The sequence below is a fragment of the Balaenoptera acutorostrata genome, chromosome 4 (assembly GCF_949987535.1).
Source record: "Balaenoptera acutorostrata chromosome 4, mBalAcu1.1, whole genome shotgun sequence".
NCBI lineage: Eukaryota > Metazoa > Chordata > Mammalia > Artiodactyla > Balaenopteridae > Balaenoptera > Balaenoptera acutorostrata.
In genome coordinates this window covers 124,380,119-124,452,207 of record NC_080067.1, presented here as the reverse complement: position 1 = coordinate 124,452,207, position 72,089 = coordinate 124,380,119, and the positions used below count along the sequence as shown (strand labels likewise).

At 34.7% G+C, this 72,089-nt stretch overlaps 1 long non-coding RNA gene across 1 annotated transcript; it reads left to right on the top strand.

Annotated features, from left to right (window-relative positions):
- The first annotated feature begins 20,028 nt into the window (after window positions 1–20,028).
- On the top strand, window positions 20,029–50,842 carry LOC102998632 (uncharacterized). Its single transcript, XR_449470.2, has 3 exons — window positions 20,029–20,108; window positions 38,545–38,611; window positions 50,708–50,842. It is a non-coding gene; the product is annotated as an uncharacterized LOC102998632 (long non-coding RNA).
- Window positions 50,843–72,089: the final 21,247 nt, after the last annotated feature.

Genomic DNA, 72,089 nt, shown 5'->3' with positions numbered 1-72,089 from the left:
GACGTCCCTTTGCCTTCAAATGCAGAGGGCTACTACTGTACCCTTAGGAGCAGTGACTGGCAAAAATGTGTGTGTGTACATGTATGCACACAGTAGGGCACATTTTCCTTCTTGATGAAGGAAAGCTGCAGCAGTTCAGGTAATCATAGATGGGATGAACTGCTTAGAATATATTATTACAGAGAGAGAGAGAGAGTGCAAGCTTGTAATATGTTGCTGCTTTTGCTGATCCACAATATGTTCTAAGATTTTCACAAATGTAATCACTATCAGTATTATTTTTACCATGCTTAATTCACAAACTGTTTAATCCTTTCCCCACCGGTAAAGGAGAAATAAAAATATTTATAATGTAGGCATCATTAAGAAATGATAGACAAGGAGCTGGGAGAGCTGGTAAAGGGTAGACACTGCCTCATCCAGGGAGTCAGAGCACATCACCTGATAAAGTAATGCTCCACTTTTTTGGTTGGATGCAAATGGCAGGAATAGACAGTTGTGCAGCTTTTTTGAAATATCCATCCTATTTCTGCTCCAGCATCCTACCCACACCCTCAAGAACTACCACTCTAAGGAACCCAATCCCTCCCCGAGTTATCTGTTCTCACACATAAAATTGTCTGTCATTAAATGATTCTTGTCTGGTGTTCTTGATCTAGACCACAGTTCTGAGGACTTTGAAAACAGAAATCAGCAAAGATGAAAATGATAGGCTGAGAATATTTTAGACTTCTTTGACCAAAAAAAGGGTTGGATTTACTTAAACGTGTACAATGCATTCTCCAATGAGAGCAGAATAAAAAGAAACTGTATGAAATTTCAGGAGGAACAATTTAGGTTTTACATAAAAAGTGATCGAGACTTGCAACTAGATTTTAAATATCTATAAGCCCATTCTCATTGGTTTTATCAATGGAACCATCCTCTTGCTTGCTTTGATTCCACACTCATTAGCCTCCTTTCAGCTTCTTAACATAAACTACTTCCTCTAAGCCCAGACTTTTGAATATGCTATTCACTTTTTCAGGTCGTCAGTCACAACCAATTCATTCACCCAACAGATATTTACTAAGTGCAGTGACCCTCTGTATCCCCGGGTTCTGCATCTGTGGGTTCAACCAACTGCAGACTGCATAGTATGCTTACGATTCTGGGTTGGCTGAATCCATGGATGCAGAATCAGCCCATGCAGAACCCGTGGATACGGGGGTGACTAAGGGACCTAAACATCCGTGGATTTTGGTATCCGTGGTGGATCTTGAAACCAATCTCCGGTGGATACTGAGGGACGTCTGTACCTATTATATGACAGGCATGTTTCTAGGCACTAGGCTTATGTCATTGTGAAAAACAGGAGCACCCCTGCCATCATGGGCTTATATTCTATAAAGAGTGGTGGAATTACTTCAGGATTTCCCAACCTCAGCACAATGGGCATTTTGACCTAGATATTTCTTTATTGTGGGGCCCTATACTATGTGTTGTAGGATGTTAAGCAGTATCCGTGGCCTCTACCCATTACATGACAGTAGCACTCCCTCAGCTGGGACAACTCAAAAAATCTCCAGACACTGCCAATTGTCTCCTGGGAGGAGCAAAATCACCCTCAGTTGAGAAGCACTGGGTTACTTAGTAGCAACTGTTATAGTTGTGATTTTATATTTATTGTAGTAATTATTAGAATACTGTCTTCTCCCACAAGATGATACCTTCCCCACAGAACACACAGTATCTGTTTTTCTTCTCAACATATCTCTAGCTTTTGGGGCAATGACCAGTATATAGTAGGCACTAAATAAATACTTGTCTGAATGATTCAACCAATACTCAAGTAGCTCTCTTTTCTTAAATCTGAGTTAGACATTCTTATGTTTCATTAGCTCTTTCTGCTTACCCGTCAGCATACTTATACCGCATTATAATTGCCTCCCTCTTTGGTCTGTCCCATCTCTCTCTCATCCACCATACTGAACAGTCCTTAAGGGCTGAGAATGTGTCACATCCATCTTCACATCCTCACTTCCTAGCACAGTACTTGACAGATAAATACCTAATGACTGGATAAATAAATAGCAACACTAATAATTACTAAGTATTCAGCAAGGGGTAGGCATCAAGCTAGTTCATTTCTGCTATACATATCCCCTTTCACCAATACATGAAATTTGGAAAAAAAATGATATCTCCATTCTCACAGAGCAGGAACCTTAGAGATTAAATAACTGGCCCTAGGCATAATGTGGTACAGTTAGAATCTGAACTTTCTAGATCTTATTCTAAAACCCAAAGCATTACCCTGACTACACAGGGAGAAATTTCTTGGCTTTGTCTATGAGAACCAGTGAGTGAGTTAGGAAATGGCAAATTAAGAACAACCCAATATTTTTCAAATCAGAGATGAATAACATTTCAAATCACTATCTGGACCCAAATAGCTTAAGAAGAAATAAACAAATCACTTTGTAGATGAGATGATGTCCTGTTACCTAGGTGTTTTGGGGTGGCCAGAATTTTATTTGAAACTGAATATACAGTGCATGAACACTGACAATGAAATGTCAATTTGGTCAAAATTAAATTTTTTAGCCAAATTTATGTTTGTTTAGCTAATAATATTCCTGCCATGTAGCACTTTATTGTGGACTCAATAGTAAGTTTTCAATATAAAAATAGTTTTTTAATCTTAAGACATTTGTTTTTATTCCTCTTTAGCAGACTTAGATTTTAAGAAATAACATGGTTTTGGAATCCAGTGCTCAATAAACCATTAAAAAGCTCACACATTACACTCTAATCATTAATTTAGAAGTAGTTTTCTCATTATTTTGTCCACAATTGCAGTTTTTCTAGTGACAGATTTTATAATTATTTTTAATATGCCTTCACCTCTCCACCGGCTACTGATTAAAATAATAAATGTGTATATCAGACAAAATTTTTATCAATTTTATAAGAGAAGAAAAGACAAGAAATAACACAATTTCTGTCTACAGGAAATTTATTAAAAGGTAGAATTTAAAACATACTTGACTTTTTGAACATTAGAAGAAAATTATCACAGAACAAAGCAGGTAATATAACAGCAATGACAATGTCTCAAATGTGGGCTTCATCACTTTTAGAGCATACTCATTTACTTCCTACAGAACCCTCACAATTCTGGAAGGTAGGTTTGGTAACAATTATTATTTTACATGTTGGTGCTGAGAAATCGGAGATTTATATGATTTGAAACAGATTTCCAAGTTCACTGAGAGTGTAAATGGACTAACTTGAAGCAATTCACATCCGAATGTTGGTTCCAACCTAACATATTACTAGACCTGCTGCTTACTTAAATAGATGATTACATAGATGGTAACGAAGAAAAATGGGAAGACTTCAGGGTTATTAGGTTACCATTCTATTCAAGTTCCAGCCTTAAGATGTTGTTGTACATTTTTGGTATTTATTCATATTCTTTTTTCTTGAAATGTAAGCATTCAATTCCATGACTGGTTTTGAAATTACTAAATAATGCTTGTTCTTAATTATTACATGGTATAAGTTTGACCATTTTATTTGACAAAAATCAATGATTCTTTTGAAAAGTAACTCATGCTTCCCACCAGAAATGCGTTTATAAAACTAAAGTTCTTCTAACTTAAGGTCATACCCTTCCTCTTCTGAAGGGAGAGTTTTTTCATGTTATGATAGTAAATTTTACTGCAATCTACCCATTGCTCCGGTTTCATCCGCTTTTTATTAAGTGATTATCTGCACAAATTGTTTCAACTATTTTCACTGCCTGGAGCAGAGGTTTTCAACTTGAATCTGCTCAGCATGCAACAGAGGGCAAATTTAGCTTGAGAGTTTTCTCCCATTAGAAAGTGGTGCCAGTACTGCCTAGTTACAAAGCCAGGACTTAATGTAAGTTCCTGGTCTCAACTTCCAAAGGCCTTTGTATACCTTATCACTCATTTAGCATTCATGTATGTAAGAGTTTAATAAATTGGTTAAGTTTTCAAGGATTTAATACTATTTCTCAACATAAAATATAAGCCGTCAAGGTTAGAAATCTTGTTATGTGTCCTTTCTTTGTAACAAGACTGAGTGCTAATGAATGTAGTTGGTGCTCAGTAAATATTTGTTAAGAAGATTAGCCAATTTGACCATAAACTGATTTAGCCAAAATAAGCTTAAACTATCCCACTTAAGATCAGAACCAGAATGAAAATGATCAAAGCACTGCATTGTTTGCTACAAGTGGGGTTCAGTTTAATTCAAATCACTAAAACAAACCTAATAAATTCAACTCAAATAGAATGGAATCCAAATAAGTATTTACCAAAACATACTACCTTAGGACATAAGAGAAACAGTGAGATGGAAAATGAGAGTCTGAGACTCTCACAACATCCAGTTCCCCCTGAATGTGCTTGGCAGCAACAATGGCAGGATGGAATTCCATCCAGGGCAATTCTATTCAAGGAAGAGCTCCCCACTAATATCCCTTTAACAGCCTTTGCAAAAATTATGAGAAAAATGATGTTTGATTTTATTCTCACCCTAAATTCAAACAAAACACTTCTCTCTTTGTTCTCTTTTCTTGTTTGGGAAGGAGAATTAGGGGAAAATGTTGACAGAAAGAAAAAAAGATTTGAAGTCAGGAAAAAATAAGTATTGTATCATTCTTTTAAGTTCTCATGTTCCCTTAACTTGTTTACATGCATGCATGTGTGTGCACACACACAATATATTCATTTGATATATACGTATATATATCATTGATACATATTTGATAAACATTGCCAAAATATTGCTTTGAGCATTGTCTTGAGTTATAGGCTAGATAAGTGGAAAATATATGAATCTACTCAAAACATTTAAGACTGCAAAAAGGTCTTTTTATTGATGATTTAATATCTAATATTCCAATCTCTGTATCTTCTCCAATAGTGGAAATACAGAAACAGATATTATGAAAGAGTGCATAATACCCAAATTTTGTATTTATCATGTGCTTAATATACGTTTACTTTCTCTTTAAGTATTGATTAAATTGTTTCAAGAATTAGTTTGCATTCCAACACTAATGGTAAGCAAAATGGGGAAACATTATGGCCAAAAAAAAAGCTCTCTTGAAATTAAATTTAGAGCTTAGATTAGCCAGTTAAATGCAAATAACTTATTTATATATAGACATATAGATATAGATATCTGAATATCTAGATATGCTTTGTATTCTAAGAATAATTACATATACACAGGTTATATAACTAGTATACACTGAATCAGCTACTTCCAGAATTTTTGTTTTGTATTCTGAAAAAAATGGAAATAAAAGCATTACAAAGCAGAACCCCCAAGAGGAGTCTTCATTGGTTATTTTGTTCAAATCCTTACTTTAGAAATGAAGAAACTGGGATCCAGACAGTTTGACTTCTTTTTGAAATCTGAAATATAAATCACTTTGTGGATTCCATTTCTAATAAGTGAGGAGTCCTGTTGGCAATTCTCTAAAAGTGGTATTATTTACAGCACCCATTTCACTGAAAGGGATGTCCTTTGTCTATCTGGCAACTTGTTTTCCAGAGTCATAAGGTTTCACCGGTGTTCACCCCTGTCTGTAGTTTCTGCTTTGTTGCTGCGCCTGTTCTTCAAAGGCTTGCTCAAATGCTACTCCTTCTTAATGATGTCTTCTTTGGTCATCCCAGCTGGAAGTGATCTTTACCTCCTCTGATCCACTAGAGCAATTATCACATCCTGTCTTGTAATTCAACATGGCACAGTGGAAGTGAGTGGATGGACTCTGGAGTTAAGCAGATAGGGGTTTGAATTTTGGTTTTGCTGCTTACAAGCAAACAAAACATGGGCTCAGTCAGCTTCTCTGAGCCATAGTTACGGACAAGTGTAACCACCTTGACTGTATTTGTTTTTACCCTTCCTGCAATATGGTAACCAAACATATTAATCAGCTAGATAAGTTTTAAATCAATATGTCATATATACTTACCAAATATTTACTAAATATCTTGAACATGCCAAACCCCAACTAGACTTCTTCGAAATTTGAAAGTCACATGGTCGTTTGTATAACTGTATTTCTTATCTCCCTAACAAGAATATTCACATCTTCAAAACAGGGACTATAGATATTATCATATATTATTTTATGTTGCATAGTGCTACAGTAAGTATTTGACAAATAGGTGAAAAAATGAATGCGATCTAATTGATTATTGCTCTTATTGGTAAGTTGATTGGCAAGTTGTCAGAAAGTGTTATAAACTGATGAATAGCTAAGTACTCACTCTACACAAGAATAAACTATTTTTGTTGCTAATGTTATCTACCTAAAAATGAAAAATAGATTTGTTCTCTAGATGTAATGAATATATACCTTTTCACCAAGAAATATACATTTGGTTCGTTAATATATTTCACAGGAAGTTTTATTAAATGAAATTAAGCTTTTATTAAAATTTCTACATGGATTGAATGGTTGACAATATAAATATATCTGCGCCCTCTGCAAAATTTGTTCAATCAATGGGAGAAAACATGATTTCTACTTATTAAATATATCTATGATTTATTTTTCTCATAGCAGCATATTATAACTCCTTCAACACCCAAAGCCATCAAATAACTATGGATAAATTACAAATGTCTGCCAGAGCACGGCACAATGCTTCGCATACTTAAATGCTTCAACACTCACACCCTACAGCTATAAAGCAGTAGAGTCAACATAAGCAAATCCATCTTTATTTTATTCTCTAAAAGGTTAATGCTCAAAGAACCCTTTGTTTTATGACAAGGGTAACGTGAGGACCCTCCAACCCTGATTTATCATTGCTCCTTTTTTTTTTTTCTCTTTCTTTTCTCACGTTATTTTTTAAGCGCTTGCGATCCACATTGGATAAAAAAGACATTTGAGGTCGAGAACTGTGGAGGTTCAGGGTGGGAGGGATAGGGCTATTTTGAATCTTGTGACAGTGAGGTTTCGTTCACTAAGGAGCTCTCTGTGGGTTTCTGGCATTGTAAGTGTTTTGTCTGCTTGCAAGCGAGCAGCTGATGGACGGGGAACACGCTCATTGATTTGTAGTGCCTGCACGGCAGCCAACCAGCACTAGAGTGAGGTGGCACCATCGTGAATCTCTCGACTATGCATATTTATATGCAGCTGCTGTACTTTTAAACCTCCAGTGAATACAAAGTACTTGTGTGGCCACCAGCTCACACAATGCGGTCCTGCCGCATGCTCTGATTTCACTACTGTAGGGAAGAATAGACTTGGGGGGGGGCTCGGTGGGATACAGAAAGGAGAGGTAAGCGTGGAGAGAGAAAAGACTCCTGCACGATTCCTTTTTCTTAGATAGTCAAGAGAATGAAATGAATGTGGGAACAAGTAGGGGACATTCTAATAAACGCATTATGTGCTTGAATCTCAAGTTTTAAAATTGATGAATGGAAATGAAATCCTTTTAAAGATGGTGCTTTCAGCGAGCAAGGCTTTGAGACTACATGATAATGATGTGGTTAAAATATGCTGGCACCATTGAAATCATCATAGCACTGAGCTGCACGCATGAGAAAGTCCCTCCCTTGGGTGAACCACAGCTTCATACAGGGAAATAGATGAGATGCTATACTTGGGTGGGGGTAGGGAGGGGTGAGGAGGAAAGGAGAAATAAAGAATCTTTAATAGCACTGGAAAGAAAATTTAAGTGAAGTGAAAATAGGACATTATGAAAAAACACAGTTGAAAGAGAATTCATTTTAGAATAGATAATGGAGCAGGAGGGGTGGTTCCGAAGCATGAAAGCTATAGGGTGAGGTTTGAGAGCTGAAAGCTTAGAAGGAATGAGGAAGTATAATGTGAGCAGGAAAATGAAATTAAAGGAATACAAGAAACAAAGAGAAAGGAATTGTCCAAGTGAGAATCCTCTCTTACAAGGAACATAAAATACCTACTTGAGATATGCACCCATATATTTAGAATTATAGATTTTAAATAGTTTTATAGAAATGTTGTAATTGTATTAGACTGCAAAGTTTGAGGCACAGTACGTTTGTAAGGTTGGAGATTTTTAGACTTGATCGGTAAATTTCATTTCCCCAGCATTAGAAAGAAAGAATTAAAGAGATAAGAGAGGAATGGGGGAAACTGAAAATCATACAGAACCAACACCTACTAGGAAATCATTCTCATTCTTAAAGTTCTGAAGGCCAAATTCAGGTAAATGCTATCGACAACGATAGTCCCACAGAGCATCTGACAGTTCATTTTATTATAAGATTAGGGCTCAGCTCCAATATAAGCTGTATCAAAGCAACATCAAATGAAACGTCAAATTCAATATCTGGGTACAGTTTGATTCCATTATCAAAAATAAGCTTTATGCTTTTCCATGTAGAGTTAAAGCACTAATTCATCCCAAATTGCAGCTGCTCTTTTGACGAGAACATAAAATGGCCTTCTTCCAAATAATTCTTTCTGAGTTTTCTAGGCAGGGTATCAAACCTTATCTCCCATGGGTCTAGAGAAGATGGATTGAATCTTGAAAGTTACAATGCCAGGGCATATTCAATGTTGGTATTATATTCTAGTATTTAGCCTTTATTAAACATGCCCAGATTTTTAAAACAATACACAAAACCTCAACGTTGATTAGGAGTTTCTCTCATCTGGCACAGAAACACCCTACAATACAGTAACATTAGATTCTGGGCTAGCAATGTACTCCACCCAGTGGTGTGTCAGAGTAAAAATGCCTTTATAAAGGCTAAATCTGACCTAATTTCCTTCTATGTTTCAGTCCCTAGGGTGGTAAAATGTTAGATAAGTACACGAAATGTAACATGAACTTTACTCTTCATAATGACGAAATAGGAAGGCACATTATCTTTTTTGAAAAGATCATGTTTTCCAACTTTTCAACTAAAAACAAGTAAAATCTTTAATGCAGCTTTCACAGAGGATTATAAATAACCAATGTGTGTTTATATATTATACTGATAAAAGTGACACTCTCTGAGGTCTTATAAGAAAGCGCTAAGTTGTTATGATTTACACTGATAAATGATAAACACCATTTTCCTGATGGAGAAACCAAATCTTAATGCTAAGCAAACAAACAAACAAAAAAGGCAAGGCAAACCACTGATGACTACTAGAATGCATGGAGAATGGGCTCCGCAGACTAACTCTGCTATCTGGTTTACTTATCTAACCAGAACATCTGGCCCAATCCTGTTGAAATATCTAAAACTCTGTTCATTTATGCCCTTGTCCTAGTTGGCAGAGAATAGATGAAGTAAATGGAATCTTTCCTTTGTGATTTATCTTTATGATGAACAAAGATTATTAGACATCAGATATTGTGACTTGGATGGACAACGTTCTCAGATTAGGTCTCCTCCAGGAAATTACATGGAAAAAATTCTGGTGATCATTCGCTTCTTACAAAAATTGAGCAGAAATAAAAACTAAATTAGAGTTTGGATGTCTAATACTGGGTTGGAATTTTCCCCTATTAAACATGGAGGCATATGAAAGCCCATGTTTCCATTTAACAGATGAAGAGAATGTAGGAAAAAATGCTTCAGGCTATATGGCTAGCCAACATTTTAGAGTTTAAACAAAAATTCAGATAATATTAATGAAATAAATACATGGTGGGAAGCAACTCTGGCTTATGTCAAAAGACAATTTATTATTCTTATTCTAAATTTGCCATCAAACAGATACTTGATATTAAGCAAGTCACAATACTTTTGAACCAAAATTTCTTTATATATTAAAAACTATACCACTAAAACTAGCTAACATTGCCAAGGAAGAAGAGGACTAATAATTCCTAACTTTGTTTACATTATGAAACTTTGGAGAACCTGATGAAATCCATGAATGCCTCCCTAGTAAAATGTACATATCCATAGACCCACAATGCTTTGCCTATAATTTTAAGATTTCAAGAATCCCCTGAAAGGTATTCATAGACTTATACAGAGGCTATGAACTTCATGTAAAAAAGCTGTGAATAATGATTTATTAATTTGTATATCTCAACTAGTAGACTAAATCATTTATTTCTGTCCTCAAGTCTCAAGCAAGATATCTGGCCCAGAGCTGGTACTCAATAAATTTGGGGCATATAAATGTTTTCTGAAAGGTTTTTTTTTTGTTGTTGTTGTTGTTGTTTTATTAAAGCTCTGAGCTAAGGACTTTAAAATCACAATTTGTCTGAACAACTTGAGTTAAAATGAAAAGTAGAAACCAGGAGCCACATTTAATTTACCTAATTCAATGAACGTTCAGACTTTCCTGTAGTGCAATTAGACAAAAAGAGAACACTGGAAAAAATAGTCATGTGTATGGAAATGTGGAGTAGGTGGCATCTTTACTGAATTTTATATTGTCATCTCTTTAGTTTTTATATAATGAAAGTTTCATAATCTTCCCATTGCAAAAAATACTATATAATTACTCTATCATCAGCTCATGGAATACAAAAGAGTTTTTCTTATGCAACTCTCAAAGGCAATGTAGAATCCTTATAGCCATTGTTCATTAAATAATTGTCTCATGTGTTGCATATGAAATCATCTGTAGTATCACATTTACAGCTATACCAATGTGACTCTCATCAAACACACAGTCCTGTTCACTGCAGCAAAGTAGAAAACCAGATACAATCAAAGCCCCTTATAAAGAAGTTCACAATTACATTGGACCCAGTTATACCCAGGGTCAAATGATGTCCCCAAGTACAGTATAATATTATTACTATTATCCAGAAAGCCCAAAGAGTTGGCACTCCTCTTGTAGCATTGTATCATGATTACATTGCATGATCAAGGCAGATTTTCAAAGATTTAGCTTAACCAAGGAGAGAAAACATTTGTAGAAATGAGTATAAATTATGGATAAGTCTAACCTTGGAGAAGTTACCTAGTTTTTCTGAGAGTGGCTTCTGCTTACACAAAATGCCCAAGATAACAGTAGTTGTGTAACTGTAAAGTGTATAGCAATGTGTCTGGTACAAAGCAAATATTGAAAACATGGTAACTGCTACATTACTATTCTTAGCATCGTTATTACAATCACACAACTAATTAAGCATTATCACAGCAGAACTTAATCACTAAAATTTTCCTTTCTTCTTTTGGTAAAATTAAAAACTCTAAAACAATCTTTCTAACAGACATTGCTTATTGTAAATCTGGAACATCTATTAACCAAACTAATGTCTCAAGAATAATTCTTACATGACCAAATTTTGTTGCAAAGTTGCTTAAAATCTTATATAATACCTTCTTGCCTACAATGTTTGTTTCTAAAAGAAGTGATGGGGATAAAAGTCACTATCAGGGGGCCTTTGCACCAAGAACACTGTTTAAAACAATTGGTCCCTTAAATACTGTTTAAAATGTGTATATTATTAGTATAACTATAGTGTCTACTTTCTTTGAACCAGGATCTGATGACAATGATCTTATCTCAAATCAACAATTGTGCAAGTAATTGTTTACTACTTGTAACTACTAAACAATATACCAGGGCATTTTTGACACATTCAAAACTCTGAAATAAATGCAATTTTGTTTGTGTATATCACTGAAAGTATTGCATGTATCAGTGGAAGGCATCTGTTGAATAGCCAAACATCTGTATGTCAATGGATATTTAAATATTCTTGGAGATGCATGAGTACCTCTTAAGTAAAATAATTTTATTGATTCTGCTTTAGTCTTATTTATAGTCAAGAACTGTAATAAAATAGTGGTTGGACACCTCGTTATCTTTCAAAAGATGGAAAGATCTTGTAGTTTTTCTTTTGTTTAATATTAACATCTGTTATGTATGACTCTCTTATGGTACTTTTCATCTTTTGAGTTAGAGTAAAAACTGACAAAATTTGCTTTAACTTCAATGAATTGAGGCGCTTCCATTGCAAAATAACAATTTTGCTGATAATTCCTCCATGGAGTTACTTTGGAAGATATAGGAATATTAGCAGAGGATGGATTCAGGAGATAGAAACATTATCAGAGGCTATAAAATGACTCACTGATAAACTCACACTGTGCCCTGCTCCAGGGCAATCATAATTTGGTCATTTTTCAAATTAGTTGAATTCTCCTGACTTTTGCTTTGCCTCCAATAGCAGAAAGTGAGGAACCCTGAAATAAGGACAAAGGTAGCTTTATGTGTTTACACATATTATGAAGGGAAATCAAAGACTACATTTATATCTATATTGAAAATCGGTTTGGTAGAGAAATCTTGGCCTGGAAAATGAAGACAGGCTTGAACTTTTTTCCCAGCCTCCAGTCATCTTAGAGATTCACACTGATGGCCGGAGGCAGAGCATTCCCTCTCTGTCTCTATTTCACCACGTAAAAATATAAGACCAATGCTTTCACAATAATTTTGTGAAAATGACTGTCAGTGTGCAATATGTAAACACACAGTATCAGTCTTAAAGGATATATGAATAAGCTCTGAATTACTACACTGCATCTATTTTGCAATCGAAGGAGATGATAAGTAATTCACCTACCAGCTTAACAGAGAAACTACCAGCCAAATGCAATGTAGTCAGTTATATAACCTATTCTTTTCCTTTGTACTTTGTAGAGAATTGCAGAGATTCACTGCTTATTTTGTCAGTTTGGACGAGACTTCAGTCTAACAATTCAGTTGAAATTGAGCCTGAGGCTTTAGCAAAACAACTAAAAACTCAGAACAAAGACTTTACAGAATATTGCCCTACCTGACTTTATGAAGTGATGTTAGTTGTTTCGAAGTCCAGGAAAACCCCAAACGATTAGAGCTTCGCTTCTAATATTTCTGTTGCTTGAATGAGCTCAATGGCCATAGTTTTGTGGTGTAATTTTCCAAATAATCTCTTTTCATGTTCCTTCTTTGTATATTTCTTATCACTCACAGTCTTTACTAAGTGCCCAGATACCTATGGCGTACAAAGTTTTTCCTATCTTTTTTATGGTGAACAAATTTGTTAAATAATCACATCCTTCAGCTTTATTTAAGGTTGTTAGTTCAGACGCTAGTACAGTTCCTCTGACTTTTTTTTGTCTGGGAAGATAAGAGTAATAGATTTAAGGAAATTTTTATATTTTATCCAGGAGTGTCTTAATACTGCCTATTGCCAACATAAGTATGTTTTAAACAGTTGAATATGTGTCATGATGCCAAAGGTCCAGAAGGGGGACATTTACCAACAAAGCAACATAATAGATTTGAATGCACCTGAATATCAAAGTGAGTTAGTGAGGAATTAAATATTGCTTAAGAGGAACCCTTGAAAAATGAGAGGACTACATCAGTGGTTCCCCTATGTAGTTCCAGATTTTCTGTTTCTGGGTCTTAGGCCACATCCAGATATGCTGAACCAAAATTCCATTGGTAGGGCATATGCATCTATGTGACAAGCTCTTAACATGATGCACAGTCAAGTTTGGGAACCACAGGGCTAACTTTCATGAAATGTCAATAGTTTAATGGTCTAAAGTATTCAATGCTAAATATTACAATTTAAAAACTCTATTTTTGAGACAAAGTGTTTCATGATATACACAGACAATTCTCATTGTATCACCTGATATAGAATTGGTATAAAATTCACTTTGAGGTAAGATGTATGTGTTCTGAATTCTGTCAAGGGGATTTATATATTAAAGAATCGATGGAATCTTATTTTTATGCAGAGCAATAAGGTAATTCCAATGCATCTTACCATTTCATTCAATGAGAAAGGTTTATGAATCATCCATGAATTCAGGCAGCTGAAAAAGGTCTAAAGAAATCATAACATTGCATTTATGAGGCAAAATCTACGAGAGATGCAAGAAGAGAAAAACACTAATAATAAAAGACTTTATTACGGCACTCTCAGTACAAGACAGAACAAGTGGACAAAAAATTAAGAGAGGAGATAGAAGATTTAACCAACATAACCAACATCTTATGAATGTATATTTAACTCTACCCCCTAAGAATAAAGAATACACTTTCTTCTCAGGTGCCCACAGAATGTTAACAAAAATTGATCACATATTAAATTGCACAGAAAATACCAGTAACTTCCATAAAGTAAAAGTATTATAAATAATACTCCATAGTTATAAGGCAATAAAATAAGAAATTATATAAAAAACAAACAAGGGAGTCCTTCCACTTGGATGTAAAAAAACAAAAAAACACCTTTTCATTAAATAACTCTTGGTTAAAAGGGGAAACACAAACTGAAATTACAGAACTAAAAGAATGACAATGAAAACACTACATATCTGATAAAAGGAAGATCATTGCACTAAATACTTTAATAACAAAGAAAAAATGAAAGTAAATGAATTAATTTCTCTTCTCAAAAAACTAAAAAGAGTAAATATAAAACAAAAAGTATCACAGTGATGGGAATAATAAAAATAAAAGTAAATGATCAGAGAATAATAAAAGAGTAGATCTAATTAATAAATTAAAATCTTGTTTTTTAAAATAATAAGAGAGAAAAAGTGCTAGCTAATCTGATCAAGAAAAAGCAGTAAGAAAGTATAGGAAGGAAATGATGTAAGGTAAGAAATGACAGAAGGGAAATAACTAGTGAAACCAAAGAAATTAAAACACATACATGCATGCATGTACACATGCGTACACAGACACACGCACAGGACTGCTTTGCAGAGCTCTATTCAAATAAATTTGAAAAATTAGATAGATATATATTACCAAATTAATTACATGTGAATTACAAATCTTAGTCCAATTTCCATAGGAAAAAACACTGAAACTATTCTAGAAATTACTCCACCAAAAGCCCCAGGCCCTGATGTTTTGACAGGGGATTTTTTACCTACTTTCTATGACCATATAATCTAAAGACCCTAGAATTTATTCCAGTGCATTGAGAAGAAATTAAAAATTCGTAATTCCTTTTATGAAACAAGCATAACAATGATACCTAAAAAAATAAATACATTATGAAGAAAGAAAGAAAAGAATAACATCACTCATAATTAATGCAAGAAAACTAAATAAACTATTAACAAACAGAATCCAATACCATATTAAGAAAATAATGCACCAGGACCATATGGGCTTTATTTTAGAAATGGAAAATCACTTCAATATTTATAAATCTACCGCTATCACATATTATATCATAGATCTAAGGAAAAATTATCTCTATAGAAGCTGAAAACAGCTTTGACAAACTTGAACACTCATTCATGATTAAGTAAAATGCAAAAAAAATAGGAATTAAGGGTTGCTTTATCCAAAATCCATTATCTTATTTAATGAGGAAAGAGTAGAAGCACCTTCACTAAAATTGGGAACAAAGTAAGCATGCCCACTATTTATCCCACTATTCAGTAATGCACTCTAGATATTAGCTAATGCAAAATTAGTGGCACAAAAACAGTTAAGGAAGAAACAAAACTATCTATTTGCAGGTAACATGATAGAATACAAGGAAAACCTCAGAGAATGGATGATAAAGCTAATTCAAACAAATAAAGACTCCAGTAAGTATCATGATATAATATGAACATACAAAAATAAATAGCCTTAATATACCAATAAATAAATAAAGGATATAATGATAGAGGAAAACCATTTACAATAACAATAAAGGAGATTAAATACTTAGGAATTAATTTAACAAGTAATGTGGGACATTTAAAAATTTAAAAAATACTCTTTAAAGACATAAAAGTAGACTTGAACAAATGAAAAAACACACCCTGATCTTGTTGAGACAACTCAACATTAAAAAGACGTGAGCTTTTCCTAAGTTAATTTAAAAACTCAATAAAATCTCAATAAAAACACCAGCAAGCTATTTTATGGAGTTAGACAACTTGATATTAAAGTCCATTTTCAAAGCAAATATAAAAGAATAGCCAGAGAAACACTACATAAGAAAAACTGCAAGGGGGACCGGCCCTACTAGATTAAAATATACTATAAAGCCTCTATAATTAAAACAAGTAGTACTGGCACAAAGGCAGACAAATAATCCAGAAAAGTGGAATACAACAACGAGAAACAGTCTGAAATTTGGCACGTTAAAAGTGGCATCTCAAATCACTGAAGTAAAGATAAACCTTTAATAATAGGTGCTGGGACAACTGGGTGGCCATTTGGATATAGATAAAATTAGGTCCATATCTCATGGCACACACCAAAATAAACTCTAAATGAATTAAGGGCCTAGATTTTTTAAATGAAACCATATAAGTACCAGAAGAAAACGTGAATAAATTCCTCTTTTTCCATGTATTAGGAAATGTGTTTCTAAATCAAATCCAATTCTGGAGATAAATTGGGCAATACCTAACAAAAACTACATATGTAATCAATCACCTATTGATTCAGCAATCCCACTTCTAGGAATCTACCCTCATGACATCTCCAACAATTAGAAAATATGTGTGCACAAAGTTATTCACTGCAGCATTGTTTTATTTGCAAAATATTGGAAACCATCTACTGTTCATGCACAGGAAAGTCATTGACTTTATTATGTTAGAGCTACACAACAAGTTACTATGCAGCTGTATAAGAGAAGGAGGAAGATCTCTATGAACTGAGTCAAAGTGGTTTTCAGAAAGATTTGTTAAATAAGGAAGCAAGTTACAAAAGACTATCAACAGTAGCTACCTTTCTTATAAGAAAGAAAAAGACACAAGAAAATAAACATGTATCTGTTCATTTACATATCTGCAAAAGAAATAACAGAAAGGGTAAACCAGAAACTAAAAAAGGCGGTTACCTACATGGAATGGGAGAGAAAGAGTGGGAAGAAGGGGGAATGGGAAACCTGGTAGTAAGGATGTAGTGGGAGCAACACTTCTCCAAGTATAACATTTTTGATAGTTTCGCCTTTTAGAACCATGGCAAATTTAATAAAAAATAAAATTTAAAAAAATTAATTAAAAAATTAAATAACCCCAGGATACGAGGTAAACATATGAGTAACAAATGAACCTAGTTATGTTATAAATGAATAACACAACCACATTGAATGGAATGGAAAATAAAATGATGAACCAAAGTAGCTTTGGAAAAAAAACATTTTGAGATACTGTGAGGCAAAAATAATTGTACAGGATTACTTTACTCTGATTAGTAAGTCAATTTCCCACAGGGGTAAGGGTTATCAACTTTGTAACTGCTTGATGTGCCTACCAGGACTGAACAAAAAAGTAAATATACTATGGATAATGAGAGCCACGTTTTTCTCTGTTAGAGGAAAATTTACAAATAAGGAAAGGCTGGAGGCTCGAGAGAACCCTGTTGTATTAGAATCAGAGATATCAATATTAATTCATAATTGTTCATATATTTAGAGACAGATTGATGTAGAAATAAATACGGATGAAAGTCCATGCATGGATTAGTATATATACACATATTCCCTAACACTGTCCGTTAAAAAGGACTAGAAATAATAACACCCTGTTAGCAATAAGCATACCTGGCACTGAGATCTTAGTTTCTAAATCCATTCTCCAATAAAAGGAACAAGAACTCCTTGGACAAGTGGCTTATTTCAGGGCTGAGCAGGAAAAACACAAGGTGAGTCTGGAATATCTTGTGTTGCCAAAAAATAAGTAAGTCCTCAAAAAAGGATGGGACATATCAAATAGACAATAAGCCACCCTGAAAAAAATCCCCAATAACCAATGCTGGAATAATTTGAATAAACTACACAATGATAGTATTGAATTATAAGTACTACAATAAATAAATACCCATGTCCACACTAATATAAATGTATAATTGAATAAGCAAACAAATGGGGAAGAAGGAACATCTCTTCTTTTGAAGAATTCCAATTAATAAATGTAGAAGGAATGAGGGACATACAAAATCACATTAGGCAAACGCAATAGTAACAATTGTCACAGATAAAAATCTACCAAAAAATGTTACAATCAGTGGGCAAAAGATTGAAGGAAAACAGGATATTTGCCCAGTTTAAAAGTATCTAGTCCAAGATATATACATAAAAATAAATATATATATAAGTAAATATATAGGTATATAATGAAGGGAAAAATAGTAAACTTCCATTGGAAAAACCTAGCCAACACCACGTTCCTCAAGAGATTATGGTTAACCTCGTCGATAATAAGATCTATTGACATCATGTATCCCCTGATATGATGCACTGAGTAGGGCATAACACTTCCTCTTGTCCAAAATGCATAATCCCAATATACTCATGAGAAAACATCAGACAAGCCCAAATTGAAGGTCATTCTACAAAATAAGTGATGAGTCCCCTTCACGGTCATAAAAAAGTTAAGACAGAGAAACTATAAATTATTGAGGAGACAAAGGGACCCAACAAAAAAAGGTAATGTGGGATCCTGAATTTGATGTTAATTTCCCAGTTCCTATAATTATACTGTAATTATCAATACATAAGTTGTTAACAATAGAGGAAACTAAGGGAGGGCCTGTACATGTCCTCTCTGTGTTATTTCTGCAACTTTTCTATAGGTCTAAAATTATTTGAAAATAAAAAGTTTAAAAAAATCACAGCATTTTAAAAGGGTTTTACTTTTCACTTGACATTGTGATCTGTGCTCCAATCCTAGCATCGACACTAAAAGATGTGACTTGAGTGTGTCACTTAACATTTCTCGGCTTCATTCATTCCTTTATTTATTCAATATACATTTATAATGCAATTGAATAAGATATCCTCTAATGATTTTTCTACTTTAATATTCTATTGTCTAGGAAAAACTGAGAAGCAGTGTGGAAAAAATTATTTATAATCTCAATTTATCTTAATATGATATTCATACTACTTTAGCTATTGTATTCAAGTTACTCAAATTAGCACTTTTCAAACAAATCTTGTTCTTAAATTTGGTGCATTTTTTCTTTATTATGTAGTTTTTTTGGAGAAAAAAAAGGCAGCAGAGAGCATAAACTACTTATTCAGGATCATATATCACTGCATGGCAAATACATTATTGTTCTAAAAGACTAGCTTAATGCTTAGAAAGATTAATCAGCCTTTCATCGAATGCCAACTACGAAAGGCATAATAGAAGGTGGTGGGAATACAGAAATGAATAAGAAATATGCCTTGCTGTAAGGAGCTGACAGTTTAGCCTGAGAGCAGACATGTATGTAAATGAATATTTGTAAGGCACTGTGAAAAGCATTGTGATAGAGATATGTACCATCCCAGAAAAGAACAATCAAACTCTGCCTGGGGGAGTAAGCGAGGATTTTTCAAAGGAGATGTCAGAATATTGGAGGACCAGCAGACAATTTTCAGAGAGAAAGGAAGGGAAGAATTTTTCATGATGTAGAAGAGTACACACAAACGTATGGTGCTAGGAAAACCTGGGGAGAGTTCCACACTAACTGAATCATACGCTAAAGAGGAGTGGCAAAGGCCTTAAATGTGAAGTTGACATGGAAAGGATGGACAAACAACTTTTCCCTAGTTCCTGTCCTCTTTACCATCGCTCTCTTGCTTGCTGGCTGGCTCTTTTTCTATTATACCACAGATTATCAAAAAGACAAAAAAGAAAAACAAAACAACCCCCTGCCCCAAACAAACAAAAGACGTAAAACCAGACTTGTCCCATGAGTTTTGCCTTAACCCTGCAAGCAACAAGAAGCAAAAAGTTCATTCTTGTTTCTAACATCAAATTTTATTTTATAAACATTTATGAGGAAAGGAACCTTTATATACAAGACTCTGGATAGATATAAATAAGAAATAATAATCTTTACCTTGGAAGTATTTAAGCAGGGGAGAAGCACAGTTAAAATATTTTTTTTATAAAAAATACCATTTTCAGAAATAACTTTTCCCTGTATACATCCCCAACCAATCCACATCCTTTCCAGCAGCACATTCATGGAGACCTATGAGCTGATTTGTTGTTTGGGCCAAGACATTGGGCAGCGTGGTGGCATCATAGCTCCCTGAAGTCATTCATCAAACTAAAATCATCAGAGCTCATTTGGAAGCAGGAGAGCTCGGGTAAACAGACCTTTTCCCACTGCCACCTCTGGGGCAAAAAATACACTGTGCTTGCTCAATTCCCAATCCTTCCAAGTAAGTATTTTTATCATGCTTTGCTCAGCTGTTCATATTTTATGTTAAAGCATCTTTTGCATTTTTTAAAAAAGAAAATATACTTTGTGTGTATGTTTAACTATCAATGAAAAATATACATAATCACTAAACTATGTTTAATACTAAATCCAGCTCAAGATTTGAAACTCAATTAAGTAAACTATTTTCTTTGGTATATGAAGCTATGGTAACATTTAAAACTGGGAATTTTGACTTTTTGCTTTTAAATAGAGCATATAAACTATCATGTAAGTAAACAGGAAAAATGTCACCTCTTAGTTCAATTGACAATACTTAAAATACTAAAAACCCAATTTTCAGGTGATGCTTTCCCAAACATGAACTTGGTCATACCATTAAATACATATAGCTTTAGATCTAAAATATAACTCACAAGTTATTCTACATTTGTATATTACCACAACTGCTTTTAGATAGAAAAAGCCTTCGATAGCCAAAATCAGATAAAACAACTTGTATAGCTTTCAAAAATCACTGCAGCAATCATGCAGGAGGTAATGGCATTATTTTGACCATGATACAGAAATTTCTCATTATTCCAGTTAGTTCTTACTGAAGTTACTTTTTAATTTTTTTGCTTGTAGCAAGCACAATTTCTGAAGAACACAATTCCCCCCCCCAATAACATAAAAACTATATTGAGCATTTCAATATATAAATGTGATAGTCCAGGATGGTAAAGTAACAAGAAAGTTCAAATAGTGATTTTTATAGATGTTTAATACTACGGACCTGTGTTTCTCTCTTTTTTCATTTTACTCTTTTACTGCCATAAAAAATTTCAAAAACTTTACCTTCCAATAATTTTTTTGGAAGTCTGACTTCTACTATTAATTAGAATATTCATTTATTTTAAATCCATTATTGTCAATATTTTACCATGGCCACCAACAAAATACTTTAGAAACAAACTCAACTGATTTTTAAAAATTTATTTAAAAACGTTCTGGATGTTATTTGTACAGTGAGTTCAAATATCTTATTATATTACAGTGGTAGCTATTGGTGCTAAAACAATTTAGGAATATAATATCTTCAGGGAGTAGTTATCAACTAGAAAATAGTTACTGAAATAATGAGAATTTTACCTCCTTACTTAAACTCTTGTTCAAAAAAAAATAAAACCACAGCATATAATTTTTATGTTTTGGTAATGAAACAAAATCACCTTCTCATTCTTTTCAATCTTCAAATACAGATTGCCAAGCTTATAGAAGTTGACTCTGAAGAGATTTTCTGAAATTTTCAAAGCTATGTTCTTAGTCAAGCAATGACCTCAGAGGCCTAATACATGGCTTATATGTAGAGCTATTGTCTTAAATATTAATTGTGGTGGTCATATTTTAAAAGATGGAATTTCTGAAAAAGTTCAGTTTATTCAATAAGGCAGGTTAAGAAAAATTAAACTCTACATAATGTGTCTTGTCCTGCAGAAGGCCATCACTTTTCTCTATCAGCTCTATTCTTCACCTATTTCCATGTACCTCTTAAGATCTTTCAGAATCTTTATATTGTACACCTGTAACTTATATGATATTGTACATGAACTATACTTCAATTAAAAAAAAGTGGGGAGAAAAAAACATCTTTCAGAATCTTTCTGCAAAATTTCTATTGAGCCATCTAAGGTGCCTATGTATTTTAACTTACAAAACAATACCAAGAAATGTTTTCTCACAGAAAGTTTCTCCAAGATCAATTTAGTATTAATAACCAGTTAATGATACTCAATATGCAAGTTTTGGGGGAGGAAACAAACTTCAGGCAACAGAGTCATAAGACTCTTAGAAAAGTAGAGATGTGATCTTAATTTTTGAAGGAAACTACAGGAAAAAGAAAAAGAGTACATAATCGAAGGAATAAAATCTTGGAGATCAGTTGGAAAATGGCTGCAATAATCTGGCTGCAATAATCTAGCTGCAATATGCAGGATGAACTAGCACAGTGGAAGTCTGTTTTGTAAATAACCTTCAACCTGTGTGACAGAAATTTAATTTCCTGATGAGACATAGTTAGAGGGTTGTTATGAAAATGAAGTAAGTGGCAGTATGTAGTGATAGATGATTTCAGCTCCTAATTACTTTGGATGGGTAACATACAGATGTTCTCAGAAATTGCTATATCCACTGAAGGATATTTTTCACTTTTTTTTAAAATCAAGCAACATCCAGATTCTACAGAAGGCCCTCTGCTATACATGTGTTTTACTGCACTCAAGAATTTTGGGCATCTTTTATTGAACTTCAACACTGTAGTTTCTGAAAGCTGGTTGCTTTAATCTAATCTTCACTCTACCACCAAATCATTTCCTTTCCCAAAGCATCAATTCATTTTCTTTTTCTTTTTTTCAAACTTTTTCTTTCAGTTAGTATTTTCTGATTTATGTTTCTAGTTAGATCTTGAGGTAAAAAGGAAAAAAAAATCACACTATCAGGTCTGATATTTTTGTGAAAATTTTAGAGAATAGAAGCATCGATGCTTTCAATATCTGCAATGCAAGAGATCCGAGATAGGAAACGTTTCTGAGATTTAGATCAGCATAGGTTAGGTACTGTGCTCCCCACTAATAGCTAGTCATCTAAAGAAGGTCAATTTTGCTCTTAAAATGGACTTATTAGACTTTGTATAAAGAGGTTGGATTAGAGACAAATAAGATTTTCCACACTGAAAACTCACTAAAGTTTAAAAAAATGAAATAGTTCAAAACAGAAAGTATAAAAAGATACTTTTAAGCAGGGCAAGATACACTGACACTAATACATCTTAATGAAAGATTGGTTAGCTTGACTTGGAACTATATTTCATGTCTAAACAGACGAATTAAGCTCAAAGGCTATTCCAAATATAAATATTCAAACCTGTACATAAAAGACAACAATTAAGTTAAATACTGATTTCCTTTCCAAACCTTAAAAATCATACCAGGCTTCATTTCATCTGGTATTCCTTTCCCTTAATTTACTAAACAATAGAATTAGCGTCAGAAGGAGAAAGGAGATAATTGTGAACACCATTTAGCCTTTTGAAGGTAATCAAAATAACCAGTTACTTCAGAAAACAAGAGATACTTCTCAGATATAGAAGTAGGGTGTCCAATATATTATCAGGGTAGTTTTCACACAGAATATCAAAACAAAACAAAACAAAATATCAAAATATCAAAACAAAACAAAAGAAAGTGACAATTGATTCCAGAGAGAAATAAGAGAGTTGAGAACGTATATTTCATCATCTCCCAACTGGAAACCTGGAAATAGATAAAACTTGGATTTTAAATTAATTGCTCTTTCTTATGTGAACCTATACTATGAGGAGTGAAGTGGATCCTTTGAAGTTTTACTCTGGTTTAATTAACATGCTTATGGTTCCTTGATGACATGTTTCAAAATAAAATATAAATGGAAGGTAAGGCTGGCATACCCTCCACTTAATGCTGATCTAAAAACAAAAAAACAAAAAAACGAAGCAGGCAACATTTCTTCCTTTCCAATATTCTTAGAAACTTGCCACTCTGTTCTCTGTTTTGACTTCCATGATGGCAATACACTGGCTACTATGATGCTTTTTTCAATGACGTTATATTAAGGAAGACTAACATCTCCAAAGGCATGCCTCCTTTCCCATTTCATTCATATTCACTCTCACATCTGGATTAAGTTCTATACATCGTCACTTAATTGGAAGGGATGTTATTATTTTTTAATTTAACAAATACTTCAAAATCAGTTGTGTTATTACTACCAAGTTACAAACAAGAAAAGTAAGTTAAGGAAGGTACTTTTTCCCAGATTTGATAACTAGCAAGTGGCAGACATGGGTTTGAATCAGGCAGTCTGACTCCAGCACCCATTCTTCTAAAAATACTGTTCCAGGAGAAGCCCAGTATAGACTCCAAGAGGTACTAGTAGTAGGTGCTAGTAATGTTTTTTTGAAAAGATTTTTGCTGTAAAAAATTATTTGCTCCCAACTCTCTTCCATTTATTTTCTGGGGGAAGAGAGAGGAGGGGAAAGATCGTGGGTTTTATATCTGTGTTCGTAATACATAATAAAATAATTCAATCATTATAAACTTGGCTTCTCCCATACTCCTAAGGGTACATTTGTTGGTAACTAAACAAACTGATTTTGATTAAACCTTCTTGATGATTAGTAAAGAAATTTTCTAGTGATAATTTGGCATACAGAGAGCCAAAGTCAACAGCCATGAATAGGAGAATCAGGATACCCGTGAACTGTAGGATTTAGAAGTTATCATTACATCAAGAGGAAAAATACTGCTCCATTTACTACACTAATTAAAAGGTATTATAACATAGGCGCCAAACAAATTTATTATATTTCTGTATGTATCCTCACTAAACATCAAAATTTATTAATAATTGAATATTAGTTTAATTATTAAACCCTTGGTAACACCCTTCGTTCTTTTACGGACCAGATAAAGCCACAGGATTACAAGTTCCCACACTTAAAGATCCTCTGAAATTATCAATTTCATTGGCTGATAATATTACAAAATGGGAATTAGAGTGATTTCTCTGAATACGTAAGTTTTAACTAGATGCCAGTCCTCTGCCAAGTAACTGAATCATTGAAAGATAAGCACTCCAGAAAGAGCTTTAAGAATCTTCTTAGTCTTTAAGGAAATGAGCCATGTGGAGAAGGGGAAATCCAGTTGGAGAAACAAATACTCATATTATTAGGACTGTTTACTCATTCATTCAACATGTATTTGTTAATTATATGTCAATTCCTGTTCTACAAGAGATATAGAAGTAGGGTGCCCAATATATTATCAGGGTAGTTTTCACACAGAATATCAACTAATGGTCTTGTAAAATTCAGTTACCTTTCAAATAGGCTCATATGGAATTTCAAAGTCTATTTTTCATAGAAAGTTGTTCAAAGAGATTGTTACTGGCATTGATTTGATTATTTTTTCTTTTAAGTAAAGCACATGATATATTAAAAAATCCACTAGCTCAGTCAATTTAGCCTATTTTCTATTTTTCTCATGTGGCTCATTTCTGTCTAATATTTTCAACCAAGTTATAATCTTCATGGGGACAGAAGTACCTACAAATGTCTTTTTAATAAGGGTATAGAAATGTGTGTTCATTACATGGAAGATAGGTAACTGATGAACCACTCTGATTGCAGATTGATTTTTATTATTCTAGGGAGAAGGCAGATATTACTATGGTCAATGCATATACCATGCCCTTTGTTCGTCTTTTCCTTCCTTGAATCATTTACTTAATAGCTAGCACCCACCAGAAACCGGAAGAACAACACAGGGTGAAAGTTTAGCAGTTAATTTTGCAACATTTCCTTTAAAAAGCCTTTTTAAAAAATTTTGTAATCAAAACGGTGCAAAAGGATGAGATAATCTATAACTCTTTAATCTTTTATGGCTTGAATTTTATTGAATTTTGTAACACAACTCAAATGACAAATTAGTCATGCATCAGAATGGAATGTTATTTCCTAGCAATGAACATTAGGTCCTACAATGAATAAGGAATAACTAGTTTGGACAAGGCAGGAAGACAATCTTCTACATATGGCAATTTTCTTTTTGAGTTTGGGTATCATTATGGTCTGTATCAGCCAGAATTGCCATTTAGTTTTCTATAAACTAGAACTTCTTACAAACAAGACAAGAAAAAAGTCAAAGAAATATCAGATATATCCCCTCCCTTCAAAAGAAAACTTATTGATAAATTATACACATAACTATGATTACAGCAAAACAGCTATTATAGACAGTTAAGTTCTGTGCATTTAAAACATGTTATTGATTAGAAATTTTGTACTTTAATTAGAAATTATTTAGACTAATTTCACAATAAGTCTGGACAAAATAAAAACATCGAGCTCTTTTCTTTGTTCATTGTACTTAAATGTAAATTCAGTTTCTTTTAACAAAAAATATAATATTGGGAAAAATGATAACCTATTAATGTACTGCTTCTTGCTCTATATCAAACTAACAAATAAAAAAAATAGTGTTTTCAGAATATAAATATTATAGTTTCAAAATTAATTACTATTTATAAAAAGTCATATTTATTGCTGTTTTCTCTTGGAGACCTTTTATACCCACCCAAGATAACCTAAGATTTAGACTATTCCAGATAAAATTTTCAAAGCATAAAATAATTTTCAGGAATTAAGTTCGCCTCAGTAAATAAATGTGTATATGTAAATAGATACACATACATATACATTCTACTATAAATATATATTTATCTATAATATTATATATAATATAAATGTATTTATGGTATATATTTATAGTAAAATGTATATGTATGCATATACATATATATTTACTGAGATGAACTTATAATAATAAATATATGCATATATTCCACTATATTTTAACTTGTATCTCTGTAAGACATGCTAGTTTTGTGAATTATAATATTTATTTCTGATTACCATGGTTGCTTTTTACAGCAGCTCTATTAAAGCAAACAGAATTGCAAAACAACAGAAATAAGGACAGATGAAGAATTATGAAATCTTTAAGATAAAATTGCTTAAATATTACAGCAAGAAAATAGGCATGCGTTAACTGAAAAATTAAAAAAAAAATGGGTCTAGAGAAAAGTTGATGCATTCTTCATGAGGAAATGGCTATAAAGTTAACATATTTAGACAAGGATACCTAAGTAGAGGCGCTTTAAAAATATCCTGAAGTAATTCTGCAGTTGTTTCCTTCCTGATATCTACCTATTTCTGATGGACTCAATGTAAATAAACATTTGCTTTTTTAAAATCAGCTTCTTCCTCTAAGGTGATTCCTTCTGCTGTTCTCAAATCCAAGCTGTGAACTTGACCTTCTGCATAGTGAGATCAGAATAACTCCATCCATTTTCACGGGTCAGTAAAGGCCAATCACTACAAGGTGACATCCTGAGTTAAAGAGGACAGTATTTTGAAGTCAACCATATTTTTGCAAAGCCAAAGATACATAACATAGTAGTAAGACAAACTAGTACTTTTTAAATGTTTGCATTAGTTTGTTTTTTCAGAGGCTTTCAGATATTTTACACTTTTAAAAATGTATTTAATATCTAAAATAAAATTATGGAAAAAAAAGCATTGCAGGAAGTTGGTTTTCTCTTCCTATTAGATGAAACTACACCTAATTAAGCAGAAGCACAGCAGTGGAATTTTGTAGTGTCCATTACATGTTTGCATGGTGAACAGGCCATCTATGAACTCATCTGAGAGGGAAGGTTACTGCCAGCTGGTGTCAAGAATAGAATCATTATTGGGCATTGTATAGTTGTCAAAAATAATAAAAAGCATCACTGACCTCAGCCAAATTTGGACTGGTTGTATAAAAACAAAAATATTAGAAAGTGGTACTACTGTTTTTAGAGGTTAAAGTGCCTTTAAAATATAGCCCCTGAAAGACCTGTAAAAACAAATTATTATTTACTGATGATAAATTTCCATATTATAAGGGAATTTTGTAGTGCAATAAATATAAATAAAACCAGTTTTAAAAAAATATTTTGGAAAAATGTAGTAAACTATTCTCCCTGGGCCTCTTAAATGGGGTTCCATTATTTACAGAGATGTAGTTTCTTATAATAAGAGATAACAGAATTAGAGTGGGAAAAAAATCCTAGTACAGTTCATAGATCATTCTTTACTAACTATAGGATACCAATTATTTCACTGTTTGGGTTGGGGAAGTGCGATATCTTCTCCCTGCCAGAGTTAATGTGTGTATTATATGAAAGGGCTTTGTAAACTACATTTTAATACATTACTTTAATGTTATTTATTTTATTTAAAGCAGTTGCTTATTAGTGTGTAAATAATACCAAATGACAATCCCAGATTATTTACCAATAAAGACAATGTAACAAATATATTCATTAGCACTGGGGGATGTACTCAGTAGAAGCTAGTAAATAACTCAATAGGTGAGTTGGTTAATAACATCTAAACAACAATTTAATCTTATTTTATTCTCCAACAAAGAACTTTTCAATTTTTATTGGTAATGTTTGTGTTTTCCTAGTAGAGTAAATCATCTTAAATTTGAATATAGAATGATAGGAACCCTGGAACCAAAAAAAAAAAAAATGACAGAAAATGGTAACAAAAATCTCTCTAAAACTATTTGCGTTATGTTACTTTCAAACAAATATTTATCCTTAGTGTCAAAATATTGGATCTTATTTTGTTCATATATGAAATTATGAGGTTAAATATGTTCAGAATCATTCCAAATTATTCTTTGTCAAAGACAATGGTTTAATTTTTTTCTATACCATAAAATTTCAGCAATCCATAAGGACTTTAAAAAAATTGATAATTGAGTTTAAAAAGATGCATATGTGGGCCAACCTATAATTATAGTTACATATATGTAATAAATAACAAAAGAAAAAGAATAATGGTTAAAGGTTTAAATATTTTCAAATACTTATGTAGCATCTACTTAAAATAATACATACTGATTCTCAGTTTCAGAAAATATTTCCATTAATAATAGTGATGCTGAGTCCTTGTGTCACGTGGTTCAAATATGCATGAGTCAGTTATATAAAGCAATCACTGCCTTTAATGGTTTAATTAAAGTGATTCTATTTCATATTTTATCTACTAGAGAGAAAAACTGACTTCTACCTTTTTGACACCACAACTACATTTTAAAAATTATGTAAAGGCAGCTGGAAACAACCAATAAGTGTAGAATTAATAAATGAATTTTGCTATATTCACATAAAAAATACTACACCACAATAAAAAAGAACAACCTATTGATATATGCAGATGGGGAAAATCACATGGACAAAATGATGAGTAACATAAGCCAGACAAAAAAGTATATGTGCTGTGTGATTCTATTTATATGAAATCAAAAACTGGTAAACCTAATCAATGGCGATAGATATCAATAGGGCATGAAATAGTCTTCTGGGATGCTCAAAATTTCTAAATCCTGATCTGAGAGATTACATGTATGCATATGATTACATATATTTACACATATGTAAAACATTCACCCAGCTGTATGGTTAAGAATCATGTATGTTAAATATCTCCATTTAGAAAAAAAAAAAACTTTTAATCTCATAAAGAAATAAAAAATTCAGAGGACTATCTTCAATTTTTCAGAAAGGATGCTAAGTGAACATTTCAACAAAACTCATTAAAGGATCAGAGTGACCTAGGATATAAATCAAGGATGAAATTATAAACTAGAAACTTTTAATAATGTGACTTTACAGAAACAATAATTCATGGCAAGGTTATATTCAATTATATATACATTTTATTAGTCTCTTTCATATTTAATAATGAAGCTAAATCCCCCTTCTATTCTGTTTCCATACCATTTATGTTTTAAAAAGAGGAAAACAGAACATTTGCTAGCTGGATATAAATGAGGCCCTTATGTAAAGAAAGGAATACAAAACTTGAAGGGAGATTTATTTTCAAAGCCAACTTTCCAGGCTCTAGTATTATTACCATGAGCAGAAAAACCATTTTTTTTCCCCTCTAAGTCACCATTTTCTCCTGGATAAAATAAGGAAGTTAAAGAAAGAGCATTCAATGATCACAGCTCTAAAAGACAATAACTCAAATATCTGAGTGTTGGAAAAGTGATTTTGGACCAAATTTTTCAATGTTCATCAAGATATTTTGAAAAATAATATCCAGCATTACATAAAACGTAATTGAAGTAAAATAAACAGTTTTATAAAATGCATCTTATGCCCATATCCTCATTTCTTTTAAGTCTTACTCTTACCAACAGAAATTAGAAATCTAATTTTAAAACATTTACTAACAAGTGGTCTATAATATAGTTCAAGTTTCTTTCTACACAGCCTGTGATATGGACAAACTGAATTTTAAAGAGATGTCATCATCTAGTGGGAACACCTACTTCAGAGCAGTGAAGCACTATGGGAAGGGTTCTGAGTCTCCGCTTCCGTGGAATGCCACGATAGTGCTCTGCTCGGGGGCACTGGGTGTTATTGATGACCACAGTGAAAAATCACTGTGCCTCTCCAATTCCTGTACCTTTTTGGTTATAATAACATATATGTTAACAAAACAAGCTAGTGAAATTTCCTGACTGAGAGGATGTCTTCCCCCTATTGTACTATTCCACAGCTCTTAATATTTTAAGCCACTGATGTGCAAAACAGCCTCATACTAGAAATGCAGTCGTTACCCATATACATCATCATTTCTTTCTGGAGAAAAACTCTTATGATCAAAAGTGTTTTATTGGTCACTGGCTATTGCTTAACTTAAACAACATTAAACGTACTTCATATATTAAAAAATACCTATTATATAAAATATCTCTCACTATTCTCCATCTATGACTGATTTTTAATACTTTCAGAACTTTGTTTCTTCAACTGTTAAAAAAAAAAGAGCTTTTAAATCAGAGGATTATATTTAATGTTCCTCATACTCTCAAAGTCAAAATCATTAAACTTATAATGCAAGGAAAATAGCATGGACGAGAAGCACCATTAACACAGGTTCAAATCCTGACATGGACACTTACTAGGCCAGGAGCGCTAAGAAAATTACTTACACACTCTAAGAACTCTCATCCATACAATAGGGATAATTATTCCCACCTTTCATGGTTAGTTAAAGGATTAAGGGAGATGAGATATATGAAGACCTCTGCACAGGATCTGAACCACTGCATCAATAACTGATCATGTATAACACTTTCAGTGGCAGGAGTCAATCACTTGAAAAAAATGTTGTAGGCAGGATAGATAAAGGGTTCCATCAGCATACTCATAACCAATGAGTCAGTTTTCTAATTACCTCCAAGGTCAATTTTTTGCAGTTATTTTAGTAAAACTCTTGGAAAAGCAAATTATTGTTGAAATACTGATGGATTGATTATAATAAATCTCTGCGCTTACACACAGTAAAAGCCCTTTAATTCCCTGGCCAAATGCAATCATGCAATCATTCACCTTCCATTTCCCCTTCTTCCTTCAACCATCAACACACCTTCCCAGAAGAGCTTTAGAAAAGTTTGGCTATTCCTAGCTGCAAAGAAAAGAAGTCTATTTCAAGCCCAAGGAAACTTGGGCAAGAACACATCTTTACCAACCCAGAATTGCCAAAGCAATCCTTAGAAAAAGAACAAAGCTGGAACTAAAAACAGAACTACCATATGACCCTGCAATCCCACTCCTGGGCATATATCCAGAGAAAAACATGGTCTGAAAGGATACATGTACCCCAACGTTCACTGCAGCACTGTTTACAATAGCCAAGACATGGAAACAACCTAAATGTCCATCGATGTAGGAATGGATAAAGAAGATGTGGTACATATATACAATGGAATATTACTCAGCCAGTAAAAAGAATGAAGTACTGTGATTTGCAGCAACATGGACGGACCTAGAGATTCTCATATTGAGTGAAGTAGGTCAGACAGAGAAAGAGAAATATCGTATGATATTGCTTATATGCAGAATCTAAAAAGAAATGATACAAATGAACTTATTTATAAAACAGAAACAGACTCACAGACTTAAAGACTGAAATTATGGTTATCGGGGGGAAGGATGGGGGGACAGGATAGTTAGGGAGTTTGGGATTGACATGTACACACTGCTATATTTAAAATGGATAGCCAACAAGGACCTACTGCATAGCATAGGGAACTCTTCTCAATGTTATGTGGCAGCCTGGAAGGGAGGGGAGTTTGGGGGAGAATGGATACATGTATACGTATGGCTGAGTCACTTTGCTGTGCACCTGAAACTGTCACAACATTGTTAATCGGATATACTCCAATATAAAATAAAAAGTTTTTTAAAAAAAGAACAAAGCTGGAGATATAACCCTCCCAGACTGCAGACAATACTACAAAGCTACACAACCAAAACATCATGGTATTGGCACAAAAACGGACACACAGATCAATGGAACAGAATAGAGAGCCCAGAAATAAACCCATACACCTACAGTCAATTAATCCTTGACAAAGGAGGCAAGAAAATACAATGGATAAAAATCTCTTCAGCAAGTGGTGTTGGGAAAGCTGGACAACTACATGTAAATTGATGAAGTTAGAACACTCCCTCACACCATACACAAAAATAAACTCAAAATGGCTTAAAGACTTAAAAATAAGACATGACACCATAAAACTCCTAGAAGAGAACACAGGCAAATCATTCTCTGACATAAATCGTACCAATATTTTCTTAGATCAGTCTTCCAAGGCAAAAGAAATAAAAGCAAAAAAAAAACAAAAACAAAAACAAATGAGACCTAATCAAACTTAAAACTTTTTGCACAACAAAGGAAACAATCAACAAAACAAAAAGACAACCTACAGAATGGGAGAAAATACTTGCAAACAAAGCAACCAACAAGGGGTTAATTTGCAATATACAAGCAGCCCATACAACTCAATACCAGAAAAACAAACAACCCAATCAAAAAATGGGCAGAAGACCTAAGCAGACATTTCTTCAAAGAAGATATACAGATGGCCAACAGGCACATGAAAAGATGCTCAACATTTCTAATTATTAGAGAAATGCAAATCAAAACCACAGTGAGGTATCACCTCACACCAGTCAGGATGGCCATTATCAGAAAGTTTACAAATAATAAATGCTGGAGAGGGTGTGGAGAAAACGGAACCCTCCTACACTGTTGGTGAAAAATGTAAATTGATGTGACCACTATGGAAAACAGTATGGAGGTTCTTAAAAACCTAAAAATAGATCCAGCAATTCCAGTCCTGAGCATATATTCAGAAAACACAAAAACTCTAATTCCAATATGAACCCCAATGTTCACAGCAGCACTATATACAATAGCCAAGACATGGAAGCAACCTAAGTGTCCAGCACAGATGAATGGATAAAGAAGAAGTGGTGTGTGTGTGTGTGTGTATATATATATATATGTATATATATATATATATATATATATATATATATATATATACACACATACACACTCACAATGGAGTACTACTCAGCCATAAAAAGAATGAAATAATGCCATTTGTAGCAACATGGATATACCTAGAGATTATCATACTAAGTGAAATAAGTCAGACAGAGGAAGACAAATATCATATGCTATGATACGCATATCACTTACATGTGGAATCTTAAAAGAGGATAAAAATGAATCTATTTACAAAATAGAAACAGACGCACAGACATAGAAAACAAACTTATGGTTATCAAGGGAGAAGTGGGGGGATGGATATATTAAGAGTATGGGATTAACAGATACACACTACTATATATAAAATAGATAAGCAACAAGGATTTACTGTACAACACAGGGAGCAATATTCAATATCTTGTAATAACCCATAGTGGAAAATAATCTGAAAAAAAATGTATATATATATATATATATATATATATATATATATATATATATATATATAACTGTAAAACTGGATCACTTTGCTGTACACCTGAAAGTAGTACAATATTGTAAATCAACTATACTTCAATAAAATAAAGGTCTTTACCTGCTCAGATAATATTAATGACAATAGTTTATCGCTATTGAGTATATAAGTAGCTCCAAGTGAAATGCATGGATTTTTTTTAAAAAGCTGATTTTCCAGAGATGTATGTTCATGGTCATTGCTTATAATCCAATAGACAAAGACAGTTTACTAGTATTCCCTATTTTTACCAATGTACTTACATCCTACTCTTGATATTTTCCTTACCACTAGGGAAAGAAAACATAAAGATCTCTTACACACACACAGACACACACACACACACATCATCTTGTGAACATGCACACACACATAAAACACATATTTCAGCTGTACTTGGATCATTTTGCATGTTGTCAGGGAGTATATAATGTAAATGGCATAAAGGCATAGAGTACATAGAGGGGATCTACACACTTAATTGATTTTCACAAAACCTGCTGCATGTTTTGGCCTGGTTGTAATTTCCAATACATTAATGGTTCTGCTGCCACTTAGACATACATCGTCCCAAGTACTCATAGGTATTACTTCCCTTTAACTAGTAAACCTAGTAATGATGCTTCCAATCCAATTTAAATCCATTACAATTTAGCTCATTTCTGTGAAATTTAGAAGAGCACAGCTGTACATTTTGCACATCTGTAAATTACTTTTGATTGCACTTTTCTCAAGTGAGAAAGGAGAAGCTCTACCTGCAATGCAATTTGTATATCTGACCACAGAAATGCTAGTAAATGCCTGTGCTTTATATATATAATTTCATTTTGGGCTACATAATCTCATCTCACTATTAATCCAGACTTTTATGTGATTTAGCTACTACAAGTTTCATCTTGAGTAGGCATTAAAATGGAAAATGGAAACTGTAAGATATTTGATTGCTCTTAAGTTGTTAACTTATCTAAGAGGAGGGAACAAATTTCATAGGTAGACTGGCTAATTCTGAAAGTAGAAAATATGCAAATACTCCTACATACATATTTAATGATTTGGGTATTGAAAATTAAAACAAATTCCAGATATGAGGTAGCCTAATAGCCTTACATTTTATCTAAGACCAATTCATTCAATAAGCCCTTTGTCTTATATCAGACATTTTGAACTGTTGATTACCAAAGTCAATTACTGGCTTCTAGTAACAAATAGCAGTTTCTAAATTAAATTTGTTGGCACAAAATATGTCAATAGAAAAATGTTATCATTCTATAAATATTCTGAACTGATTATTGCTCTGTTTCATCTGCCAAAATTACAAATCGTCCTTTATTTCTACATCCTTGTTGATTCACTTCCTGACAATCGAACATGTTTTAGAAATAGCTAAATCACACTTGAACAGAGATTTTCTGTGCATCAACTTTTTAACTGTCAAGCTACCTAAATGTATCTAAAATTGGCTGTTGACAAAAACAAAAAATCCCTCCAGAGAATATTTATGAATGAACCCTAGGAATGGAGAGGAAAGAACATGTGATCAGGTTAGAAACCTACAGAATAAGCACTGGCAACATACATATAATTTTCAAAAACTGCTCCACTAGCAAGAAATTCATATCTAAATCATTATGCCTTATGAAGAATGTAATAGAAAAAAATTTAAAGAATGCTTTTACAAAGTAATTTTCAGATGACATCTCAAATAAAATTATAATAAAGCTAATCCCACATATTTAATTTCAGGAAGGTTGCTTCTTTCACTGTTTAAATATTTTGGACACACAACATATACTGATATAAACTATTTTGATCACAAAACACAGTTTATTAATTCACAAGTAGAAAATGCATGTTGTACAGTTTTCAGCAACTCAACATTTCATGCACAACTGTCCGCATTCTTCAGGAAAGTGCCCAGGTTTAGGCAAGAATGAAAAACTAATTATCCTTGTTAAGGCTGAGTTGGCTTGGTTATTATGCTGATTTGGCCAACTGATTGAGCTGACCTACCCAAACTGTGATTTTGTTTTTTTAAATCACTATACAGAGAAGAACACTGCCTTTGCCAAAGAAACCCCAATCACGGACCCTCCAGTGAACAACAAGAAAGAGTGTGTTCTGCAACCCCTCTCTGTAAACATTTCTGAGATTAGTGTTATGGGGGCTCTGAAACAAGACTAGAGGATTTCAACAGGGAAATGATTGCACGGGCCTGAAACACCATAGATCATACAGACTGGACCAAAATCATCCCTTTGCCACCACTTTCCCAGCAGTTCTTAAGTGAAGGCTGCTCTCAGAGCCCACTGGGTATCTTTCCAGTTTGTTGTTTATGTATGAATAGCAAGTTGTAATTAGTTTCTATAAAAATACACCATGTCATTAATCTTCATCTTATTTTCTATTTTAGTTTTTTAAACTGAAGTCCACAGAAAGCCCATGTATTCCTCACATTTACATAAACATTAAAAAAATACACAATCATTCCTTTCAAAATCTCTGCAAATAGTAAAGTAGTTGATAATCACAGGAAAGAAAAAAAAATTTGAAATATTTTCAGGCACCCCCCAACACACACATTATGACCTCTTAAGTTAATGGGAGAAATGGAAAGCAAGGCACGACTTAGTCTCATGATATTTTTAAGGAGAACTATTATGTAACATTTCAATAATAGCAAAGTGGAGGCAACTATAAAATTAGTAAATATTAATAATTTTTAAGCAAATGATGGCATTCTACATTTCCTATAAATTAGTAAATCTTTAAAACTAATAATGATCATATATTTAGAATCACTACACAAACATGTAAATGACCACTAACTTCCACAGGATATTCAGTGCTTCAAAATATCAGAAGCATCAGATTTGATGTGATCTTTATACTGACTCATATATATAGACTAGCTTTCAATAAGAAACCAAAATCTTCGTTTATTCAGCGGAATATGGAATAAGAATAAACCTAGAGCCTACTACTACACTTTCTGGCCTAATGCTCATAAGACAGATATCTCAGGATGTAGGCAGATACTCAGGTTGGCAGGCGTACCTGGACACATAAACAAGAGAAAACTAAAAACTAAAGAGTTTTTTAGAAAAAATTTTGAGCACCAAAAAAGAGGCCTTTTGCTGATCTTGACTCTGAAAGAGGACTATACAGCTAAATATAAATAACCATTGTTTAAATATATACTAGGTCAGGTCGCTTATAAAATAAGCCCTACCATGTTTAAAAACGATATCAAATAGCAATATTTACTTTATGATAATTTAAAAATTAAACCATTATTAAGTAAAAAATGCAACAAGTGCAAATCAACCGTTCTTTTATATGAAAAAGTCAAAACCAGAGAACATTATTTTTATTCACTATTAACTGTGTTTAAATCAAAGCATAACATTTAAAAAATTTCTTGGTTATCTAATTTGTAGTTAAATATTAGCTGCGTGGAAATATGACAGTTGTTCATCTCATAAAAGAATGATACACTGCAGTTATTTCTGTGAAAAAAGTCTATGAATGCATTTTTTAAATTGTAATTAATTCTTTAATGTTCAAGATTTATTTTATTAATTAAATGACAAAATATTTATCAGCAGTTTACACGAAAAGTATCTCTTGACTTTTAGCACGTAATTCCTCCAAAACAACAAAGGTCGGTTTCTCACGTGCTTCACCACCTACGGTTTGTTATTGCAAATCCAAGATCATCCCACATATACCAATTTTTATGGCAGAGGTCACTGAAGTTGTGCCAAAATTCAACACTTATATTCTATCTAATGCAGTGATACATTTATCTCATTGCTGGAATTTACCATTTAGAACAAAGCATTTCATTTAACGGATAAAATGCTCATCCAAAATGCCCTGTTGTAACATTTCTCACATTTTAAAAATCGTGGATAAAACACTGCAGTTTTAAAGTTTCCTTTTCAACAAGAATTAAATTTTATACTTAATTATTTAAGAGCTCTTTTAAATGGGGGGGGGGGGGAAGAAAGCATTTTATGTGCCTGTTGCATAATTGAAACAAACCAAAACACTGTCACACTTAAAACGGTAAAGGCCCATAATCTAAATTGACAACTACAAATGAAATTCACTTTCTCTGAAGAGTGAAGTAGTTTCCGTATGGTAAAGTGGAATAGGTTTTAGTACTTCCAAAAGATTGGGAAAAATGCTGAATAAAAAGCAAATTATTCCAACTGTTCTTTGCAAATAAATTTAACAAAAATATCAAAATATTTTTCTTTTTAAAAGTAATTGTATCCTGAATATTGTTTTAAAATGTCAACTCAGTGAAAAAATGTAATCAGTGTTTTGCATTTATGGTCCCAAAAGGAAAATTAGCTAATAAGTCTGCTAAAAAGCCTACACTTTCGAAATATGCAATTACAATTCATAGCTATAGCAAAAGACAGTAAATTTCTTAGTAAATTTAGCTAAAGTGTATAACTTAAATTTTTCTCAATAGTTACTTGTTTCTCCCTCAACTCAAAAGTATTTGTCAGTAATTTTATACAATTAAATTTTTCGGAACTCACAAACTAACGTTATCTGTGTACTTTAAAAGTTCGATATTTTATGGCATTTATTTTGCTATGGCCTCTAATTAACCAAAAAACCCCACAACAACAGCTAAAATCATCAGTTGAAACATTTTTCAGTATATTTTAGAGAAACATTCTGTCAATTTCAAATAAGCAAAATAATTAATTAAAAAATAAAAAATGGAAACAGAAGACAATATCGTATGCATGAGAGCTAAGATTAAAATAAAATTCAAAAATAATGTTTTAAGCAAGAACCCTGCTGAATAAGCAAGCTATCTTATTTTTCCTGCACCTGTTTGATGATAGTAAATGATAAAAATGTTCCTGCTTTATGCAAATTCTGAAATATCTAACTTATATATTAACTTCTTTTTTTAAGAATATCGAAGATTACATTAAATGAGAATTCAACTGCGAACTCACATGGAAGTACAGAACTTATCCAGGTAAATATCTATAAATAGCAGACATGTACTGCCCTTTCCCAATTTATAGCATCTCTGTATTTTAATGCTGACTGATATGGTAACTTCAAACACTCCATGCCTCAGTGCAACTAATAGCAATGTAAATACAGCAATACCAAAAAATATTTTATATATACATAAATTATATATATATTTAAATTGATCTGAAAGAAATCAGATGCATTTTCTAATGCTAAAATTTACTTAAAGTTAATTTTCATTTTTTTCTATGACCCCAATTAGCAATCTTTTACACTGTGTAATAAAAAAGAGAAGATAAACATAGTGATAAATATATGAAAAACATACCTAGTAAGACAGCTCTAACTCATGTTTCTTTAAAGAATAAATCAGGCTCTCATCAATATTTTAAAAAGAAATATGATTATTGTAAAGTGAAAAATAAAGTTTCACTCTAGATTACCACAGACTAACAAATAAGGCAAAATAGCATTTAGTATAATAGGATTTCTTAAAAAAAAAAAAACAGAGCAACCGAGATCCTACTTTTCTGCTTTTAAATACACTGCAGTGTGTCTATTTTTAATGTCTAAATATATTGCTGAAAATGGTTACATAAAATCTGAGGTTGTTAATATCTGATTACTAAGGTATTTCATTGCAACCTGTGAATTTAACTCTTAAAATACTGGAGTATAAAGTAACGTATCGGCTTACATGACAAAAGCCAGTTAAATAAAATAAAAACTGACAGTTCCAAAAATTAGATGAAAGTGCCTTTGACCTTTCTTTCATAAAAAAATAATCATCATTTTTATTGCAAAACAGCAATTAAATACAATTATTTAAAGTCATTCAGTCATGTTTATATATCAAGCACTTTTAAAACATTTGTTATAAATACCATCAGGGTGCTAATACACTTTTAAAATTATACAAAAAGTGCCAACACTTTTTAGAATCCCAAACAACATGATATTTAAAATATACAAAAATCCCATTTTAAAAAGGTTAAGCTGAATTGTGCGCACAGCGAAACTTCTAGAAAACTTCATTACTTACTGTTCACTGAGTATTACTTACAGAGATTAACAGTTTTAAGAATTCATCTGTTATTTATCCTGAAGTGTTTTGAATAACCCTTTCGTACTGTATACTTCTCAGTGTGATGACCATCCCTACTCTGGTCTGCTGAGAAAAACAAAAAAATCGGTAAACCTTCTTCTTGAAGATTGTTCTTGTTATAACGTATTTTAGGTGGCCACAAGCAGGAATTCATAATTCTCAAAGCAACAATATAAGGAAATTCTTTTAAATGTTTGTTTCATATTTACTGTATAAAGTCATTTTGACAGGCCTACACAACTGGTTATGGCAGCTCTCAGACATGATTTCTAATAAAAAAAAATTTTTTTTTTGCTCCAGGTTCTTTAGAGAAAGCTTGCCGCTGGGAAGTTGATTTTGGCCAAGTGCCAAAATCATGTGCAAAGGGGCCTCATTAGGGATTCATGGCAGCCTTCAGCACTAACAAAAAATGTGACCCAACAGGCTAAATCAGCGACTAAAATTAAAAAGTAAGAGACAAAGACAACTTACTTAATATTCCTTCCAAAGCAACATTAAACTTTTTTTGGTAATTAAACCCTTGTTAGTCTAATGCAGCGTTCCTCTGTCCTCAAATGATTGTACAATTACTCTTTAAAACTTGTCAATTTCCCTTCTAAATACACTTTCTTTCTACGGCAGTTTACAAAGATTTTGCTATATAATAAAACCCTATATCCAGTATAATCAGTTCAACAGCAGAAAACAAAATCTTAAAAATGCAGACTACAGTATTCCCTTAAGATTTAAATAAACAAACAAAAAATAAGCAAACAAATAGTACCTTTTAAACTTCTACAAAAGTGAACAGGCACACTCCAAACTCACGTAGCTTGTGATGAATCATTCTCACTGCCCAACTTTTCCCCCAAAAAGTAGATTTGATATGCAGCCTTACCTAGATGTCTTCTGGCTTTTCTGCAGATCAAAAAGTTTCCTGCCTAAGCACACAGATATTCTTTCACAAACCATAAAGGGCCTTTTATGAATCCAGCACTGTAACAGGCTGCCTTCCACACCACGTTGAGAGCCCAGTGCGCCAGCTCTCAAGATAAAATACATTGCTAATACACAATTAGTGGGAGAGGTTGTCTACTGGAGAATTTATCTTAACGAAAGAAGGAAAAAGAAGCGTTTTTTCTTTTTTTTGGGGGGTTTTTTTGTTTTTTTTTTTTTTGGAAAAAGCAAAGAGGGTGCGGTCAGATGTTAGGTTTTGCCTGAGAAAGGGCCCTACACTGCACTAGTACCTAAATACTAGCAGAAGCTGCCTGGGAAGAGAGCCAATGGAAGGACTTTGTTTGACCCAGCTGCCAATCTCCCCTGAAGCCGTGCGCCAGACTAAACACTCACACTATTTTAACTCAAATCAGGCTACAGCAGCTGTTTGCTTTCCGGCTCTGAGCTCTGCACCCAACATGGCTTGTGCAGTTCACCCAGCGAGCTCTGCTAGCCGCCTGGCTAAAATCTGTTCTGGGTCGGGATTTGTCATTGGAGAGCAAAATTTAACCCTATTCCTCATGGTAAATATGAACTGTTTGTTGTTCAGCGTTTGGATCTTGTAGTTTGGAATAATTTTGCGATCTATTTAAAGAAGAGTGATATTTTATATCACAGAGGAAAATTGAGATTTGAAGGTTATAGAGATTCATATATTTCTTTGAAATTCTGACATAAATTCTTCTGATGTATTCAAATTAACACTAAAATAACCCTTGTGTGTAACAATAACAAGACTTATACCAAGCACTTCTAAGAACAAAGATGGTACCCATTCAACCCAATCCAAACTTCTTTGGCCCTACCAAGATGGAAAGTTGGTATCACAGGATCAGAGACTCACATCATTCTGAGAGTTAGTACTTACTGCTTAATGCTCTGGAAAGTTCCTCCAGAAGCAACATCTAAGCACACAAGTAGTTTGTTTTCCTTATATGGAAAAGTACAAAGTGGTCCGATTTATCTTTCCTAAATTTCTAAGCTTATTTAGCTATTAGGCTGAATGTGAAAATAAATCCTGAGTTGTAAAAGATTAAAACATGCCCACTGGTAGTCTAAAGTGAAAAGGAAACTAAAGAGAAGTTAGTCAGGAGAAGCACAATTTAAATAATAGTCAAAATTATCTGATGTATCAGGGAGAAGAGACCTGATAACTAAGAGCTGTTGAACCCAAGATAGGAGACAAACACTACATATATGCAGAAAATGAGTCAGGAAGTCATTCAACATGTGGAAGAGGTAGAGAAGTTGAGAGGAGTGTGGTAACACGGATTATAACCAAGTTATTCTTACTCCTGACCAAATTCCTAATTACGGACAACAATGGTGAGAGAAGACAGAGGGATTTTAGTTTGTGTTGTTGCTTGGGGGTAGAAGGATGTCTCTTCATTTAGGGCAAGTAGCCAGTAAGACTTTTTTTTTTTTTTAACATAACTAATTTGGTTCACACTGCAGTCAGAAGATGACCAAAAAAGAAATATTTCTGATATACTGTAAAAGTACGTCCAGGGATAGTTTCAAAAAGTTGTTTCTTTTGCTTTAACAGAGAGTTTACTTTGTTTCTATTTCTGCCCCCAAAATAATATGTCTGTTTTCCTATCTTAGAAATGAGAGATCAAAGTTACAAAAATTGTCATTTTTATGATAAAATGTTATTTTCTCAGATAGAAAGTGGTGAAGATGCTTATAGAGAGGTTGAACTATTAGGTTTGATGCGTGCACATAAACTGAAAGACCTAATTCATTAAAAATGCCTGTCAAGATAATATTGTATAACAGGTGAGTTATTATCTCATCCTGAAAGCAATACACATATTAACCCAAAAGATTCCCATTGGATCTGGCTTCCTACATAGCAGAGTATAATTAGCTGCTAAAAAGTCTCATGGAATCAAATAAAAATGCTGGGAAATCGTTTCTTCTGTGCCTCTTTCTTTCAATCCAAGAAAATATTCAACAGGTTTCTCTGAATAGTCTATTACAATCTACCAAGAAAATTATCACCCATAATTACACAGCTCCATGTACTTCTGCAGTAGCTATAAAATGGTGGCCCTGTAGTAACATTTGTTCATCTCAGTAATTACTTCTCTTACACTGCATTCTGCACTGCTATCTTCTCCTTAGACACTTGTGCACAAAGCAGTTAGTTCACATCACGAGTGTTTGGGGCTGAATTGTGTTCCCCTCCCTCGAAATTCATACATTGAAGACCTAATTCTCAGAACCTCAGAATGTGACAGTATTTGGAGATGTGAACTTTTAAGAGATGATTTAGTTAAACAAGGTCATTAGGGTGGGCCCTAATGAAATACAATTAGTGTCCTTACAAGAAGAGATTAGGACACAGATACACACAGAGGGAAGATCATGTAAAGACCTAGGGAGAAGAAGTCCACCTGCAGTCAAGGAAAGAGATTCAGGAGGAACCAACCCTGCAGGCACCTTGATCTTGAACTTCTGGCTGCCAGAATTGTGAGAAATAAATTTCTGTTTTTGAAGCCATTCAGACTGTGGTATTTTTTATGGCAACCTGAGAAAACTAATACAATGTCTAAGTAAAAAGGAGTGAAAAATTATCTTATCATTGATTACAATTTGTTTCAATACTCAGGTGTTTGATTTTATTCAATAGAGCATGTAATTTATGAAGGAAGTGTACATTATTTGCATTTTTCAGGAAGAGGAAAAACTACATGTGTGCCAGAGTTTTATATAAAAGCTGTACATGGTGTTAAGAATGAAGAAAAATATGACACAGTTGCCATTCTTTCATGATACTTCTCATTTTCATGTTTTGAACAGGAATACCATGCTTAAGTCATTGTCTGGTACATAATAAAATGCTGTGTGCACAATTAACAGGCACAGACTTTGAAAAGAATTATGGAATAAATAGGTGCTTAGCTTTTCCTTTAGGACGATAAAAAATGGAATGTAGACTTCTGATTTTGCAAGATAGTTTTGATACATGGACAACTTACAGTTGAGGCCTGGTACTAGATAAAAATTTCATATCAAGAGGTGGAAATATAAAAGGCTAGTCTTTCTAAGGGGAGAGTTCAAATAACTTTTACAAAGGGAATAGACTCTAAAGGAAGAAGGAAAAGAAATGTGGGTGCCTGGCAAGAAAGTCTGGATAAAAGCAAAGGAGGTGAGACTGAAAATAATCAAAGATAGAATAAGTCAAGGGGTTAATCAGAATATCCCCAAAGGAAGACATATTTGTCCAGATAGTTAAGAATGGACATTCCACTTACATAAAGTTGGAAGCAGCAAGATAATGATGGGAAATGGATTAGAGTAGGAATACTTCTGCTGTTGTGTCAGGCAGAATTCTAAGACAGCCCTAAGATTCCCACTCCCTGGTAAACACTTGTATACCACCCCAGAAGTTGGGCAGAACCCATGAATATGATGATTTAGTTGCTTTGTTGATTAGGTTATCAACCTCTATGTAAGAATCAATGAGATCTCCATGTAGAGTTGGTAGAAGGAGAAAGAAGAAGCCACTATCCAAGTAATATACCTGACCAGAAGAAGTAAGGAAAAGATGACTGATGTTACCAAAGCAATGAGATGTTGTTTTACCCACCAGCTGATGTGGATGTGAGCGTTCATTCATCTTTTGATTCACCTATCCTCTCAAAAATTCTATTTAATGCTGACTTTGTGTGTGTGTTCGGTGGGGGCACCACTGCGCTAAGTGTTGTGTGGGACAAAAAAACAACCCCTGATCTCATGTTTCTGTCTAGTAAGCAAACTGATAGCTGAACAGTCAATTCTAAAGAAAATGGCACTGTTTTTGTTGAGCACTTCAGAATGCTGAGGCATTAGGTAATGTCAAGTGGTTTAGTAAATGTCATAGAATGTTATGACAATATTGGTAATTATCACATGTTCAAGTACTTATAATAAACAAGTTACTGTATTGTAAAAAATAATATATTTTTGGTCACCCAACAGCTACATGATGTCATTGTCTTAAAGTGCCTAAAGACATCATTATTTCTGTGAAATTATGATTGCTAGTTCCTCCTATTTTTTTGGTAAGCAGTTCCATTATTTTCCATGCTAGTTGAGACCAAACAGACCATGTATCTCTTGAAATCCTAACATTTAAAAAATAAAATCCAAGACATCAACATTGTGCACAAAAGCCCATTATTACTCCAAAGTAAATAACACAGTACTTTGAACACCTGTTTCCTAATGAGAATATCCATAAAACATTGAGAAACAACTTCAAATAAATGTTAAATGTAAATTAAATGTGATCAGGGAATGGAATGAATCAAGTTAGTATAAGGAAAATGATCTTAAATGACTAAGTAAATATTTCCGTGTAAAGATTTAAAATAAAACATAACACAACATACAATTATCAAAATAGAAAATAAAATTAAGTTCTTACCTGGGGTAACAAATGATGATGCACACAGACTCATAGCACACATACAAACAAACAGACAAAAATATTTAAGTAATAGAAAGATGATAACCTATTCTAACTGATCTGATTAAAATTTTGAAACGGACTTCACATTCCCACTGTAAGTTTTTTTTTATTTAAGCCATTTGCTGCTTCATTCTATTTTCTAGATCTATAAATCTTCTTTTTGAGGCAATCTCTGTAGGCATTTTCAAATTTTATCAAGTTTATTTTATAGTTTCAGAAGGATTAAGAACAATCTAAATACACACAAGGATAAATAGACAACATGAATAGCTCTATATGTATAAATAAATTGAATTAATAACTAATAACCTTTCCTTAAAGAAATCACCAGATACAAATGGTTTCACAAGTGATTTCTACCAAACATTAAAGGAAGAAATAATATCAATTCTCCACAGTCTCTTTCAAAAAAAATAAATAATTAAAAGCAGAGGAACATTATCTAACTCATTCAGTGAGCCCAGCATTACTCTAATGCTAAAACTAGATATAAGAAAAAAAAAAATCACAAACTTATATCTCTCATGAACATAGACACAAAACAAAACCTCGGGCTTCCCTGGTGGCGCAGTGGTTGAGAATCTGCCTGCCAATGCAGGGGACACGGGTTCGAGCCCTGGTCTGGGAAGATCCCACATGCCATGGAGCGACTAGGCCTGTGAGCCACAATTGCTGAGCCTGCGCGTCTGGAGCCTGTGCTCCCCAACAAGAGAGGCCGCGATAGTGAGAGGCCCGCGCACCGCGATGAAGAGTGGACCCCACTTGCCACAACTAGAGGAAGCCCTCGCACAGAAACAAAGACCCAACACAACCATAAATTAATTAATTAATTAATTAAAAAAAAAAAAAGAATAAAGAGACTTTATTAAAAAAAAAATACTAGCTCCCTCTTTCTAAAAAAAAAAAAAAAAAATGAAGTGCTGCCTTCTAAAAAATAAAAAAATAAAAAAAAATAAAAAAAAAACAAAACCTCACTGAAATATTAACAAGTCGAATTCAACAACGTATGAAAAGAATTATATACTACAACCAAGTGGTATTTATTCCATGTATGCAAGGTTGGTTCAACATCTGAAAAATCAGTCAATATAATCCACTGTATCAACAGACTAAAGGAGGTAAATCATGTGATCATATTAATTGACACAGAAGAAATACCATTTGACAAAATCCAATACTCAATCATAATAAAAATACTCAGAAAACTAGGAGTAGAGAAGAACTTCTCCAAATCAATGGAGAACCATCTGCAAAAACCTACAGCTAACATAATCAATAATGAGTAACTAGACACTTTCCCCCTAAGACCAGAAACAAGGCAAGGATGTTCCCATTCACCACTCCTAGTCAACATCACACAGGAAGTCCTAGCTGGTGCCATAGGCAAGGAAATGGAAATAAAAGGATAAATATTGGAAAAGAATAAAACAGTTGCTATTCATTGGTGATAGGATTGTCTATATAGAAAAATTCCAAACAATTTTTTTTTATAAAAAAGCAACTATAGCAAGGCTTCAGGGTACAAGGTTAATATACAAAAGCCAATTGCTCGTTAGCAGATGAATAAGTTCTGGGGCTCTAATGTACAGCACTGTGATTATGGTTAACAGTACTGTATTGTACACATGAAAATTGTTAAGAGAATAGATCTTAAATGTTCTCAGCACAGAAAAGAAACAATAATGATGTGATGTAATGGAGTGTTAACTAACACTGCAGTAGTAATCAGACTGCAATATAAAAGTGTGCCAAATCAACATACTGTACACTTTGAATTTGTATAATATTATATGTCAATTATGTCTCAATAAAGCTAGTAAAAATATATTTAAAAATTTTAAAGCCAATTTCTTTCCTCTTTACCAGCAATAAAATGTTAGAATTTGAAATTTTAAAAATACCATCGATAATAGTATCAAACAATTAAACACTCAGGCATAAATATAACAAAATATGTACAATACATACATGTGGAAAACTACAAACTGCTGCTTTGTTAGCGGAGAGGGCCCAGGATGCAATGTCTCCAGTACAAATGAGCACATCCATCACACAGATCTTGGTTTCTAATACCATTCTCCAATAAAAGGAACTAGGGCTCCTTGGAGAATTACCTGATTCTAGGACTCAGCAGTAAATAGGCAAAATGGGCCTGAGGCATCTTATAGTGCCAAAAAGTAAGTAAGTGCCAAAAATAAAAATAAAAAGTAAATAATGATGAAGATACATTAAAGGGATACAGGAGCCAATTGAAAGGGGTTTCGATGGCCAAAGTTGAAACAATCTGAACAACAAAGTAAAAGAAGTAGTACTGGATTATAACCCAAAGTACAAAATAAGAGTCCATGAATACATACTGATATAAATTAATGAATATATATTCCATCCTTAAAGAGGTGGAGCAAATCTGCCCACTCCTTAAGTGTGGGCTGAGCATAGTGACTTCCTTCCAAAGAGCACAATATTGAAAAAGAGAGAGAAAAAATTATAAGTTTATAGTGGAGAAAGCTGACAAGCACTTCTGCAAGCCAGGTGATCAAGATTAACATCAACAGTGATAAATTATTTTAGTAACATTCAATTTTGATATTATGTGATGAAAATGGCAATGTACCTTTGTGGTCTTCCTTCCCAAAATATATTGTTTCAGTCTAAGCATAAGAAAAACATCAGACAAATTCCAGTTGAGAGATATTCTATGGAACAATTGATCAGTAAACCTCAAAATTGTCAAGGTCATTAGAAATAAGGAAAGTCTGAGAAACTGTCAAAACCAAGAATACCCTAAGGAGACATGACTATTAACGCAATATGGTATCCTGGATGAGATCCTGGAACAACAACCAAAAAAGGGGGTATTAGGGAAAAACCTAAGGAAATCTGAATAAAGCATGGACTTTAGTTGGTAATAATGTATCAATTGTGTTTGACCAATTGTGACAAATACACCACACTACTATGTTGAGAAACTAGGTGTGGGGTATACAGGAAATCTTTTTTGTACCATCTTTCCAATAATTTTGTAGATATAAAATTGTTCTAAAATTAAAATTTTACTAAAATGTGCACTAGAAAAATATTTTAAATAGAAAAAAATGATTAAACACTTCATGGTATGTTACTCAATATTTTCTTAGGTGTGGAAGCAATGTCCAGGAAGCAATTCTTGAGAAATATGTATTAAGTAATAAAACTACTCCTTTGGTTTCCATGACATTGTTTCCCCAATATTTTTTTTTCTTCCCATATATCTGATTTTGTTTTCAACTGTTTAAACGTGTTACTCAAGACTACCTCCTCAGCTACCTTTTTCTTTTCTCGCTCTACTCAGAAATCTACTTGATTTTTACAAATAGGTTGATAACCTCCAAATCTTCAGCACAGACACCTCTATATAGTGCTCCAGATCCCATTTCCTAAATGTCCATCGGCATCCCAATCTCCATTCCTAAAACTATATTCATTCTTTTCCCTTTAACTTGCTCCCACTCTGTTTAATAGCCAACCATTCTCACATGCCAGAAGTCAGAAGAGATCTCACGATATCTCAACAGTTCCTGCGTAAAACACTGGGACAACTGGAAAAACATGGAATATAAAATATAACTGAAGAAAAAAGTTCTTAACAACAACAACAAAAAGAAACTTTAGTGGGCAGATCAAAAACATTTATTTTGTTCTAGGAAAGCAAAAAAAAAAAAAATATCATGAAAGAGAAACTGATCTATAGAAATAATTAAAAATAAAATGATAATTCATGAATAATTAATGTTCCTGAAGTGTTAGAACAAATTTTTTAAAAATCAAAGATATCAAAGATAGAACTTTCTCAAGCCTAATGCTAAATTAAATAATTCACCATGTGCTTAGCAAAATTATTGGAGGAAGATACAGACCTAGATCACTCTAGCAAAGAAAAATTGTAATTACAATTTTAAAGGACAGATCTTACCACTATCAAAACTGAAAAGGAAAGTGTATGTGTGTGTGTGTGTGTGTGTGTGTGTGTGTGTGTGTTTCTACATAGGAATAAAAATACTCTGTCCACATTATTTCTCTACAAAATGAAAAATTAATAATATCCATGTAACATTGGGGTATATTAGTTTTTGAATAAAAGGATTTAGGTCCAACCATAGGGATCAAAGGTGAACTATGACTGTCTTAATCCAATAGAATTAGGTGAAAACCAGACATAAGCCAATCGATGTACTGCATTCCTCCAACCACAGATACTGGTTCAGAGTGAGCTGGACCACATGACCATAATTGACCTAGTCTCTTATGTGAAAAGGAGGCAACTATATCTAACAGTCATCTTTTTATAACTATGACAGAACCAAGCTTTGGGATAAAAGTGACATCACAAAAGACAGAGAGAAATAATACCTAGCACCTTGATGATATTATTAAAACCCAGATTTCATCTTACCCTACATATGACTGTTTTCAGTTATGTGAACCAGTAAATTTCCTTATTGTTTAAGCTATTTAGAGTTTACTTTTATTTAATACAAATGGAAAGTATCATAACTTGTAAGCTAGCCAAATTTCATTTCATGTGTAAAGGCAACAGAAAGACATCTTAGATGGCCAAAAACTAAGAGATTATACTATTCTTAAGAAAATTGCATAAGACATGCTGGCTGACTAACAGTTGAATCAAAATTAAGTGTCCATCAGTGGATGAATGGATAAAGAAATATATACATAATACATAATGGAATATTAATCAGCCTTAAAAAGAAGGAAATCCTGCCTTTTCTGAAAATGTGTACAAATTTAGAGGACATTATTCTAAGTGAAATAAGCCAGACACAGAAAGACAAATACTTTGTGTTCTCACTTACATGTGGAATCTAAAAAAAGTCAAACTTAGAAAAACAGAGAGTAGAATAGTGATTGCCAGGGACTGAGGAGGTGGGAGAAATGTGGAGATGTTGGTCAAAGGGTACAAACTTTTAGTTATAACATGAATAAGCTCTAGATATCTAATGTACAGCATGGTAACTATCCTCAGTATTAGTGCATTGTATATCTGAAATTTTCCAGGAGAGTAAATCTTAAGTGTTCTTGACACACACATACACACACACACACAGGTAACTATGTAAAGTGATGGATGTGCTAATTAGCTTGACTGAGTGTGGTAACCATTACACAAGGTATGCTTATATCAAAACACCATGTTTTATACCTTAATATGTGTAGTTTTCTTGTTAATCATACCTCAATAAAGCTGGAAAAAACAAAAATAATTTAATAAAAAAGAATTTAGTATAGAGGCCTTTCCTACTCAAGCTAGACCCAAAATTCTGTAATTGGACTCAGAAATCTTCCCTGAGATATTCTACTTCTTTTTCTCCTCCTTTCCCTATACTAAGAAATAAGTTTGTCATGCTGCATTCTTCATAGCACAATGTTGGATGACCGCTTAAAACAATAGTGAGGTGTTGTACTCCAATACTTGCTAACAATAATTAATTATTTACCAATTTGTGTTACTGTGCCAGAATTACAAAAAATTCTTTCACTTACTGTTTCTTTTTCCACAGAAAAAAATATGTAGAGCACCATGATGATCAGTGAGAAGATATAATAAAAAGTTTGCAGATGCAGATATTTCCTGAGAAAACCCCAATTTATAACATTTAACATCAAGTTCCTATGAATGTACGCAAGAGGGAAGAGATATGGGAACATATGTATATGTATAACTGATTCACTTTGTTATAAAGCAGAAACTAACACACCATTGTAAAGCAATTATACTCCAATAAAGATGTTGAAAAAAAAAAAAGTTCCTATGAACGAGCCTCTTATGTGCTTCAAAGTCAACCAATAGAGAATGATCTTAAATAAAGAGAAACAGTTAATAACTAAAATGTATTGAGCACTAATTCTACTAAGTTAGGTTCAAATAAATGGAAGAGCAGGATTAAACCCAAACAATCTGATGCCAGAACTTTAGTTCCTGATCACTGTCTGTACTGTCTCTAAGGAAACATTTATTGAGTGCTCATTATACAATAGGCACTGACTCTGTCTTCTTTGTGATGTAATCATTGTTTAGCTCTCTAATAACATCTTTTGTAAATTATCCACATTATACCATCCATGCATAAACCTAGGTTCATTGTTATGCTTTCTCTCCTTAGTCTGGGCACTTGTGGTAATGTGCTTCCTTCTAGCACTTTGCTTGCCTATCTTCTATTTGGAGACAGCATGGGTATCAGTTGTAATAGGAAGACTTTCCAGACTGTTTCCTGACCAAAATCTAGTTCAGCATTCTTTCTATGCCTTGCCATAGTACGATGCATACTTCTAAATCTATTATAATTTGCTTTTATCCATTTCCCAAGACTTTAAGAACAGGGGACTATGCTTCCCTCATTTCAATCTCAGTAACCCATACAGTCCTTGGCACTGAATAAACACTCCTAAATGTTATGAATTACTTAATGAGAAAATTACTGAGTGGAACATTTAATGTTAAGTAAAGCAGAAATCTTGAATTACATAGAAAATATAGATGTTTACAGGTTAATTTAAAATAGCCAAGTTAAGCTTATGGCATTGTTCCCATTGAATTTGAGGTTCTTTCTTTGTTGCAAAAGAATTTGGAGATGAAGTGATAGGTAAAAAGTGGATTTATTTAGAGAGAACACAGACTCCACAGACAGAGCATGGGCCATCTAGGAAGGCGAGAGGCCTTGAGAGAAATACACGCCACAGACAGAGCGTGGGCCATTTGAGAAGGTGAGAGAGAGCCTCGAAATATGGCATGGTTAGTTTTTATGGGCTGATAATTTCATAGGCTAATAAGTGGGAGGATTATTCCAATTATTTTGGAGAAGGGGCGAGGATGTCCAGGAATTAGGCCACTGCACACTTTTTGACCTTTTATGGTTGTCCTCAGAACTGTCATGGTGATGGTGGGTGTGTCATTTAGCATGCTAATGTATTACAATGAGCGTATAATGAGGCTCAAGGTCCACTGGAATTTTTCGCCATTTTGGACCCAGTTGGCTCTAACCAGTCTTTGTCAAGTACTATGGCTATATCATTCTTTTAAAGGTTGTGCCCTGCCCCCTTCCCTCCTGTTTCATTTCCCCCTCAGAGATTTTACTCCCGTATTTTTATGGGAAGCAGAGGGGCGAAGGTCCGTCTTCTGTAACTGCTTCGAGGCTGAATAGGGGGATCGACACTGCCTGTCAGGGAGTAAAAACTCTGGATGCCTGATCTAGAGGCCCCAGAGGCAGGACAGCTCCTTGTTTTAATTTGGTATGGGCTAGAATCCTTGCATAGCCATCATCTTGATGTGGGACTGTTATAACTGCTACCATAGCCTTCCTATGAATCTTCTTGGTGATGAAGCACTTTTTGTAACAGCATCAGAGTACAAAAATATCTATAAATGACAAAAGACTTAAAAGGCATGGTTAAACATCTGATTACAGTGTAATTGATAAAGAAACTTGGTTACTGTTGTGACATACAACATTTTAAGATAATAACTAGAATTGTGACTGATAATACTTTATCATGACATGTCAGAATCTTAGGAACTCCATATAATTTCTAGAATATCTGTATTAGTAACATTTGCCATACAATATAACCTAAGAAGATTTATTACTCATTTGACAGTACTTCACATGTAATTTAATTTGACTTAGGAAGTTTTGTCAAAAGAATATCGAAAGGGTTTAAAACAGTCAGATAGGATCATAGGTCACTGTGAAAAAATAGTTATTTACTTAGCCAAAGTGACAATAAAAGATTTCAAAGACAAATGCAGAATAGATCACTTAAAAGGTAGAGAGTTTAAAATCTGTTACCAAAGGCAGTTTAACATTTTAAGAAGCTTGTCCTTTTAACAGAGAGAAAGGCCAAATTCAGGTTTTGCACCAGCTTACTTTTAAAATTCATTTACTCAATTAAATTCATTTTAAACTTAGTCAGTACTGACCATGCACAAAACTTTTTTTTCTCACAGTTCCTTTCCACAACCTTTCATCACTTTCTGTATCCATCACTTTATTTTTCCATCCAGAAACAGCCATCCAGAAACAGCCAACTTCCTTTTCCCTTAATATTATAAAATGCAATTCCATTCCTCATACTTTCTTTACTGAAAACACACATCCTACTTTCCTTAAGCAACCATGCACTGTCATTGATATCAGCACTCTGTAGACTGGTAAACATAAATCCAAATAATAATTTTTTTTAAAATGTGCTTTCTTATAGAAAATATCTCAGTGTGACACCAAACATATTTATTAATAGTCCTAAACCTTTTGTTTCTCTATAAAAGGAAGCCAATGTTCAGCAATTAATGTTTCAGTATCTTATTTTATTTGGAAATGACATAGTTATTTAATAAACTTTCATCATTTAACTTAATTTAGCACAACTCTAGAATTTCAAGTTACCAGAATCTGGAGAGACTAATTTAGATAGACATTTTTAAAACATAATTATTTTTTAAAAGTTTACGCAAAGCTTTTCTCATTTGCATTTTTTTCCTTAAAAGTTTTTTTCACATCAAGTTACTTTTCTCGTTGACAAATTTGTAATGGATAGAATGAGGTCTTATTTGACCTCTAGTAAACCTAGCTGCAATAGATGTATTACACTTAACATTGATGACTCTAAAGACATGTCTATATTAATCAGACCAACAAGCTTAAGCCACCTTCAATACCAGATATTAGTTTAGTATTGAATATTTCCCAGATGACATGAACCTGAAATTCATTCTGGCCAGATTTATATTCCTGAGTATTTATATAAGCACTTAATTTCCTTTAAGCCAATTCAATAGAGCTCTTTTACGAATTAATTCTGGCAATATCATACATCTACAGCACACATAAGATATATACAAACACACAGACACAGAAACCTCAAAGTTCCCATTTCAAAATTTTAGCCCTGAGTCAGTGTAAAACCCATCAGTTATAAGGGGTTGGATTCAAACTGGGCTCCTGGCAGATGGAACAAATCAAGGTCACCTATCTAGATGGCTACTTTTTACTAATGTTTATAGAAAAGACACTTAGGATTTTTACTTTTATTCTTGACAAGTCAAGTTCTAAATTACTTTCCCCTCTTTGAAATTTGCATTTTAAAAGGATGGTGGCGATAAGGGTTCCCGTTCCCGGAGAAGACTAGGTAGGATTGGAATATTACAGGGAGATTGCATGGCATCAAAAGCCCGTATTAAATGAATTTTGAGATTAGGGGTTGGAGGCCTCATTGACCCTCTGGTTTATGGAGTATTAGCACCTGGAAGGGAAGTTATTAGTTTCCTTTAAGGTGATTTTTATAAGAGTGACAAACTTTGCCTTCCCTGGGATTCCCTGATCCCAGACCTGCGGATCTATAAGTTTTTCAATTTCTGGGGGAATATTTTGGGTTGGACTGTCCATGTCTTGTATAATACACAGTCCAGCCAAAAATGTGCCTTGGCTTTGGTTTTCAGGGAGGGTAAGAGCTGCCCCCAAGGCTGAGAGAAAATCCCTTCCCAATAATGGGCTGGGGCATTCAGGCATGACAAAAAACTTGTGAGTTATAAGAGTCTTTCTCCAGGTGCAAGTTAGAGGGGTGGTGAAATGTTTTAGTTTTGGCTTTCCTTCGACCCCAACAGTAGAGCAGGTTTTAGGGGCAAGGGGCCCAGCGTGAGAAGTCAGGACAGAGTAAGTGGCTCCCGTGTCCACTAGAAATTGGACAAGGTTACCTGCCACGTCAGTGGTCACCCGCGGTTCCTCCCGTGTGATGACTGTCCTCTCGGGAGCCTTGGGTGGTCCCGGGTCCCGTCAATCAGCCACTGCCATGACTGATGTGGGGGAATTTCCTTGCTCCCTTCAGAGCTGGTGGCTTTCCCTCTTCCAGTGGCCCATCTTCTTGCCCAATGGGCATAGCGTTTTGGGTGCAGGCTGGGACCTGTTTCCTGAGCATTCTTTGCTCCAGTGTCCAGGACTCCCACAGCTGAAACTGGCTCCCTTTCCTGGTGGAGGTCTTCTGGGAGTACTTTTGGGGTGACCAGGAAGTGGGTTGGGTCTTCTCATGATAGCTGCCAAAAGCCTGGCTTGCTGTCGTTCCCTCCTGAAGTCATGCTGTTCCTTCTTTTCCTCCTCAGCCTGGTCTTTATTGTTAAAAACACTGAAAGCTGTGTCAATAAGAAGGTTAGGAGGGGTTTGGGGCCCCATGGCAAGCTTTTGAAGCTTCCAACAGATGTCAGGGGGTGACTGGCTGATGAAGTGGGTTGTAAATACAATGTGTCCCTCGAAAGTATTTGGGTCTTCTGTCAGGGGTTCCTGTTCTTCCAGGGGTGCCACTAGAGAGGGCTTTTGTGTAGCCCAAATGGGTCTCAGCCGGCAAGATTCCCTAACATAGGACTGGCATAGCTCCGGGTTTTCTCTTAGGGCCATAAAAGTCTGTACATAAGGAACTTCTGTCCATTTCCCCCGCCTTTTGCAAAAGATGTCTAAGTGTAGGATGGCATTATAGCTGAGGCTCCCATTTTCTGGCCAGGCCTCATCGGCCTTAAGTTTATATGTTACGAAAGAAAATGAGCTACTTCATTTTAAAGAATCTAGAGGGGCTTCCCTGGTGGCGCAGTGGTTGAGAGTCTGCCTGCTAATGCAGGGGACACGGGTTCGAGCCCTGGTCTGGGAAGATCCCACATGCCGCGGAGCAGCTGGGCCCGTGAGCCACAATTGCTGAGCCTGCGCGTCTGGAGCCTGTGCCCCGTGACGGGAGGGGCCGCGATAGAGAAAGGCCCGCGCACCGCGATGAAGAGCGGTCCCCGCACCGCGATGAAGAGTGGCCCCCGCTTGCCGCAACTGGAGAAAGCCCTCGCACGAACCGAAGACCCAACACAGCCAAAAATAAATAAATAAATAAATAAATAAATAAGAAAAAATCCTTTAAAAAAAAAAAAAAAAAAAGAATCTAGAGAAACTTGTCCCAGTGGCTCAAAATGCACCAGACGGATGAGTCCTTGGGGATGGAGGAGGTGTTTCCCATTGTTCCTTCAGGGAGAGAATCCTCCTGTATCAGAGAGCAGCACTGGCGTTAGGAGGCCCCATGGGGTCTCCCTAGGACAAGACTGCTTCCAGGCGCCCCTGTCCACCTAGTCGCGTCGACTTTATCCACGATGGGGGTCAGCTACTCCCCTGTGTGGCAGTCCTGTTGGCCCCAGCATCCCGGGGCCCGTGTCCTATCCTGGCATCCATGGTACCCAGGATGAGTGACTTCCCTGAAGGTTGCTCTATAGATTCTATAGATTAATCCCTGTGTTCTGGGATATGTTCCCCTGGACATCCTCATGGTTCTAACACAAAATCCCAGCCTTTTTTTCTACAAAGGTGATAAGTTTCAGAAAGCAGGCACTGGCAGTTAAGGGAGATGGTCTGTGAAAAAGAAGAAAACCTCTCATTTCCCTTCCCTTTTGTGGGTGGCACCCCTGAGTCCTCAGTGCCATGCTCCCCCTCCCCCCTTCCCAAACATGCTCTGGCCAGCTGGCAGTGGGGCTGGGCGCAGGGGCAGATATGGCTGTTGAAGCGGAGGCACCGTGACTGTAGTTAGGGGGATGGAGAGCGCTGCGACCCTGGAAGGACGTTCCCAATTGCGTGACCCTGGAGAGGCAAGCACAGCAAATGTGGGTCATGGCCCAGGCAAGTATCCCTGGGGCACAGCCATGTGTATGACCCATCCACCTTGAGTCGCCCGCTCCACTCTAACAGAGCAGGGTGGGGTGAGGGCAGACCCTGGAGGGGCCCAGCCCAACACCAGGAGGCAGGCGGTGAACAATGGTCCCACCACGAGTCCCAACCACATGGTGCAGGACCACCCCCCTCCTAATATGAAGGGGGGTATACGCACAAACTGCCTCCCCAAGGGACTGCAGCAGCTGTAACCATGGCACAAAATCTAAGTAAGGCTGTATTTCATATTTTTACACAATTGGACCTGTTAACAGTTAATTAAATGGTGATAAGGCAAACCCAGAGGGCAAAGATCCTATGGTTCGGGTCCCTAGCTGCCTGTGAGGATGGCTGGAAACTTTCCTTGACATGCCCTGCGTGTATGTAACAAACAGTAAGAAGTGGAAGAGCTAGTGGCATGGCTGGAAAATGCCTGGCAGATTTCTTTTTTCCCCATTTCCAGCAGAGTAAGGCACGATAAAAGGGGAAAGTAAGAGTGAGGTAGGGATGCCAAGTTGAGACAAGGACAGGCATAGGTGGACCAATAATAAGCCTATGAGGGTAGCCGCGGAGAGGGGGCAGTGTTACGCTCGTCCTGCGCCCACATTTTTGTGGCAATAGGTCCGAAAACGAGACAGACTATAAGAAAGGGAGAGAGGGCGAGAGAGAGATGGAGACCGCTGGAAGTAAGGCCATGCCTCTCTAGAGAGAGAGTAACAGCGGGAAGGTGGCGCCTCTCAAGCCCAAGGGAGGAGAGAGGCTGAGGCTTACCGACTTCTCCTGGCTGCCTTCGCCAATATGTTCCTGGTGAATGTGAGGTTCTTTCTTCGTCACGACAAAAGAATTCGGAGGAAAAGTGATAGGCAGAAAGTGGATTTATTTAGAGAGGAACACACGCCACAGACAGAGTGTAGGCCATTTCAGAAGGTGAGAGAGAGCCTCGAAATATGGCATGGTTAGTTTTTATGGGCTGGTAATTTCATAGGCTAAGTGGGAGGATTATTCCAATTATTTTGGGGAAGGGGCAAGGATTTCCAGGAATTGGGCCACTGCCCACTTTTTGACCTTTTACGGTTGTCCTCAGAACTGTCATGGCGCTGGTGGGTGAGTCAATTAGCATGCTAATGTATTACAATAAGCGTATAATGAGGCTCAAGGTCCACTGGAAGTTGAATCTTCCGCCATTTTGGACCCAGTTGGTTCTAACCAGTCCTTGTCATATACTGTGGCTATATTATTCTTTCAAAGGTCGTGCCCTGCCCCCATCCCTCCTGTTTCAGAATAAATACAAATTCACATACAGGAAGAAACTATATTCTGGAGAGCAGACAACATTTTTGAGTCATTTCATACTCTCATTAAGAGACTTGAGAATAATATGATAAATGAATAATTTAACACTCAATTTTAAGTGATTTTCTTATTTGGGACATTTGTTCCTTTATCATGGTTTAAGTATATGTTTGTCATCTGGTTTATTCCTATGTTTGAAGTTTTTGTGGGTTGAATTGTGTTCACCACAAAGCTAAGTCCAGGTCATAACCCCAGGTACCTGTGAATGTGAACTTATTTTGAAATAGGGTCATTGCAGAAGTAATTAGTTAAGATCATCACACTGGAGTAAGGTGGGTCTTTAATCCAGTGTGACGAGTGGCCTTATAAGGAGAGGAGAAGAGACTTATGATAGACACATAGAGGGATGACAGCCATATAAAGAATCAAATTCACAAGGACAACACCATTGTGCAGTGCAGGTAGATTGGAGTGATGCCTCTACAAACTAAGAACCACCAAAGATTTCTGGCAACTACCAGAAGCTAACAGAAAAGCTTGCAGCAGAGCATTCAGAGGGAGATGGCCTGTTAACACCTTGATTTAGAACTTCTAGCCTCCAGAACTGTGAGAGAATAAATTTCTGTTGTTTAAAGCCACCCAGATTGTGGTACTTTGTTATGACAGCGCTAGGAAATTAATACAAGTTTCTTTAACTTGAATGCAATCTTTCCCACTTTATTTTCTAAAGAACCTGCTTTGGGTTCATGGAACTTTAACTTCTTAAATGTTTACAGTTAGTACAATTTTTCTGGTATCTAAAACAACGTAGTCATGGTAATAAAAACTGAATTTGATATCCTAACACTTTATACACATATATATGTGATACATATATATGTATTCTAATAATAACTTTTTGTTAAAACTTGAAGAGAGAGAAATTTATTGAAATGGAATGTAGGTCTCTCAGGAAAAAGGCATTGATGGCAAACAGACTTGCACTTTCATCTGGCCAGACCTCTCACCACAGTATTTCCCACAGCATGACACAGATTGCATTTCAAATTTATAACCTTCAGAAGAAGACTGAAATGCTCAAAAGTGGGAACGAAAAGCCTGTTTCAGTTCTGATATATCTAGTCTACACTTCACAAGGCCCATGTGAAACATGACATATGAAATGCTAACGAGGATTTAGGGTTAAAATCTCAAGTCTGCTAAAAACATGATTAATGTTACATTAGCCTCTTGGAGCAAAGGTCTAAAATATAATACATTTTAGTTTATAAGCAAAACCAGTGGGACATAAAACTCAACAGACATGCAGGTATAAACTCATAACCTTCAGCTGTCCTCTCAGAGAAGGTGGTACCTCTAAATCTCACAAATAATACCACTGTGATTAAATGTAATGAGAGCAGATATCAAGAATGTGCACTGCCACTAGGGACCTTAGCCAAAGTGCAAAGTATGCTGTTTGTCTTGGGAAACTTCTCACCTCTTGGTAAACTCTCTTAATCAGCCCTCAGGCATCCAGGGCCCTCAAGCTGCCCTCTGGCTGCCCCAGGCTCTCCTCAGCCACTGAATACCCGCATCCCCTCCTCCTGGAGTAGCAGCCTGTGCTTCAAAATCAAGCTTCCTGTCAGTTTCACTTTTCAATCAAAACCCCATTTTCCTCAGGCTGGCTGATTTTGGCAGGCTCTAAGCAAAATCCTAATCTGATAATCTGATTAAATTAATTCGAAGTAAGTTGTAAATGGCTAATAGCCTAAAGTTCCGAGAGAAGCTGAGTTCTTGACAGTCTAATTTGTGGAATATACAAAGGAGATGTATTAAACTGGAAACCTTCTGAGTGCCTTTTGTTTATACTCAAATTTCTTCCATTGCTTGCCCTCCTTCCTTCCTCCCTCCCTCCCTTCTTTCCTTCCTTCCTTCCTTCCTTCCCTCTCTCTCTCCCTCCTTCCTACATTTCCTTCCTTTCATTCTTTCTCTTTCCTCTCTCCTCTCCTCCCTCCCCCCACCCCTCGCTCCAACTCCTTTCTCCCTCTCTCTCATTACTGGCTCAGTAATGTGACTCCCTTTTTGTACGGTTACTTATCCATAAATTGGCATCCAAATAGGAATTAAACTAAGGCAATCACTGTCTTTCCCAAGGCAAATTCAACTTCCTCATTCACCAATGCTGGCAATATCTATACTCTTAATATTCTCTTCTGCTGATGACTTTTTAAAAAATCTATAATTAGAAAAATACTTATTGAACTAAGATTTAAGTCTATATTTTCCATTTTAGTAATCTGTCACCTATTTAAGATGTGTATAGTGCATTTGGACGAATCACTATGAGCTACTTTTATTATTATCATTATTATTATTATTACTAAAATACTTAACCTGTCATAAACAGCTACTATTTATCAGAATGTCTTTACTTACTTATATTTGCAATAGGCCATCAATGCAAAGCACATCCATATATATCATAAATACTATTACTAATTATTACTTTAAAATATTCATTAATAAGGAATACCGTGGTTTATGTTTTTCTCTAAACTAATTTATATTTATTTCATGCTTTTCTGTTTCAGATGCTAGTCTAAGTACTTTGCATATAGTAATTCATTTAACTTTCAAAACAATATTATGGATTGGATATTTTTATATACTTGCTTTTAACAGAAGCAGAAAACTAAGGCATGGGGTATTTAGGAACTTTCCCAGGATAACATAGTAGGTAAACTGTATTTAAAACCACTGTATGACTACCACCTACTCCTCCAGGAATATATATATATATGCATGTTCCTTATACCAAAAAGGAAGTTATATATGAATATTGTTACTATTTTAAGCTCAGTCCCCAATGGAAGGTAGGTATAGGACCAGTAAGTGGGATTTAGACCATGTTGAAGGCTTGCCTTGCATGGAAAAAAAATCAATTTCTGAGAGTATTTTAGCTTAACCTGAAAGAAGGCTGGTGAATGAGACACTGTAGCCAGGAGGAGCAATAAGAAGTAGTGTTACTTCGAGATCACTTCCTCTAAGGGGTGGTCCAGAGCCATGGTAGGGACATTCAAGTCAGGTTTTGGCAAATTTATGAATGACAGCTTTGGTGGTGAAATGGTGAACTGACTAGATACAGATTGATGGGAAGTAATGTCTCAGGAATCCTAAACAGCAGGTCAAAGAATAAATGAGTCACCCTAATCACGGTGAAATAGGAAGAGAAAAATACAACATAGATTCATACCAGAATAAAGCTTTATATAATCTAAGAATATAGCACAAACCCAATCTTACTTCATTCATTTCTGTTGAAAAAATTGTTTGGGACTTTCCAACTAACACTACTAAATGGAATGTCACCAAATAGCAAGCCATACAAAAGAAACATTTGAACAATTGTTCAATAAATATCATACCTGACTTTTAAATTATAAAAGTAATACTTTCTTAAGGTTAAAAATATCTAGTAATACAGAAGTACAAAAAGCATAAAATAAGATGGCTTTCTTTCTTTTATCATTCTGTTCCCCTGATATAACTACTAACCTGTGTGTGTTTTCAAGACATTTTCACTGCATGAACAAATGTACGCTGACTTGTCTTGTTTTTGTAAAACAAATGGACTAAAATTATGGTTTGTATATATGTATATGTGCTATAACATGATTGATATAGGTTTTTTTTCTGTGAGAAAAGAGGTTTTACCATACATATTATGCTATAACTTGATTGATTTCACTTTTCCCCCCAAAATACATTATGGAAAACTTTCCAAGTCAGAACATGCATAGTCCTACCATGTTTTTTTAAAGTTACCTGTTTTTCCATAGTATGGTGTCTCATAAGTCATTTAAATATTCCATAATTTGTTGTCTCTTTCTCAAGTTAGGTTTTCACACATTAATATATATTACCTTAGGTATTTAGGGGCCTAAGTTCCAACTCATTACCACTTTTGTTTATTTTCCTAGAAATTCAAGCTTATAGCTATGTCTAGTATGTTTAATCATGGGAATACTGTATATTTTTTTCTCTATTGTCTGGAAGAAATAAGATATTGAGGACTTGGAAAAGATGCTATATCCAATTACTTCTCATACATTTCACGCTGTATATTTTGGGGGGTAAGAAAGTAGATCTGAAGCCAAATGGCTGAGTTTAAAATACCCTGTAGACCATAGTTAAGTATGTATAAGTTTAATAAACTCAAGTTTCCTGTTACTCTAGCCAATAGTTTATATTCAAGAAATATTAACTGACCATCTTAAAAGTAAATCCTGAATGTTGGGATAGGTGGTTAGGCAAAGCTTCCTCCAAGGATTCTAAGGAAAACTTGCTGAAGGAGTCAGTGTGATTGGGGTCATCCATGCAACAGCAGATATATTTTCATCCTCTTTTGCTTATCCCCTTTGGCACTAAAGAGACCCCTGTGTACAGAGAAATTTTGCAGCTGGGCAGAAGAGACAAGCCTCTGGCTGAGAAATAACACCATAACTCAGAGCAACTTTTGGCTTTCTACATTGATCTTATCAAATTTCAACTTTTTCTTCTGGAAACTTGATTCACTAGGAGAAGAAAAAACACTTCTGGTGCAATGACTAAAGCGAATAGGCTTCAGATATCTTCTAGGTGGGAAACACACTCACTATTAAATGGAGACACGGGCTGACATGGGAAGCCTTCTCAGGCTCATCAGAAACCAGGATAATCTCTCCTCTCCCCCACCAAAAAAATTATCAAAATGTCTGGACTATTCCTCTACAACCTGTATATTTTTTGAAAAAGATAAAATTAGTTATCAGTTGGTATAGACACAGGCTGAGAATCTGTTAATAGAGTTCAGTGAAAATAAAATAGGCTGCTGGAATACCAGAGAATTAATATCTTCATGAGTGTAAATGGAAGTGGGAGGCAATGTCCACGTTAGCAGGGATAGATATACAATGCAGGAAACAGAGAAAATACTTTTTAGAGTTTCCAGCTAAGGTAAAGAAAAATTATGACCAGGTCAGAAATAGTTTTCCTACTTGTAACTGTGAGCAAAAACAAACAAATGAAACAAACAAAAACAGAACAAAACCTTGGAGGCGATAATGATCAATATTCATATAACAGGGTCCAATACTGGAAGAATATCTAAAAATAATAGATGACTTTTAAAAATATACATTTAGTCATAGAATAACTAAAAGTCTATGTAAGGGTTTGTAAAGTGACTATAAAAGAAATATGAATGGAGTTGTATATCTTCTTATTTGCAAGAATATTCAAATTTGGTTCAGATTTTAGAGAATGACGAAAGGGAAAGTACCAACAAAACTCTTGAATAGTTTTTATTCCTCTAAAAACATTTATAATTAAAAAGTAGTCACGAGGGTGCAAATTTTACAGCCAACACCACCTGGAATATTAATAAAAATATATAGAGAAAAACTCCACACTTTCTTCGAATTTTTTATTTTAATCACATCTGTTCTAAATTAATAGAACTATGCTAGATAAAAACTTTTTGTGTCATCAATATCCTTTAAAAATCGATAAAACCCATTGGTCATCTCCATAGAAAAAAGAATATACTATACACAATACACTGCATATAATTTCAGAGGGATTACTGATAATCTTATATAAAGCTTACTCTTTGATCCCAATTTAAGAAGTTCTAGTCTAAAAGAATGGCCCTAACTAAATAAAGTAGGATCTACTAATGGTTTCTGAAATTTGACTAGCAGGAAAAATCTAGTTCATGCCACCATGTCACCATAAACTTGCAACATTTTCTTGGGCACTGGATGGTGTGTGGATGGACAGAGTACAATGCCAGCAGCATGTCTCTACTCGTGCTCTAAAAATGACTCTGGAACTCTCTTCCTTTATCTTTCCTTTGTTCTTTCAACCGCCTATAACAGGGGACCCCAACCCCCGGGCCACGGACTGCTACCGGTCCATGGCCTGTTAGGAACCAGGCCGCACAGCAGGAGGTGAGCAGCGGGCGAGCAAGAGAAGCTTCATCTGTATTTACAGCCGCTCCCCATCGCTCGCATTACCGCCTGAGCTCCGCCTCCTGTCAGATCAACGGCGGCATTAGATTCTCATAGGAACTCAAACGCTACTGTGAACTGCGCACGTGAGGGATCTAGGTTGCGTGCTCCTTATGAGAATCTAATGCCTGATGATCTGAGGTGGAGCTGAGGCAGTGATGCTAGCGCTGGGGAGAGGCTGCAAATACAGATTATCATTAGCAGAGAGGTTTGACTGCATAGAAACCATAATAAATCAATTGCTTGCAGACTCATATCAAAACCCTATCAGTGAGTGACAAGTGACAATTAAGCTGCATCTTATGGAGTAGACTGGACATAAGCAACACACTTCGGGTGTTACTGTCTCCCATCACCCCCAGATGGGACCATCTAGCTGCAGAAAAACAAGCTCAGGGCTCCCACTGATTCTGTATTATGATGAGTTATATAATTATTTCATTATATATTACAATGTAATAATAATATAAATAAAGTGCACAATAAATGTAATGTGCTTGAATCATCCCCAAACCATCTCCCCCCACCCCCGGTCCCTGGAAAAATTGTCTTCCACGAAACTGGTCCCTGGTGCCAAAAAGGTTGGAGACTGCTGCTCTATAATTCATCCCCTGAGAAGCCCTAGAGAGGGTCTTCTGAATAGGATGAGAAAAGAACTCTTATCCATTACAGAAAACACAACAAGAAAAGAGAACAAGCCAAAACACTAGAGATTCTTATAAACTCAGTAAAACTAACTTGCCTTTGTAAACTAATAAAAAAGCCCTTTAAGCATCAAGAAATATTTATTTAGCTGTTGCATATCACTGTTGAATAATTTGAATAACTTAAGTATAACCAAATTTTAAGAAATTGAAAAGTTAAGAGTCTCCCACCATGGTTGATAGCCAAGTGTCTGTTACACCAAGTTTATCAAAATAAGCTTATAAAAGTGGACAAAGTTTGATTCAACTGTGGTCATATTTCACAACTGTTTGCAATAGTGACTACCATGAGTATGTATTTATATGTATGCAACTTACAAATGATAGCTACACAACGGAGCATTAGATTAGATGAGGCTGAAATAGTCTATCTGCAAGTCACTTACCATATTCTGTATTTCATTTTCTTCTCTGTTCAAATCTTGACATCAAGAGTTCTTTGTCTCAGAAGCAGCAACAAACTCCTGAAAAGTAGTTTATGTTATAAAGATTATACTTACGTATATCCATACAAATATTTACCCAAATAATGATCCGTTTTAAGAACTATTTTCAATATTTATTGAGGTCCAGAAACAATCAACAAATTAGTATATTGTCTCTAAGAACACTTGATTTTTTATTGAATGCTGTCAAGACATCAAAATGTGCAGATTTACCTTTGAAAAGCATTAAATTTGCATTTATTCTTTTGTCCCTAGGCTAACAGCTGGGTGGTGGTGGTGTTTTTTAAAGTACCTATTTGAGGTGCTAAGAGGTCCTAATTAGATAAATTAAACACAGCGTTAAGTTTCAGAAGTGGTGTCAGAACCGATACTTTTTGATCTGTAGATCACTAAGGGAGCAACAGTAAATTGCAAGTAATGTGATTGTGTTTCCCACCTCAGCACACTGGGTTTGCTAAAAACAGTTTTACTTTAGTAACTGCCCAAGATATTTCTCTGAGTGACTGAGATGGAGTGTATTATTTTCTAGGGAGTCCCAGCTGCTTTCATTCTAATTATTCCAGTCCCTATCATGGATGAATGAATGAATGAATGAATGAAAAAGAAATACCAATGGCCTCTGTGTTACAGTGTGACATTATCATACCTGGGAGGAGCATGCTGTTTGCATGGCTGGCTAAACAAAATAAAACAAATAACCATAATAACAACAACAAACCAGGAGTGATTCATTTCAAGTCAGTTCAACAAATCAGTATGTAAGTAAGGCACTGGGCTAGCTTACGAGGACCACTAACATCACTTGAAGTATTTATACTCCAGTGAAGAAAGTAATGCCGACATGTCTACAACTAATGATAAAACATGAAACAATAAAGTTAATTATAAACATGAGAATCAAATTATTTTTGACTTGATTATGGTAGGCATCACTGAAGTAGAATTTGAACCATACCTAAAAGAAAAATAAGCATGTACAAACATGGAAAGAGAGAAGGAGAACCATCCAGATTAAGAATACTATGGGTTAGGAGGCAGAGGACAAAGTGTGACGCAAGAGCCTAATGAGTGTATTTAACCTCAGCCCAAGTCTAGGAATAGGTGTAGGAGACGTAAGAAGTTCATGTTAAAGGAGGAATCAATACTTTTTGTTTGAGAGCTAATTGAGTTTGAAGTATCTATGGGAAATTCTGATCTAAAGCTCAGGATGGATATCCAGATTAGCGGTAAAGATTGAGTCACCTGCACAAAGGTGATAACTAAAGCTTTGGGAGCATTTGAGATAATCCAGAGTATATGCATAGTATGGTTAAACAATAAACCTATGGAACACCTATATGTAAACACAAGTAAGAAGATGAGAATAAGAAGAAACATTCTGGGAAGCAGCAGGAGAACCAAGAGAGAATGTATCTAAGATATCACGAGAAGGTAAGCATTTCATGAAAGAAAAGAGTAGCCAACATTGTTAAAGGATGCGCACAAGTAGCAGGTTTAACGTTTAGAAAGTCATCTGCACTCTTTAAAGGAACAGTTTCAGTGAAGTGGTGTGCAGGGAAACCAGACTTCCAATCGGTTAAATTGATCAATGCAGGAAATGGTCAAAATGAGTGCAGAAGTTATTGTAAAAGCAGGGTGGGAAAGTTTTCCAGAGAGTAAGCAACATTAGAAAAGGAGGAGGTACATACATAAAAAAATCTTTAGCAATATCAATTTAAAATAGTACATTTCAAATGTGGCTTCTCTGTGATATTTATTGAAGAGGTGCATCAATCAAGCCTAAGATTTTCCAGCCTGGGCAATGAGTAGATCACTTCAACCAATTAAATCTCAGTATATTGAGTTGTCCAGTACTATCTACCTACTGATTACTAAGAAAGAAAACATATACTGTGTGTGATTTAAAAAAAAAACTTTCATATTTAAAAATATTTTAAATTAAAGATGCATATTCATGTCAACAGAGACTTACAGAGCTCAGGAACACAAACTCATTATAAATGTTTCAAAGGAATTATACAGGACAAAACACCTGCAAAGAAGGAAAATAAGACATTTGCTGCCTTTTTAAAAAAACTCTAAAATAGCCATTCTTACCACATGGAAAATAAGGCTATGATTCAACAAAACATTTGGAGAAACAAATGTTTTCCACCCAAACAATCCTCACAAATATTCCTAAGACTGTGAATACATTTCTCAAAGATATAATCACTGCTTACACATCAGACAACCTGAAATTGCCATCCTACTGAATAACTGGCACGCATGCTCTTTGTAAGTATCAAGATCATGATGTCATGATGCGCAAAGAAAGACTAAGGAGACGCGAGACTGGAGGAGACCAAGGCGATTTGAAGATTGCATCCTAAACCAAAAAAATGGACCTTAGTGAAACAACTAAAGAAACATGACTAGTTCTATCGAGCAGGTAATGGAATTGTTTCAGTGTTAACTTTCTGGTTTTAATAATTGTATCCTTGCTATGTAAGATGTTAACATTTGGGGAAGCTGGTTGAAAATTACGAGGGAATTTTTGTAGTATTTTTCAAACTCTTTTGTAAGTCTGAAATTATATAAAAGTAAAAAGTTAAAAAAGAACAATTTCTAACTATAAAAAGAAATGGGTGAAGAACAACATCCGGCGGGAATAAGAGACCAAAATTTGACTATGTAGTTGTATGTATCATATTGCTTTTCAATTTTTTAAAAAAATTTCAACCAGCTGTAAAGTGTCCAGAATTAAGTGACTATAATAAAATATACCAAAAACGCCTGGGTCCTAAAGAAAGAAATTCCTCGTTCACACATGGAGTAACCTGTACATTTCAGTAAAAGACTAATAAATAGAAACTCAGAATGCGATTTTCAATCGGAGTTTTCATGTGACTTTCCTAATGTAAAAAAGATGATCAAGGCCAATTTTGAAGTTGCCATTCACTCGATTTTGAGTATCTACTCTGTGCAAGACACTATCATAGGTAAAACATGGTCTCTGACTACTAAAAGTGCCACATCAATTGGTGGACTATTACACATTTCTCAGTATTTCATAGAATGTGTTATAACAAAGAGGCAAGCAAAGTCCTGTTGAGACATAGGAAAAAAGGAATAATTTGGATAACCTCACAGAGGCTTGGACAAATAGTTGTCCATCAAGGAGAAGATGAGGAAAGGTAACAGGGAGGCAAGTTAGTTTGAAGGCAGCAGAGAATTCTGATGGGTAGTGATTGAGGCATAAAGGACAGAGGCATTTTGTAGAAGAGAAAAAGCCTAAGCAAAGTCATGGGATAGAAAATGACAGGATTGTTTTGATTCTATAATTCAAGTGAGAGGGCAAGGAGCTCCAGAGTTGGAAGTTCACTGAGTGATAGGATGTGAACAAGTCAGTTAGTGCTTAAAGAGCCTTGGAGCTCCCAGAAAATTATGTGTTGTGTAAATACTAACCCATCTCACATTTAAGACCAGTTCCATTAAATGTTGCTCAATACACTTCTTTCCCTAAATTCAGCGTATTTTCATAGAACCCGAAATATGAAATATGCATTTTAGTTGCCCACTCCAAAGCGGTACTGGCAAGTTCCAAAGATGCTGGATCTTAAAATATGTTGAGTGCACTGTTTTCTAAGTAGTCAATTACTATCCACTGCCCACTTCTAAAAGATCAATAATTCAGATTGCCCAACAGGTTCCTAGGCCAGTATTAAACTGTTCACTGAGTTTTACAAAACTGAAAACCTCTTTGTTAATTGGATATGGATTTCATTCTAGCAACAACTGCTAAGGTATTTTAATGGTATTTGCTCTGTGAAACACTAGTCCCAGAATATGTTAATTAGTCTGATATGAAAATGTGTTCCCTCAGCCAATAAGTTTGGTAAACATTGGATTAAGGAAGGTTAATCAGATTTTTTTTTGCTACAGGAGTTATCAGAACCTTGAAAATGCTAGTGAGAAATATGGCATTTAAGAGGAGGGAGTTAAGATGCATTGTTACACAAATCCCAATAGAAATCCAGTGACACAAGTGTTCTACATTTGAAAACTGCACCAGATGCATCTCTGCTTCACCTAATTTTAAGCCTATCACACATTTGATGGAATGGCTTAATGAAATGTCTATGAGGAAAGAGGAGCTTGTCCAAAACAGTTTGATTTCTGATCCCTGTAGTTACTGTAATGTCAACTTTTAAAATTAATATCATCTATTGGAAAATTTTCTTTCCTTGGGAAAATGTCTCTTCTTTTAAAATAGAAATTAGTGGGGAGAAAAAAAATCATGAACAGATATGTCCTTTCTTGTCACCTTCTTTGGGGGAAAGCTATTTTGTTAATGGGAAATCTGAATTTTATTGCTCTTATAATATGGTTAAATCATTTGAAACGGTCACTTAAATGATGGTGTTGTGGTCACTTGAGTGATGATGTTGACACTAAAACGAAAGAAACACTGCAAGAGAAAGTCAGGAACACAAACCGCTAGATAAATTTCAAAGAAAATAAAATACAAGACGTCTAGTAGCAGTTTGGAAATATTTATGTACTGTGAAAATAAATAAATTTCACTTAAAGTGGAGCTTGGAAGTCCTGGGAGGAGCTCTCACGCATATCACTCCCCCCAGCTTGCAGATCCCAGCAGGAAGAAAGATTTCCTGACCCAGCAATAGCAAGCTTCCCCCACCTGCAGCCAATGAAGAACCGCCACAGCCCTCCCCAATTTCCTTTTTTCCTCTATAAAAGCAAGCCCCTCTCCTCTGTTCTCCAGACATGCCTATGGTTCACCATATGTTGCTTGTCCTGAATTGTAGTTCTCTTCTTTTCCCAAATAAACTTATTTTGCTGGTAAAATAATGGTCCACTTTATTTTAAGATCAACATTACTTCACAGATCTCTAGGTCCTACTACAAGGCAGCCATAACACGTTACATCCATACAATATAATTATATAACATCAATACTTTGGAACTGTTTAGTAATTTCCGGTAGTTGGATCTTAAAAAGAGTGGAGATTTCTATGCACATCGTATTACAGTTCTGTAGCTTGAGAAGTGGAAGCATGTTAATGTCCAGCATTAGGGTTTGGATCAGCAGAAATGATACTCGACCAAAAACAATATGTCATTTCACAATGTCAATGTATAGTCATCAGATTGTTTATTTGAGAACTAAGTATTCTGTGGTTGTAGCAGGGATTGAGGTTAAAGCCACTTATCGTATCTGCCATTATATTTCTTAATCAGACATATGTTAATTAAGGGGTTTTTTGCCCTTTAATTAGGCTGCTTACATAATCATAATTAGTTTTGGTTTATAGTCACCTTAATTAACAAAAAGTAAGATTTTCTTTTCTCAAGTGTTTGATCAGAATTGCTAAACATATGACAGACACTATACACCCTTCAAAAAAAAAAAGCATAATGTATATTTTAATATAATTTTTTGTTTGGGGGATTTACTAGTGTCAAAAAAAAAGAAAAAACAAGCAACCTTTTTCTATAATCAAGTCCTCCCATACAGATTATAATTTACTTAATTGGGACCGCCTCCCCCATTTAGAAAGCAAAATGTTTTAGAATTATCTGAGTCTTGAGGTAAATACTGGATTTGACTGTTCTTGCTTCTAATAAGAATACATCTAAGGTCACTCCAACTCTCTCCAGGTTGCTATTATACCTTTTTGTTCCTCACCATTTAGTTAATCTTCACTCTCTAGGATACCAAGCAAACTCATGCGGAAGAAATATTATTTGTCATAGTATCTAGAAAAAGCTTTCAGTAAAAGTTTGACCATCAGAATGGAATAATACTTTATTTCAAAATCCTGGAATTCTTAGATAAATGTAAGGTAATGTTATTTAGAATACAGAAATAACAGTTTTGTTAAAGCAAAGTGAGGCCTTCTTTCTTCTCAGAGCAACGAGTGTTTGTGTTTCTTGCTTCCTACTCCTTAACTTGAAAGACAAGTACAAACCTTCGGGGGGCAGCCATCAGTAGTGAAGGAACAGCCTTCTGTTCCTCTTGCCTGGATCTCCTCCCTGATACACACTACTAGCACCTCACATTTTTCCAAGATTTTACTCAAGAGTTAGCGCCTCAGTAAGGCCCCTCACTGGCTACCCTGCCTACAATTTTTATCCCCTCTCTGACATTTCTGTACTGCCCCCTACTTTCTTGCTTTACTTTTTCCTCTTTATTATTTTTCATTATTTAACACACTGTGTGATTCACCTGCTTATATTGTTCACTACCTACTTCCTTCGCTAAAATGTAGACTTCACGATGCCAGGGAGTTTCATCTTTTTCTTTCAGTTTTGCATTGCCAGCTCCCAGTAAAGTACCTGACACATAATAGGTGCTCAATAAATTAAATGAATGAAACACCACCATCATAAAAAAAATCTCTTCTATGAACACAGATAATTGTGCCATTGGGTGCGCTTTGTCAGATAATTATCTTCTCAGAAGCCTTTAATAGTTCAATGACAATGATTAAATGCTGATATAGCAGATGATAGAATGTTGGGCAATTAATAAAACACAATAAAATACGTAATGTGATGAGCAAATGCTCATGTAACATGTAAAAAACAAAAACAAATAAACCTTGAACAAAACAATAATAAAACAAGATGAACACTGGATGGAAATATTAACAGTCAGTACCTTATCTATACTTGTTTAGTCTAAGTTTTATAACACAGATATTTTTGGCCCCCAACTTTTTTTTCCCCAACATCTCTATAA